This window comes from Cyprinodon tularosa, unplaced genomic scaffold (genome assembly GCF_016077235.1).
Source record: "Cyprinodon tularosa strain WSP-4 unplaced genomic scaffold, ASM1607723v1 ctg608, whole genome shotgun sequence".
Classification (NCBI taxonomy): domain Eukaryota; kingdom Metazoa; phylum Chordata; class Actinopteri; order Cyprinodontiformes; family Cyprinodontidae; genus Cyprinodon; species Cyprinodon tularosa.
In genome coordinates, this window is record NW_024039350.1 from 175,283 (window position 1) to 247,371 (window position 72,089).

The window sequence follows — 72,089 nt, forward strand, 5'->3', positions numbered from 1 at the left end:
GTAAGGACTGAAACCTATAAAGTATAATTCAAAATTTTGCTAAAACATGTGATGACACATTGAAATCTCAAATCCTGTTTGTTACAAAAAGCCCCCTCATTGGAAAAGCATGCTTGTGTACGTGCATTCTGCAGGAACTGTAGGCCTCTCATATTTATTGGGTTGCTAACGCCCACAGCTTCCATCCTCTGCTATCATACAGTTAAAACCACAGGAAGCTGTTACGGAGTTGAGTGCTTGTTTACATGTGATTTCATTTGAACGAGCCAAGCGGCGGTGACGCTTGCCTTTAGGTTTTCTAACAATCTGTACTGATTTTGGGACGACCACCGAACCACAATGACGACCATTTTTGCCTTCTTCTGTCTTTTGAAAGGTATGTAGTAGTGAGTAGTAGTAGTGACACGTGTTAATGACTCATAATTAATTTGATAATAAATAATTTCCAAATGTGTAAATGAAGACCAATGTAATAGCATATTATTTTCACAGTAACGTTGGCACTTGCTGCTGAGGTCAACATTGAGGGAATTGAAGGAGGAGATGTTTCATTCAAATGCTCTCACAAACTGGCAAACAACAACAAAAAGTACTTCTGCAAGGATCCATGTAACAGTAAAGACATACTGGTTACTGTTTCACCTGGTGAGAAGGCAGAGTCTGGAAGGATAAATCTGGTGGATCATGAGGACGGTTCCTTCAAGGTTACCATCAAACATCTTCAGGTGTCCGACTCACACGTGTACTGGTGCGCAGTGATTAGGTCCATGCGCAACACGTTCACATCTGTAAACCTTACAGTACATAAAGGTACATATGTTACTTCTTCAGTTATAGCCAAAAACATTGATGTTATGTCTGTATCTGTTACTGCTTGTTGTTGTTAGTGGAGGATTTGAATGCCTATGTCTACGAGTATTTTCCTTTTAGCAAATAAATCACATATTAAGTAGAAAATAGTCACCTTTATAGTATTTGATAGTATATTTACACAACTGTGTACTATAATATCCACTGGGGTGCCCCTCAGTTTTATTAAATTATTTCCAGATAACTTAGATAAACTTATATTTTAAAAAGTCATCAACTCTTTGTGGCAGAGTTTGGTTGCTCCTTTAAACTCTTTCATGATCAACCAGTCAGCTGTAAATATGTTAAAAAAATCAGTTCTGATGGAAATAATCTTTTTCAATCTATGGGAACAATTCAATCCATTGTTTAAAATTATGATTTATTTCGTCAATCAAATTTATTACTTCAAATATATTATTTTACTATTGATCTCACTGTGGTTTATTATATAATCTTACAAATAGGTGAAATACACATTTCACTACTACAATCAAGAGGAAAGAGGTTCTTAATAAGAAATTATTGTCCAAAAATAATACTTGAAAAGTAGATGAAACAATGTGCTCAGCAGTCTAAACTTTATTTATTTAAAGATATATGTGGGTGTTTGTTTAGTTTTTCCCAGATTCTGAATGGAAAATTTATTTTGTGATTTTGTATCTCTGCTTCTTTTTGTATCTCTGCTTCCGTCTCCTTGAACCCCAGTCGGCTTCGGCAGATGGCCGCTCACACTGAGCCTGGTTCTGCTGGAGGTTTCTTCCTGTTAAAAGGGAGTTTTTTCTCCCCACTGTCGCTACAAGCATGCTTAGTGTGAGGGATTGCCTTTGAGTCAATGAGTCGATGCAATCAACTGGTCTTTAAAGTGTTCTCAAATTAAGCTATGGGGTCACCTGTCCGTCAGAACCCACTTTGGACCACTTTAGATTTGGTTCACCCACAGTAAAAGGAGAACATCTTGACGTATCACCTTCAGTCCTGTCACTTTGAATCAGTCTGAAACAGAATTTCTAAAAAAATAAACAGATCTGGCAGGGCAATATGATGCATGTTTCCCCAATGGAATAAAAAAAAAAACAAACAAAAAAAACAAACAGACGCAAATTATTACAACTGGATTGAACTGGCTGATCAAGCAATCCTGGTTCAGTCTGGCCAGCACAACTTATTTATAGATTCTTTTGTCTGTCTTCTGTCTTTACTCTAAAAAAAACTATGTCGTTCTTTTCAGCAGTGTTAAAGACAACTGTTCCACCAACTGTTTCTTCCCCCTGGTTTCCAGACTCAACCACCTCAACACAGATGACAAACAGTGTGGGGACAACTACAACCAGAAACATCTCAAATGGTAGGAATGCCTTTCCTGTCCTATGTAAGTCCTTTAAGGTCAAAACATACATCACCTTATTCTTCATCTATTCCTACAGAGATAAACAGCACCGGCAGTGTAAATAGCCTTAGCAGCAACCTTGGTGAGTATCTGTTTAGACAGTTATCATACAACATGTGCATGAGCAGAATCAGATAACTTATTCTTTATCTTGCATCTGATCAGGCCCCATGCTGGGTGCTGGGGCCGTGACCGCTGCTACTCTCATAATCTTCATACTGGCTGCATGCATCAGGAAACGCAGAGAAATGTCAAAACCTCAGCTTCAAGTTTGCTCCAACCACAAAGACCCCGGGAGTAAGGTAAGGATGTTTCCTTACAGCATCTTTGTCTTGGGTCAGCCAGAGATTAATTCTATACAGCAGATTAATCTGTATTGACACAACGCTACTTTCTTTTCCTGGTTTCAGAGGTGGAACATTTGAAATGGGTTTTTCCAACAGCAACATTGCTTTCTGTTTCTCTCTGTCTTTGTTCAATATGTGAGAGTTTTCGCGTAGGGGTTCTTTACTGTCACATCTCCTGCCTGTGTCAGGTTGTTAAACCTGGAGGAACAGTTTGACATTTAAGAAAACAAATGTGCTAATTTACCCCGCGTCTAACGCTGTGAACATACATTTCTCTTACACAGGTGTTATACTTGAGGGACAGTTTGACTGTTTAGAGAAACAATCTCTGTTTCAATCAGTCTTGGCCTTGCAGAGCAGTCTATAATTAGCCTAAAGGGAATATATAATTTATTTGTGAAAATCTTTATTCAATTTTGGTCAGGAATAAGGCTATTTGATAGTTAAATAAATACGTCTGAGTACGAAACAAAGAGGTGCAGTAAGCCTTGATAACAAAAGATTATCTCTAAACAAAATCAAAGATAGGAGTGGAATGTAGGGATGAGTCAGCAGTTCTATTGTGAAGGCACTAGTGGCCTTTGGTTGACATTTTGCTCACAGTAATGGGGTTGTGGGGGTAATGTAGTGAGGGTCCATAAGCTGGGATTTGAATCCAGGACAGTTGTGTAAAAACAGAGGACATACATTAGGTGGTGCTCTATCCCCGCACACTGCTGCAACCTCTTACAGTCAGCAGTTGTACGAACTCTTAAGGGAAAGATATTTTTGGCAACTGATGGACAACAACACTTTCCAGCAGAAGGTGAGAGCATGTATATATATAGATATATATAGATGCTCCCACCTTATGGTGGAAAGTATACATACATATATATATGTATACTTGTATATATATATGATCTTGCCATTTTCCTATTTCCATGCAAAACTAATGTACCACCTGCAGAAAATAACATTAACTTCTCTCATTTTGGATTTTTCATTTGATTAGGTAGATTATAACTGTAATACAAAAACAGGTGTGTGGTCCATAGCTTCATCACACCATTGTGTTTTTAATGGCAAAGCCGTCTTTCCTTATAGGCATGATGGAGTTTTCTAATGATATTACCACTTGTGGCCAAAATCCAGAACTGCAGCACGATTCTGCTCGTTCTCATAGTACTTGCTCGTACATTATTGTCTGAGGTGAGCTGGATGCTGGTCGCTTCTTTGTATCCACAAAATCTATATTGAATATTACACTTTGATTTTTGTTGATTGGACCCATTTAACATGGACGTGCCTAACATCAAATTCGCAGAAACAGCGTGTGAACTTCTGACCTGCAGAACAAAAAAAGGCAACAGGCTTATAGATGCATCGGCACTGAACTACTGAGTTATTAAACAATGTTCTAGTTATAAAGGGTCAAATGAAAAGGCTATTCTAAAGATATTTTTCAGTAAAAATGAACACAATGTAAAAATGGAGAAGCTAAAGTAAGAGAGGTTAAAGACAAATGTGGAGTTCAGCTCTACTTCCCTAATGTAAAAAAAGAATTAAAAAATTAAAGCGTTCTAAAAGATTTTCAAAACTTCAACATTGCTCTGACTTATAACAGCTAGACAAAAATTGATGGCACCTGCATGGGAGTTTTACACCTCCACCATCAAAATGTAAGACCAATACGGATCAGTTGGTTTGCATGATTTCCTCCTCAGTGTGTGGGTTCTCACCGGGTACTTAGGCTTTTTTCCAGCAGTCCAAAAGCATGAGTGATTGGTGTCTCTAACTTGTGCACATGGTTGTTGGCCTTGTGGGCCTCTCTTGATGAGACGGCGACCCGTCCACAATGAAGCCCACCTTTAGCCCATGGATTACTGAACATAGACCCCAGCCTCCCTGATGGAAACGTGGTTATAGAAAAGAGACAGATGGATGGGAATCCCCCATGGTGTAGTGGTTTACATTTTTTGACTGCCATGCTGGAGACCCAGGTTTGAAATCCAGGGATCTGGCGTCAAAACTTGGCCAAGTCTGTGACAGAGGAACTGAGAGTACAAAAGGCTCGATGAATGATGGCCTTTCTTTTATTTTTTCTACTACTTTCCTACTTGGACTACCAGTGTGAGGTAACAGCAAAACTCTCAAGGTAGACAGAGAATCAGCAGCCAGCCTGACTTGTAACAGTTGTCTCTGTCTGAATCAGACTCCTCTGCATTGCTTTATTAGCCAGAAATCTTCAACTCCAACATCTTCATTTCCCTCTACTCCTTCCCTTCCCTGAGAACATCTGTGAACCTCTGAATGTGCAGCTGGTTGATGATCGTTTAATCGTACTATAAAAGACAATGGCCTTCAAGACATTGCTTCATAGACTTAGTTTGCACACACTCACATGCATGATGGGATAGTGACATCAGTGAATGAACATAGATATAAACATATATCACCACCCATACCGCTTTAACTCTTCTTGCACACTGCTTTCCTCTTTGTCTCATGTCTGTTTTTGGTCTTTTCTTGAATGGTACTGAAACTCAGTTTCACCCTACTGGAGAGCTACTGGGTGACACATATAGATATTTGGATCCTGCATTGGAGGATTCTGCGAGAAATCCATAGTCCATATGTTGGTTGCTCAGTTGTCACAGAGGCTGCTGCTGAAATAAGCTTTGCTAAGCTCAAACTTACCAGACATCAAATCTTCTGTGGACTTTCATGTATATTAGTCAGCCCTGAAGTGTAGTAGAAGTGTAGAAGAATTCGCTGAAAGAAATGCTAGGAAAGTACAGCTTAAGCAGGAAAGGTTAAATTGTGGCATAGTTTCTCTTCGTTGTGGTTGTAGTAATAGAAATTCCCACTAGAGGTCTGCAAAAGCATTAACAGTTTTGCATATATTATATTTGCATAGATATTTCAAATGTCTTTGTTAATGTTTGTTTATGATTATTTCAAACACTAAATGTAGTTTAAGTATAAAGTTACTGAGTGTTGTTATCAGTTATATATGTAAGACTAATTACCATGGTTATTTTATACCCATTTAATTCAAGGCTTCTTTAGTTTGTAGTAAGGTAAGCTATTGTTATTGATTTCAAATTTATATGTATTTTGGTACGCATCTAACATGGATTATTTTTTTATCTTACAAATTAAAGGCAGTAGTAGAAACAATGCTATTATTTTTCTTTAAATTGCCAATTGCTCATTGAGTACAAGTCTGGCTCTGTTTGATGGAAACAAAAATATGCCCACATCATAGTATAAGCTTTCTATGCATTGTAGAGTGTAACCTACAATGCATACCAAATTATCATCTGGAACATTGCTTTGGGTATGAGCAAAAAATTCACAAATGCAACATAATAAAAAAAAAGTGATATTTGTTCAAAGTTTTAAAACTTACTGTCTGCTAATTTTGTTTTGTTCATTTTAGGTGACTGAGATTAAATGTTGCGGCAAGGGAGGAAAGAGTGATAAACATTCATCGGAGGGAATAGCTGTCACCATTGACCACCTACGGCCGACTTCCACTCAAGGACTTTTTCCTCCGATTTATGAAAACCTTTCTAATTCCACTGGTGCTAGTGGAACAAGACATTTACCTTTAGATCAGCAGAACATTGAAGATATTAACGAAAGGATCTACATCACACCTTTACCTTTTGCAGCATCCGAAACTACAGACAGAAAAGACAGAATTAACCCAACAAGAAGAGAGACAAGGAACCATATAAACACTGTATCTGAGTCTGTCCCCTCTGAACCACCTTCCAGATCGCTATGGTTTGGTTTAGATGTAACTCAAATAAATTTAAGGCCATAATATATTTGTTTTTATCACAGAAATATTAGCAAGACACTTTTTAACAACACTTTGGTTAGTTTACACACTATACTGAAGCTTTAAAAGTAGATACCTACAAAATAAAATATATACTAAGAGTTGTAATGCAATTAAGAAAGCAGGAAAAAAAGTGAGTGATGAAACTTTGCTTCATTAACTGTTTGGAAATTTCATGGTATAATAAAATGGTTATGCAAACAGTTTTAAAGATTTTATGGTAAGAAAAGCAATTTAAGAATCAAATAACACTTAATTGAAGCACTCCCTATACATAATTCACAAAGATTTAATAGTGAAATGTTTCTTGTCATCTTAGTTTAGCAAAAGAGTTGAATTTCTATAAGTTTTATAAGTTGCTTCAGGATTTCTAACAACTTTTGCGACTGTTTATATATAAATGTAATGTATATACCTGAGGTGAAGTGTCAGAATGTGTACATATGTTATGATGATTGTGATTGTTTATTATCATCATTGAGTGAATTATTGTTTTTCACATTAAAAGTGTTCAAAATATTAACTTTCTACATAATTGTAATTTTTTGTACTTCAAGCAAATATATTTGGAATTGTCCCCTGGTTTATAACTCTGACTTAAATATTAACTTTATTGTTCAGCCATATAGCTAACATGCTTTAGTGAAATTATTTCCTCTTTTGATCTTGGGCTTTCCCTTCACTATCAGCAATAAAGCTTGAAATGTACTCATATGAAATGAAAACAAATAATTGTTTTTTTTTTGTTTTCTTTAAACATCAATAGTCTCTGTGACATACACGGCACACCTTAACGTGCAGATCCCACAAATTGCTGCAAAGCTGTGCCTGAGCATGTAAATTAGATTTAGATCTCTAGACTTTTACTAGGTCAATATAAAACCTCTTTTTTCCCTTGAGTCACTCAGAGTGTCAGGATTTGGTGTTGGATTGAGGACCCAAAAGTAGAGGCAAGTAGGCAGAGGTGAATTTAGGTGGGTTTAATGAGGTTCACAGGAACAGGCAGGAATAAAAAAAATCCAACAAAATAACAAACAAACCAGAACCAAGGAGACATCAGGGGAAACCAAACTCTAGGAGCCAGGGAGAGACGAGGTAAGCAGACAGACGTTAGACGAGGAACAGGAACTGAAGAGGGAGGGCTTTTAAAGTGGACAGAGACAGAGAGAGGGCTAACGAGAGGATTGGAAACAGGTGAGGACAGAGCAGAAAACAGAGCTAGGGATAGAGGACACAAGAGGGCAGCAGAGGACAACAAATGGAAAACCTGGAAGACAGGAACTAACAAGAAAACAACAAAATAATAATTAAACACCAAAACAAGGAGCAAAGTGGGAATACTCTAAATAAACATAACAGCTGATCTGCTTTGGATCGTTACCATGCTTTAACAGTTTTTTTAAACAGGCCTATTTGGTTTAGATTTTTTCAATTTATAAAATAATTTCCACTGAAACTCATTTTTATTTGTTTTTTTCATCAATAAAGAATAACAAAATTAGTGATGACTTCATACAGCTTTACAGACTTGCAATACATAGCTTTTTAAGGATAAGAAAAGATGGGTATTCCTTACTGAACAACACAAAGCAGGCATTAAAAAATGAGTATATGGGAATTAATGGAGCCCCACAGACAGTGGTACATAATTGGTGCGTCCAAATGAGCAAATTCAAAACCAACATAATGCAAAAATCAAAAATTATGCAAAAAATCAAGGTCAGGTGTTATTTTAAAGAAATGTATACTTTCCACGTTGGTTAATGTTATTATAGATAGAGCTTAAAAACATTATAACATGATGTGACATCAAGGTAATTTTAAACAAAAGAGAACCACTAATATCTCTCCTTGTGGACAATATGTTAAAGTGCCTTCATTCTACGTTTGGGCCAAGATGAATAAAAAAAAGTTATCTAATTTAAGAAACAGACAATCTAAACACCTAAAACTTTACCAACATACATAGAATATTTTTTTATATTATTATTCTACAAATTTGTCCAGCAGATGGTGCCCCAGGCAGCCACCTGTTTAGCGTTGGGTCCGAGTGGAACTCATTTCCAGTGCTGAAGTTTCACACCTCAGATAGGCCCACATAAGATAATGACCTAATATTATTAATAAAAAAACATGTAATTGTAAGCTTACATGTTAAATAGACAATATCACATTGTCCTGTAAGGCTTTAAATTAAGTGTACTTTTCTAAAATACTACAGTCTGTGTTCTGGTGATCCCCCACCCCCACTGCCGGTCACACATGTTACTAGCCTAGAGCTTGTTTTACTAAAAAAGTTGCCAATCTTTGTACATTTAGCTAGCCTGACGTAGTCCTACTCAATTCTAGTCAGAATATGAGTCTGATACTGCTCCATTGAGCTGTGATTATGGGGCGTGTTTTGAACGAACCAGGAAAAAAAATGCCTCTGCACTCAATTGGATAGACCTACAACCAATAAGAGCAATGGAGTGTGTGACGTATGTTAAGCGATGCATAGTTGTTGTCAACAAAAATCAAAGCGTGCAGTTGCACGCCTAGAATAAGAAGATGAGCCTTGATCGCGTTTCTCTGTTCCTCTTTTAAAATTAATTTGCTGTCGATATCTTCTAGAACAGACCTAATAGCAGAATCTACTCACCTCAACTGTCCGGCGGCAGCCATTGTTGTTGTCACCAAAGCGCCCTTTGGTCACGTAGTTGATTACGTTACTGTTGATCATCTCTCCATCATCGTATAAAGTCCGCCCTGACAATTTGATTGGATCGCCAGAGGGTGGGCGATCATACTCGCGCTACTATGGAGCAGAGCCAGACCGAACTTCCCGACCTCAAACCTTGTGGGCGGGACTAAGTTCGGAATGGCACCCAGGCTAACATTTAGCAGCGTCTGGTTCCAGAAAGTTTCTCTTTCATTTTGGTTTTCTCCACTGTACCCTTGCTCCTTTTAGTATCCAACTTTTAGACACCATTTGCCGACTGAGTGCCCTGACGTGTTATATCAGGGTGCTCATAGGGAAAAAAAGCTGCCAGTGCAGGCAGGTGTGCTAACATTGCAAGTAAGCCATTCATGGCTGAAAACAGCATAAAAAAAACAAAAAACATAAATAAATCAACTGCCCTTGGGGCCCAAAATAAAACCGGCTTACTCTGAATTGTCCAGGTCCTCCCTATTAGCCACTCCGGGCCTGGTGTCAATCTTAAAAGAGGAAATGTCATCTTCCAGCCGGCCCTGGAAGATAGACCCCAGTTGTAGCTTATCAAGTACGAGCATGTTTTAAAAAGTCTCTTCAGTGTTTTCAAAGCAGCAGAGCTTCTCTGCCATGCTATGGCAAATTAATGTTTGCCACGTGGTCCTAGTGTTGTTCCCCTGGGCCGTGCATCTTTAGCTGTCATTTTTTACTACCTTCTAGCTATTTGTGGCAGTTGAAAGTGAGCTATAAAGCATTCTACTGTATCGTGTTAATATCTGCATGTACCAGATATACCAGAAAAAAATGTATTCTTTTGCTGCAAAATCTTGTCTAACAGATTCAAATTACAGTAAATGTCCATATAGAGAGTTTATTGTATGTCTGCTTTGGTCTTCTTGAATCCGAGTCAGCCTCAGCAGATGGCTGCTCAGACTGAGCCTGGATCAGTTTCTTGTTATTAAAAGGGAGTTTTTCCTCTCCACTGTTGTTACGTGCATGCTTGTTGTGAGGGATTGCTCCAAGGTCAACTATACCATTTAATTAAATGTCTAATGTTGTCACTTATTCCTCCAGGAGGAGCAGTTACTGCAAAGTTGATGACTCAGAGCTATCAGCTGGTTTTCCTGAAATAGAAAACTGTTACCCTTTCTGTATGATTATATTTGAATTGAATTGAGTTGAATTGCAAACACATGTCCACTGGTGCTATATATAAATAACCTGAACTGAATTATCCTATAAGCTCAGCAGTAACAGTTTATAAAACCTTTCCCTCAGTTTTTTCCCCCCGAAAGAAAGAAAACAAATATTTTGATACAGCACTAATGACTTTCCCATCTCAAAGCCTACCAGAAACACAAGCCGACTAAGCCATTTTTACCAAAAACCCTCAATTAAATCCTTATGCAGAATCCTCCAAAAAAAGATACTCATAGTTTATAAAGGTATTTCCCAATTTTTTTTTTTTATCAACAAACACAAAGGACCCAAAGGTGGTAGAGAATGACTGAGCCAAGATTCTGTTGACTTCCAGATACAGACGGACCGAATGGTAATGCCAAACCAACCAGACATTGTGGTTTATGGACAAAAAGCAGAGGAAAGCCATTGTGGCAGACATAGAAATACCAAGTGACTGCAACATCAGGAAAAGGGAACACGAGAAACTAGAGAAAACCAGGGGCTCAGAGAAGAGCTGGAGAAAACCTGGAAGGTCAAGGCGTCAGTGGTACCTGTGGTCATTGGGGCCCTCGGGGCAGTGACCCCCAAACTGGAGGAGTGGTTACAGCAGATCCCTGGAAATACATCAGATATCTCAGTCCAGAATAGTGCAGTTCTAGGAAAAGCAAAGATACTGTGCAGAACCCTCAATCTCCCAGGACTCTGGTAGAGGACCTGAAAAAGGGAGACCTCCCACGCGGGTGAGGAAGAGTTCTCTTTAAGAGTTCTCTATAATTTTCTATATTTATATATATATTTGATGGATCTAATGCTGAGATTAAGGAGGTTTAATTAGCTAGGTGTTTAGTTGCTTAAAGAACTGCTGTCATCCAGTACCAATGTTTTTGCAGAATTTCTATTGTTTCTTTTTTTTTTTTTTTTTTTGCTAGTTTATTGTGTTTATTTCAGAAAGTGTGTTAAAGGAATAGTACACCCAAAACATGATTATCCTTCATATTCTACTCACCCCCATGCTGAACAAAACTCTGGAGTACTTTTTTGATATCTCAAATGCATCTGGAGATCGGGGAGGCTTCTTGCTGTCTGCTGACATTCAAATAATGGAGGTCTATGGCGCCCCAGACAGAAAGGTCCACAAAAGTCCACAAAAACGTTTCAATATTCCTCCATACTGCTCGTCCAATGTAATCCAAGTGTCCTGAGTGGGTAGCATCCAGAATTTACTCGAAACGAAGTCATTTAGAATGTTTTTAGAGCATAAACAGTAGTGTATAGGATTTCCTAATAGCGCCCCCATGCGCGCTCACGATTCTACGGAAGCCGGCAGACCAAACCAGCGCATTCAGCTCGGCAAAGAACTCATGCTCTTCCTCATCACTGAAGTCCTCAGACATTTTTCTTTCGTTGTTTCTTTCTTTGCACAGGTAAACAGCACATTTCTTCTTCTACGCTTGCATTATCGGCAGAGCAGACGCTGAATGCGCACTTTCTTCCGGTTTGGTCTGCCGGCTTCCGTAGAATCGTGAGCGGGGGGCGCTATTAGGAAATCCTATACACTACTGTTTATGCTCTAAAAACATTCTAAATGACTTCGTTTCGAGTAAATTCTGGATGCTACCCACTCAGGACACTTGGATTACATTGGACGAGCAGTATGGAGGAATATTGACACGTTTTTGTGGACTTTTGTGGACCTTTCTGTCTCGGGCGCCATGGACCTCCATTATTTGAATGTCAGCAGACAGCAAGAAGCCTCCCAGATCTCCAGATGCATTTGAGATATCAAAAAAGTACTCCAGAGTGTTGTTCAGCATGGGGGTGAGTAGAAAATGAAGGCTAATCATGTTTTGGGTGTACTATTCCTTTAAACAACAGCCATGTAACATTTAAAATTTCATTTGGCACCCTAAATACAAAGAATGAAAATAAATATAGTTAAGTTAACAATCCAATGTCACCACTGAAATCCCCAAATTCAACTAAGTTCAGTTAATTGTATAGCACCAATTCCCAGCACATATCAGCTTACTTCAGCTAGGCCCTACAGACAGACTGATTAAAAGTATTCTTTACAATTAGACCCAATACATTTTCATTAACTCATTTATTTGCAGAATCTGCTCCTCCATGATGACCATGAGGCCTCAGCAGACATTTGCTTGATTTGTGTTGTTTATTCTGCAGCAATCCCTTATATAAAAGCCACACAAGTTTCCATTTGATTGGTAAAGTTTAACATGTAAAGAAAGAGGAAGAACAAAACACACAGGAACAGAGAAGCACCTGACTCAAGCTACTGAAGGTTTTACCTCCTGGTCGGTGTGAATGTGCAGAAGTGACAGAATTGATGGAAACATGGAACTGTTGGCAGAAATGGGGATATCTTGGAGAACATCTTTAGCTGTTCTCCTAACTTTCTTACAAATCCAAGGTGAGAGCTTTCGTTTGTATTTAGGTGTTTTAGCCAAGGAATTCAGAAACTGAATAAATGAATAGTCATAAGATTCCTTTACTTAGAAACTAAGAACGCTGTGATTAGCTAATTTCAGCTATTCATTAAAACGTTTTTTTTTTCAGGTCTAAAGTGTGATCAACCCACATTTGTTTCTGGCACCGAGGGTCAGATGTTCGACTTTAGGTGTGAATATCAAAATGACATGAAGAACCACTCAAAGTACTTCTGCTGTATTACCTCTGATAAGTCCGATCACCTCGTCCGAACTTCAAAACACAACCAGTGGACAAAAGAAGGACGTGTCTCCCTGTATGACAACATGACAGCAGACTTTTTCCTCATCAGGGTGGATAATCTCTATCTGAACGACAGCGGGATGTACTGGTGCGGTGCCGGCGGTGATGACAGCAATGTTCGCATGAGCAAGATATATCTGAATGTCTCCCAAGGTACAGTTCAAAGGACAGAACCAGAACAGAACATTTAAGCTCATATAAGCCTTAGTTCAGATTGACACTACATAGTTCCTTTTTTGTCAGAAATGATAGTTACACAACATGCTATAGCTACATCTCAAATATAAAGCTTTTTTACTTGCAATTTCGATGGCTATGGCTTACTGATGGTGAAACCCTAAAATATTGTATCTCAAATCATCTGAATAGTCTTTAAATGTACTCTGGGTCAGTAGGCAACACAATCTAAGGGAAAAGTATTGACTGAACATGACTTACTAACGCTCATTACTAAAGAGGCTGGATATTTTAGGAGTTTCCAAGCATACTCTTAGATGGTTGAGTGAAAGGAAAAAGTGTGGTAATAAAAAATGCACCAGCAATGGGAATAAATGCAACCTTGGATATTCCCAAACAAAATGCATTCAGACTGAGCTTGGAGTGAGCTTTGTAAGATCCACTACACACTAAGGCTGAATGTAAAATTGTGACTTTTTTTTATACCATAATTGTGATTCATTTGTTTATTTCTTTTTTCCCTTTGCACTAACAACAAGCATGTTGATGTTTTACTCCAGATTTTCACATTTGAAGATCTTGAAAGCTTGCTTTTGTGTAGTCCATTGTCGCAGGACTTTACTGTTACTGTTGCATTGAAAAGTTCCTAATTCTACTCGCATGCATAGATCTGTATGTTAGGTGCAACTTCCTCTTCCCTTATTACTGCCACTTAAAAGGCTGGTGTAACTTAGTCAGTGTCTTACTTGTTAAATGTTGCCATTATAAGTATATTGCAATTGTTGTTTATTGTCTGCACCTAGAACCACTATTCGTGCACGTGGACTTCAAATGTTGCTTTCCTAAACTAGAGACAATGACAGAAGAGGCTCAACTGGGCTAAGAAGCAGGAGTGGAGGACTTTTGCTGTATGGTCCACACTTAAATTTTCAGATTAAAGTAAACTTTGAATTTTATTTGGAAAACTGAGGACCCAGTTTAAGGAAGACGCACAATAAATCTCAGAATTTATGTTGCTTAAGGTTCAGTGTTAATTTCCACAGTCAGTGATGTCATGTCATCTGCTGGTGTTTGTCCATTTAATTTCTGAAGTCAGGATTGAGCACAGCCATCTTTCAGGAACATTTAGAGGCCTTCATGCTTCTCTCTGCTGACAAGCTTTGTGGAGATGATGATGTTATTTTCCAGCAGAACCTTGCATCTGCCCACACTGCCAAAGGTTTCTAAAGGTTGCTAAAGGTGGTCCAATGACTTGAAATACCTGCAAACTCCTCGACCTGAACTCCAGAATTTGGACTGAGTCATTGTTTTGCAAATTTAGTCTTTATCCTTAAGTACTGAATCAAGTCGTAAGCATAATCAGTCAAGTCCCTTGAATCGCAAGTTAAGACAGTCGGACACTTTGTAGTTCAAGTGCTTTTGGGTCTTTTATCTAAACAAAGTTAAATTATATGTTGAATAGTTTACCATATGTGCTTATTTTCAAATCTGTATTTAACTCAACACTACAAACCACCATAACTGATCATTAACAAGAGAAAGCTTAGAAGATCTAGAAAAAGCAAAGTAGCACCTCCCATTCTTTGTGCGACTTTAAATGTTAAAGCTATGAGTTGCTTCTTCTCCACATGTTATTCTGTTCTTGAACACAAAGACATTCTACTTTTATTGATATGGAAAGAGGACAATAGATTAACAGTGTGCACTTCTTCAATGTTTAAGAATTGGATAAAATAGTAAGTCTTTTTAAGTTAACAGATTCAGGGCAGGAGTTACAGGTGTAAAAGTAAAAGTCACAAGTTAATGCGCATGTTTTCAAGTCAATACTAAAGTCATGAAATTAGTGACCTTAACTTAGTTGACACGAGTCCCCACTTCTGCTAAATCCCCATAGAGAAGTATTACCATGAGAAAGATAAGAGACGCCAAACCTAACAGTGCAGAGGACCTAAAGGGGCTATCAAGGTAGCCTGGGCTACCATGCTATGCTGCACACATGCAGTAATTAACACAAAATAAATTAATTACATTTTCAGATGATTTAAATTTCTGTTTTAAATATCCTTTTTTCAATTGATTTCATGTTATGTTCTAAGATTACAAACTGAATTCTGTTTTCATTGTCTTCACTGTCACTTTTTGTGTATATAATTGTTTTAGATGTACATGTTTGAATAAAATCTGCTACTCATCCTATTTTTAGTTATGTTCAAACTAACATGGGAAACGATTACTGTGAATCCAATGTGGTCTATAAATAAAGCTCCACCCATACCATAAACGAGAACAAGGTATACTTAGTTTCCCATCACATCTTCTGCTTTTTGGAAGTTTCAGTATCTTTGACTTAGTTGCTGTAAAGAATAATGCGCACATTTAGAGACTATTTCAACAATTTTTTATTTTTTTTTACTCTTTCCCAACTGCCTATATCTTTGCATATTTTGCTGTGTAGAGGGTTCAGCATCCACACTGTCTCTGTGGAGTATGGGGACAGTGAGGGGTGCACCTGTGTATTAAAAAAACACAATGCTATTTGGAATAATGAGAGGAAGGAAAATGATAGATGACTTTCAAAATTTCATTACAACTTATTAATTCACAACCAATCAACAAAGTAGAAGCTCAGTTTGCTCTTTGTTAAAGTTGTAATTTTGTTTTTTTGCATAAAATTCCATCAACGTTCATTAAAAAAATATAACAGAAAAAGTAGTGGTGTAGCTATGTACTGTAGATAAGAAGGAAATCATGCTATTCTGATAAATACAAATTTAGATTTTTAAAATATTTGATTTGTCAACATGACACATCGCTGTTTAATAAAGCTTCTGAGACTGCTGAAAAACAGCAGTTTTACAATGAAATAACTGATTAAAACCTTTAGAGATTTTCTCTTAAAACCTTTTTTTATTTAAATATAACAACTAAACAGAACAAATATTAAACATGAATCTTAAATCACAATTAGCTATTTTAAGTAGAGTAATGCATTAGCTGCTTGGTATTTATCTAATGCATTGTTGCATTTTTCAGATAATAAAATACCTGCCTCCTCCCTTGAAACCCCAGTTCACAGTGAGTATTGGCTCTCAGACCACCATAACAGTTTATGTTTTCACTATCATATTATCTAGTCTTGGTCTTATGTGAATGTCTGTTTTTTTTTTTCATTATTTTGTCTGCATTTTACAATTTTACTCTCTCTTTACCTTCGCTTGGGTATTTTCTGTTGTTCTGCAAACAGACATGATTTTAGCGTGGTTGAGTCGCCCCCTTTAGGTAAACTGAGCTTTCATTCTTACAGGTCTGCAGCTCCTCTTGATCATGATGTGCATCGGAGCAATGTTTTTTGTGTGTATATTCACAATATGTCTGTTACTGCTGGTGAAGCAAAGAAGGTCTACACATTGCCAGGAAGCAGAGGTCAGTGTTAATTCATGTTTTTTTTAAACTCACCCCTATTTAGGGATCATGTTTGAAAAATTAGGAATCGTTCAATTCAAGCTTAACAAATACGGTTATGTTTACACTTCTATCCTTTAACCCCTAGAACCCTACGGACCCACCGGTGGGTCCAGCTGCTACGTGACCTCATAATTTTAACAAACCCCCAGTATTGATGTAAAAAACACATTTGGCACAGTTTGGTGACATTTTTGGATAAATGTGCCAAAATGGCCTCTCCGCCTAAGAAATTTCTCACTAATACCATTCTAAAATAAATATGATTCATCTGATTGAGTCCAAATTTGGTATATTTTTACACAACATTTAGATTTAAAAGTCTGTACTTCTTTTTTGTGCTATAAATAATATTTTGGTAGTGTTTTGCAATGTTTATTTCAAAGAAAATTTTGGCGAGGTTAAAAAAATGCAAAATATTTTGTATTTGGTCCCTAATATTTCAGGCAGGGTCAAAGCTACAATGGTGCTGACACCAGAAAACCATTCTATGACATCTTACCTTTACAGAGGTACCAAAAGTTTCTTCTTAAATCTAATAGCTGTGAGGCTATAAGTGATTTACTTTTGTGTGTTTTTGTCAGGCAGAAATTTATTTATTCCCCCTTAGGGTGTAAGAGGTTAACGTCTTTATTAATCTGAATCTTTTAAACATGTTACAAAAATATGCCCTTAGAAAAACAGAAGAAAAATAAATTCTAAAATAAAATAACAGTAAACTACAGAATATTCAAATTGATGGGAGAACAAAAAACATCTCCCACCACTTTCCCACCATTAGTTCAATCATTTACTAGTCTTTTAGATATTAACTCATATTTCATCTTCTGCTTGCATTAGATTTAATATATGCATACAAGATTTTTCAGATTTGAAAAAGCAACCCCACTCAAAATCATCTAATGTGAGTTAATGTACAATAATAATGATAACAAATAATGTAAATGACTAATAACAGCAATAAACTGCACAGCAATAATGGCAAATAAACAATTTTTAATATTTATTTTGTGATGTCCCTAAATCATGACTTTAAGGGTCACCTTATGAAATTCCAAATTTTAGATTTAGAGAACTGGACTAAAAACATGTTTAGACCAGATGATTGTAGAACATCGTTGATCTTTGAGTGATGTTTCCTTCCTGACTCCAAAATATAACCCATTCAGGCTTATCTACAATAGCAGGCTTTATTCAGTGTGTGCTGCAGCAACACACTCCCAAACCCTCTTTTACATGAACAAATTTTGGGTTTAGACTATAAAACAATAAAGCAATCCACTCTCATCCTATGAATAAAACCAGACAAGATTAAAAGGATGAAATCATTATCTGATGTGTGGGTGAATATAAGATCCTTAAACTTGAAGCTGAAACTGAAGCATATTTAAACCATATTTATGTTTATTAATAAGTCTATTTGTTATGTTACAGCTTGAGGCAGTTTAGTGTTGGTTCCACTTTTAACATGAAAATGACTAAGGAACATGATATCCAGAACAAATTTTGAAAATCAATTTGATCTATAATCCACAAGGGGATGCTGCTAAACCTTCCTGCCCTGTTTACCATTGTCTTGAACCTGGTGATAATGCATTCAAGTTCTGTTTGTTTCATTTTGTTTTTTATCAAAAGGAACAAAACAAAACACTTTTTTACTTCAGATAATTGAGACAGAAATGCATCATTTTATTACAGTTTTTGTTGATTTGCTGTTTGCTGTCCTAAATGTGTGCAGTTGGTCGGGTTGCCAGAACTGTAGAAATGATTGCTGTCTTTAAGTGATACAACTGAACTAGAGCATGTCTTACTTACTGTTCATATCCTTTTTAGCGACCAGTTCTCTACCCTAATCATTTTTTAGGTAAAGTCTCCTCATAGTTTTGCTCTGTTTAAAACACATATAAATTACAGCAATATTCTTTAAGATCAGATATTTTTGGTTGTTTCATATATTATTGTTTTTATATATCTTATATTGTTGTTTTTATATATCCGAATTTAAATATTTATAGTTATAGAGCTTTTTGAATTGATTACAGAGCTTTGTGATTTGATTAAATCCAGCTGCAGGATGCACCGGCTCTGTCAGAGTATTATTGAACTGCAGAGATGGGAAGTAACGAAGTACAAATACTTCATTACTGTACTCAAGTAGATTTTTCTGATATTTTTACTTTACTTTACTACTTATTTTTATGGCGACTTTTTACTTCTACTCCTTACATTTTTACACAAATATCTGTACTTTCTACTCCTTACATTTAAAAAAATTGGCTCGTTACTTTAGTTTTGAATCATTTCAATGGAGTTACCGTTATAATTTTTCACGTCATCAATACCAAATTCAATCTAATTGGATGGGAATCTACGTTGCATTTGACGCACCACTACAAGATGAATCGACAGATTCGGCGGTATTCATTGGCGGCAAATCATTGCAGCTTGGTGGCGGTGGCATTAGCATAGTAGTATGGATGACGAGATGATTGAAAATGAACACAACGAAGATCTAGTCTTATTTGCAGACATCCATTTAAAATGTAGGCAACGGCATGAAAAAAGTGGTTTCTACTTTTACTTTTATACTTTAAGTAAATTTACAAGCCTGTACTTTGTTACTTTTACTTGAGTAAAGAAGTTTAATCAGTACTTCCACTTTTACCAGAGTATTTTTTAACACAAGTATCTGTACTTTTACTCAAGTACGGAAAGTGAGTACTTTTGCCATCTCTGTTGAACTGCTAATAACACATGGATCTTAAAATGTTAAAGACTGATCTATCTCCATAAATTGTTCATTGACACCCATAATTTGTGGTCCGTACAGAGAGCTTCTGACTATGAGACAATGACTCCTGCTGTAAGAGCTGCACCAGTGCCCCGCTGCAGATGTTCCCATCCAGAGTGCATCGATCTCGCCACTTTACCGCAGCCACCTTCTGACGTCTGCCCCTGCTTCACAGAGGAGCATCGCAAGTCCGCCATCTCTTGCAATGTTGGCGAATATGTTGATGTAGACGTACCTGGACACTTATGCCCATACCAGCATTTGGAGCAGAGTCAGCTGGAAGAGCATGTTTATCACAGTCTTCATGGCAGCAGCAGCCCCAAAACAAGGAGCTGCAAGAAAACTGATCTTCCTCAGATATCACTCATTCCAGGAACAGTTTGATCCAACGTGAGCTCGATCTGGTATTAATTTATACCAAGTTGTAAATTTGTTTTTACTCTTAGTAGTTTAATGGTTTAAAGTTCCTTCATTAAGGCAAATGAGTTTTTTTTCTCTGCCCCATTTATCTGGGTACTGCTGGTCATCTGGTTTAAAAAAAGAGACTATAATTTAAACTATTTTGATTTGTACAAAAACCGTGGTACTATCCAAGCTATTGCTGCACATTGCTAGTCAGCTGGCTGATATATTACCAAAAACCAAAAATGTTTCAAAGATATTTTCCAAATTGAGTTAAAAATTCTTAAGCAAGCCACTGTTTTTATTTGTGTTTTTGTATGGATGGCAGAAGCTCAAATAATTTGAATGAGTGTGTATTTCATATTTTTGTCAAAAAAAGAAGGTACAGAACTATAAATCCAACTTCCTGAAGCAGCAGTTAGTGCCGTGTTTCTGTTAATAAAAGCAGTTGGATCATGACATATTCTTGTTTAAATGTAAATGTTGTAAAAATGTTTTTTCAGGCATAGCCAGAATCTTATACCAGCCAGAGTGTTAATGCAGCAAAGGGGTGATTATCAACTGTTACTATTTTCTTCTTTCAAAAAATAAAAAAGGAAAAATTCATAGCTGTCATCACCATTGTGTAGTCTTTGTCATCCAGGGCATGATAATCTGAGGTGGGAACCTGGCCTTCTCTTGTTTCTTAAGGAGTTTGGACCTCTCTTCCAAAACGATTATTATTAAGTTATGAACATGGATAAAACTTATTTATATCTATCTAAATAACATTGATTGATAATGAATTTCACATGCTGTTGTGTAAATGGAATAGACACCAGGTGAAAATGATTGGCATTTAGAAAGCTACTCAATAAAGGAGTGGTTCTGCAGGTGGGGACCACAGACAATACTGACCCTTACTATAACTTGCATAATCAAAGGTCTATAAGCCTGTAGTGTCTTTTAATTTTTAATTTTGTGTGTGACTTCAAATTCAGGCCTGCAGTGGTTAATAAATTGGATTTCCATGAACAATTCTTATGTGATTTTATTAGCACATTCAACTTTGTACAGATCAAAGTTATATTGTACCGCATCTTGCAGCGGCATGCTATTCCATCCGGTGTTTAGTTGGATCTTCATTTATTTTTCAACACAACAATGACCCCAAACACACCTCCAGGCTGTGTAAGGGCTATTAGACCAAGAAGGAGAGTGATAGGGTGCTGCAGATGACCTGACCTCCACAATCACTGAACCTGAACCTGTCCTCGACAATCACCGGACCTATATATATATATATATATATATATATATATATATATATCTATATATGTATCTCTATATATATATAGAGATACATATACAGATATATAGGTATATTAGTTTCTCTCTGTCCTGCTCTGTGCTGCTAGGGGCCCAGTAGACAACAGCATAGAGAAGGGCTGATGCCACCACAGTATGAAGGACCAACTCTGCCATATTTAAAAATAAATACAGAAATAAATAAATGCTCAATAAATGTATAAGCATACAATTAATTGCCAACAAAAAAGTGAGACATAAATGTATATAACTCTTAATTAGCTTCTTTATTTATTTGCCTTTGTAATATTTACCTTATTTATTTTTCTGTCCTTTATAATCTTCAACTTTATTTTTTAATTACTTATATTTTTAAGTATTTATTTATGTGCATGTTATAATATTTTTGTCTGTTTTATTCTTCCTTTGTATTTTTTTACCTTAGTTATTTCTTCGCCGCTGTTTATTTCTCTCTGCCCTTTTTACATTTCTCTATGCCCTTTTTCCATTTCTGCATTTCTGTCTCATTATGCAAATGAGGAGGGGGTGTGTCCTAGAGAGTCAGCTTCTGCTCATTGGTTGGCTTGGCGGTCCATCTTCTTAACTCACAGAGCTCAGAGTACTAAGTTAAATGTTCTCTTTTCTGTTGCTGTTGTTCAATAAAAGTACGTTTTAAGATCATTTGAGGCGAGAACCTTATACTTTTAAGCATCACCATATGGCCCATTCACAGATTTAATGCGTAATTTAAAAGAAAATGTGACGAACTTGAGAGGACCGTGGCAACCAGCAAAGCTCTGAAGCTGACGGCAGCCAGGTCTAACCACAGCCCATCTGCAGCGGCCCTCTCTCGGCATAACCGTGTGTGAAGCGTGTTGGTTAGCATTTTACTACATCGGTCGAATCTACAGGAGGAGAGTCTGATGTCGAGTCTGAAGTCATTAGAACTTGAGTAGGGACTTTGCCAAACTTTGCCAAATACAACAAAAAATCGCCATCATAGCCTGGCTATAGACCTGGCTGCCGTCAGCTTCGGAGCTCCGCTGGTTGCCACGGTCCTCTCAAGTTCGTCACATTTTCTTTTAAATTACGCATTAAATCTGTGAATGGGCCATATGGTGATGCTTAAAAGTATAAGGTTCTCGCCTCAAATGATCTTAAAACGTACTTTTATTGAACAACAGCAACAGAAAAGAGAACATTTAACTTAGTACTCTGAGCTCTGTGAGTTAAGAAGATGGACCGCCAAGCCAACCAATGAGCAGAAGTTGACTCTCTAGGACACACCCCCTCCTCATTTGCATAATGAGGCATAAATGCATAGAGAAATGTAAAAACGGCATAGAGAAATGTGAAAAGGGCAGAGAGAAATAAACAGCGGCGAAGAAATAACTAAGGTAAAAAAATACAAAGGAAGAATAAAACAGACAAAAATATTATAACATGCACATAAATAAATACTGAAAAAATATAAGTAATTAAAAAATAAAGTTGAAGATTATAAAGGACAGAAAAATAAATAAGGTAAATATTACAAAGGCATATAAATAAAGAAGCTAATTAAGAGTTATATACATTTATGTCTCACTTTTTTGTTCGCAATTAATTGTATGCTTATACATTTAATGAGCATTTATTTATTTCTGTATTTATTTTTAAATATGGCAGAGTTGGTCCTTCATACCACAGAGTCATAGAAGGTTTTAAGCAGGGGCCTGCTCACTGCAAAGGATCTCAGCTTCCTCAGGAGGTGGAGGGGCTTTGGCCCTTCTTATACAGGGCTTTGGTTTTATGAGTCCTGTCCAGTTTGTTATTGACATGAACAACCAGGTATTTGAAACTCCCCACAGTTTCTATGCTACTGGGTGTTCACGGGGGAGTGAGGTGGGGGTCTTCTCCTGAAGTTGATCACCATCTCTTTAGTCTTACTGGTGTTAAGAAAAAAACAGTTCACAAAGTTCATGATGACCGATCGATATTCCAGCTTATTCCCCTCAGAAACACAGCCTACGAGAACAAGAACTTCAGGAGAGGACAGCTGTCCGTGTTGTAGGTGAAGTCTGAGGTGTAAAGGGTGATGAAGAAGGGAGACAGAACAGTGCCCTGCTTGCCTTGAACCTGGAGATGCAGCAGTAAAGTTCTGTTTGTCTCATTTTGTCTTTTGTCAAAAAAATCCACTAAATGTGAGCAGTGAGGCTGCCGCAACCATGGAAATGAGTACTGTCTTTAACTGATACAACTGAGCTAGAACACGTTTTACTTACTATTCATATCCTCTTTAGTGACCAGTTCTCTATCCTTCTCAGTTTTGTGGTAAAGTCTTCTCATAGTTTCTCCTCAGAGTTTTCCTCAGAGTTTTCCTCACTTCAGCTATGTCAAGGTTTAGTGCCTCCTCCCCCTCATGTGGAACAGCTCTCCCTGCTGGAGTGCTGTTTAGTACCTCAAACCTTCCATGAAGTTGTTTAGTTAATTTAGGAAGTCAGTGTTTGCAATGTGTCTACCAGGGACGAGGGTGTGTTGTAGTCTGTGATCGCCCGTATGCCTTGTCATATCCTACAGGTGTTGCTGGCATCGAGGAAAAGATCCTGGATTTTCTGGCTGTGGTTCTGCTTCGCTGCTCTGATGGCTTAAGTTTAAGTTTAACTTTAAGTTTCCACGAAACTGAGTTCCGTGATTTTAGTGATTTCAGAACCTCCCCATTTATCCAAAGTCGTTGGCTTACTCAAATGGGGATGTTCTTTGTGATGGTGCATTTGTTCAGCAAGTGGAGGAAAGATGTGAACAAGGTATTAAAATAAAGTTGATGACTGCAGCAGCAACAGTGTCTCAAACTGAAACTGCTGTATATTCCTACCATCAGTACAGTTATTCAATGCATTTGTTGATGTAAATTAATTGCACAACACAGATCTACAACATAGTATCTATTGCTTTATTTTTCTTTTAAGACTAAAGTCTTTCCCCTGGTTTGAAAACCTTTTCATGATAGTTGACATAGTAGAACTTTTATGTCTGTTCTAAATAAAATAGGAACTAGTTCAGTTTATAATTTACTTCCTTCTATCATGTAAATATGTTAAATTTAGCCAAAGGCTGCATTTTATCCATCAAAGTTAACCTATTTCACATGATACCTGGAAAAAAATGTATGCTAACATGCTGTGCAGGCTTATAAAACTCTTACTTTTTAATAAAAAAAAAGAAAGGAGGATCTATTCAAAGGGTTTCAGCGAAACTGATGAAAAGAAGGAAGTGCTGCAACAAAAAAAGGAAAAAAAAAAAAGGAACCATGCAATAACAAAAGCAGCTCTGTAGATCGATGTCTTAAGTCTTGATTTTTGGGTTTAAAGAAAGTTGGCACTAATGTTCAGATGATCTGAAAGTTATGAGGAGAAATTTGGTCCTTGCTGTTGTCCTCATTTTTCAAGGTAAATTCCCTAAGATTACATGTTTTATCCCTCTTTTGTTGCTTCCTCTTTGGTCGTGTTCAGTGCTTTAGTGGTTGAATGGTTCTCTGCAGTGTTACAGAAAGTTCAGTCAGTCACACTTTATGGCTTATATGTCTCTATTTGAGTGTTAAACAGCAGCTTAAATAGCTTTTAAACATATGCATGCATGTATTTCAGTATTTGCTAATGTAGTCCAATTTTGTCTCTTTTTCTATAAATTCATTTACTGTTTAGGATCGGGTGTTTTAAAGCTGTTACTGTAAATTTAAAAAAACATGATTGACTTGATTTGTTAGTTTTTTGCAACTAAAAATGATTTGATCTTATTTTTCTTTGTCAACTTAAATATCAACAATGATTTACAGCAGGCTCTATGTTCTTGCTGACCTTGTACAAATATTTATAACTCTGAGATAAATTAATCTTTTTCTTTGTTGATGCTGTTTACCTCTCTGTCTTTGTCGCTGTTCCAGTTTGCAAGATAAACCTGAGACCTTGTCACTTACCCTTGCTTTGACATACCTCTTTTTGGATCCTTTTAATGACTTGTACGCATAAATCCTCACAATCTTTATTTCAGTTATTTGTTAGGATGTCTCGAAAAGTGTCAATATTAATCAAACGAAACAAAGAAATCCCAATTAGTTTGAGCAGTTTCCCTCTCATTGAATAACTGTACTGATGATAGGAATATACAGCAGTTTTCAGTTTGAGACATTGTTGCTGCTTCAGTCACCAACTTTATTTTAAGACCTTGTTCACATCTTTCCTCCACTTGCTAGTAAGTGTTTATGATTGTGTATGATCAGCAAAACTTTGTTAATGTCATGATGGGTCTCAGAGTTAAGCCCAAAATGCAGAACACACACGGAAAACTGGGTAAAAGTTCAACAGAGTTTATTGTGGTACACAAGCACACGATAAGAATAAGTTCTGGAACAGGTTCAGGGCTGGTTCACTAAAGTCTTGACTGGGACTGCAGACTGTTGGTTAGCAGAGTTCATGGGAAGCTAAGCGTCTAGCTTCAGGCTTAGCATGGCAGACCTTGATCTGAGCTTCCAGCTCACTGCAGAGAACAACAGGGAATATCCACATAGGATTCTTCAGGGTGATTCCACATAGGAACCTTCAGGTTGGCTCACCAGGGCAGATTAGCAGGTTAAGCTCTCCTAGAGCTTCAGGCTTGAGACTGGTTTCCTGTGATGCAGCTCTCCCAGAGCTTCAGACCAGAGACAGGGTTCCAGTGAGGCAGCTCTTCCTGAGCTTCAGACCAGAGACAGGTTTCCTGTGAGGCACAGACAAAGGAGAGATTAGAATCTGATCTCACTCTAGAGACTACCAAGATTCAATCGGTAACAGAGGCTCAGGAAGCTAACCAACTAAGATCAACACTGCGGCGTGGAAGCAAGGTCTGGCAGGAGCTTATAAAGGGGAGGTGTCCTGATGAGTAGATGGAAATCAGGTGTGCTGGAAGGTTCCAGCTCCAGAAGACCCACGGCGCACTCTGCTGGAGACAGAGGGTAATCTCCAGATCCCAACAGTAACTCCAGCCCTAAGGAGAAAATACAAAGAGCAGAAGCGGATCCTCTGCGCCCTCTGGTGGGCAAGCCTGAGGATCCCAACAGTTAATTCATACATTCATGTATTCATTCATGTCAAAAGATACATTTTCATGCTGCTGTTTTCTTTCTTTAAGTTGTTTTTCAGACTGAAGCCATTACAGGAATTGAAGGGAATCCAGTCAAGATAACATGCTCCCATTCTTATGCCGACACCAACGTCAAATATTTCTGTAGGGACCCCTGCGATAATGCGGACGTCCTGATAAAAAGCAACGGACACCAAACTGGGAAGTATCGTATAGAAGATAAGGGGAACACATTCGATGTGACAATATCAAACCTGGAAAAGAAGGATGCAGGAATTTACTGGTGTGGTATTGAGAGAGTTGGGGCTGACACATATAATAAAGTGATTCTCACTGTAGAGAAAAGTAAGTGGACTTGTCACTGAAAAAAAATATTAATGGTGTTATAATCATCACTTCCTTTAAGAGCATCTGCTCTGTTTCTTTTTCCTTTAAAACTTTGCTGAGGAAGTTTCTCTGTAAGGGTTTGTTCGTTAAATAAAAATCTGAAGCCAGGGCTGTCTTACGTATAAGAAGACGACAGCACAGACCAAACATAATAATTCATTACAGCGTCGCCACATAGTAGGGCCTCAGGGAGAGAGGGCTATACCCACCCTGACCCCACCTGCTAGAAAGTGTAAATGCATATTTTAATGAATTTCAAGCAAAACTATCATTACCTGCACATAGTTGATTGTGAGTCAGCCCCCCATGGCTCCATACTTTACTCTATTCTTTATTTATAATGAATGCACATTAAAACTCCAGAAACTGCTGTTGCTTTTTTAGTGTGGCCCTAGCATATACTACAAAAAAGTAAATCTAAATAATTGCATTTGTTCTCGAACTGAAGAGGTAATCGAGACACTGTGCCAATGGAACAAGACAATTTACATTCAAAATAAGAAAAAATAATTTCATTGTCTTATTTCAAGTGCAAATTATGCAATTATCTTATTTTAAGAGTAAAAAGTCTTATTCTATTGGCAAATCGTCTTATTTACCTACTCAAATTAAGGATGAATAGAATAGGATATTATAGAATAGAAAATCCCTTTATTGTCTCCTAATGGGGAAATTCTGGTGTTACAGCAGCAAAGGATTATAGAAAAAAAAAATTACGGTATAGAAAAAAAACATGGTCACATAAATGTGGACCCTACAAGCGTGTATAAAAATAACATAATAGTGAAGAGTTAAAACTATAAACAAATAAAATACTGCACTGTAAAATACTGTGCATCTGGTGAGTAAATAACCAATGTACAGCAATGGACATTATACATTGGTAATGGATATTTGAAAATAGCAGCAACATCAGGGATGTGCAAAATGACAGCAGCATGTTGGTTAAGATAGAAACTGTGCAAAAATCAGCATGAATTGATCATCTTATTGAGGCTGTTATTGTTAAATTAAACACATTATTAATTATTGTTAAGACATTTGTATCTATTTCAAGATTTTTTTGCAGTGTAGCATCAGGATTTTGACATATCTTAAGCTTCTGTCTGTCAGCAAACATTCAGGACTCAAGAAACAGGATAAACTGACAGTTTCTTTTGATGTCTTTTCCAGAGACTTTAGAGAACAACCCAGGGGTGTCACCATCTAGTAAGCATTTCCAATTTAGTGCAGATTTCCACAATATCTGTGGAACAAAACGTACCTTTTCAGTTTATCATCTTGGATTTGTTTTTTGATTTTATTTATTTTTCTTTAGAGACAATCATGTATGTGGGAATATGTCTTGCTGTAGCTGTGGTGGTTCTGGCGACTGTCCTTCTGTTTTTCTACAGATACAGAAAAAGGAATGGTAAGTCAAACACACCAGTACAGCTGACTTACCATTCGATTATTAATTTATCTTATTTTATTTTTTTTTTGTTTGTTTGTTTTTAGATTTTTTCCATTCTATTTTCTGAAAATTTCAGGCCCTTTGAGCTTGTTTTGCAGAAGTACTCATGTCTTATTAAATGACAAACTATGATCTATACTACTGACATTTATATCAGTGGGGAGAATAAGTATTAACATGGATTTTGCCATTTTCCCACTTGCAAAGTATGTAAAAAATCTTTAAATCTTGTCACAGATTCTCTTCAACTGTGAATCTGAAACAAAAAATCTGAAAAAATAGCATTTTGCATGACACAAGTTTGGATGCTACCTGTGTAAAAGACAACTCTCCACACACTTAATCAAACAAACTCCAACTTCTCCACATTGGCAAAGACCAGAGAGCAGCGTAAGGGTTAAAATTGTAGACCTGCACCAGGCTGGGATGGGCTACAGGAAAACAGATAAGCAGCTTGGTGAAAAAGAAACAACTGTTAGCACAATTATGAGAAAAATAAAGAGGTGAAGATGATGGTCAGTCTGCCTTAGTCTAGGGCTTCATGTAAGATGTAAGATCTTACATGAGCTGGGCTTTAAGTAAGACCAGCTCCGTGACTCTGTTAATAAATTGCTCTCCCACAGCAAGATTATGGCAAAGACAGCAGCAATGGAAAATGTATTTCTTTCTTTTTATTTTCATTTACATGTAAAGATGATTGCATGAAGAAAGAATAAAGTTTTAGGTAAATATCAGTAATTGTTTTAAAAAAAAAGAAGCTAATGTTGTATTTTTGATATTTATTTTCTTTTTATACCAGCCTGCATTTAAAATCTTCTAGCTGACGAATGCATCCCGCTCCAACATTTTGTCGGCTCCAACATTGCTTTTCTCGTACACAAAGGGCCAACATAATTACAAAGTAGCAGACGCTACATTACTGCAGTTAATTTGATGTCTGCACTGTGGCTGTATTTTTCTTAAGTCAAAAATCAAAACCTTCCAAGCTTTCAGTTTGTTATTCTTTTTTGTATTTCTAGTTGTAAAATATTCTTGCGTTTAATTTCCAAGTTAAAGTTACCCATTATATATGGGTCAGTTATTCTCATACCTATGCTTGTTGACTGCTGTTCTCCATCTGAGTAACATTACTCGATCAAACCTATTCTAACATTCTTACATACAAAATGAGCATGAAAAGTATATATGACTCAGGCTGATCAGACACTTAGTAATAGCTTTGTGATGTATAATTGGGTCTTGCTGATGAGTTATCTATAACTTCTGTTTCATCACTTCCCATTCAGGAAAGGAAAACAATGGCACTGAATATGCAACACATTTCATGATGAAGAAAGCACAATATGCCAACACCACTTCACCGGTCAGTGAGGAAGGAGGAGACTCTAAGACCCAGTCGAGTGACGTCTGTTATTCCACAGTCAGCTTTAACAAAAACCCAACCTGCAGCTCCCTCCCGCCTCCAACTGAATACACCACATATTCATCTGTTAAACCCAAATAGGCAACCTGCACCATCTGAAAGGCTTAAAGTCATCTGGACAAATTTTCCTATTTAACTTTAGAGCTCATTAAATTAATCTCTGCACATGTTTACATTCTCCTTTTTTTGTAATGTTTTTAATTAGTGACAAACTGAGAAACCGACCCAAGGTCAGAATGAAAATTTTCAGCTCAGTTAACATCTTAACGTTCACAGTTATAAAATATTGTGTATAAAGTCATATTAAATAAATTAGAGAATTAATTCAGTTGTGGCACATTTGTCAGACTAAAAGTACATTTCAAATGAACAAGCTTTAAGAATGTATTAAACATACATTTCTGGAATACAAAGATAGTTTGTTGTCTTTTACTTCTGTTATATTGTGGTATGAGACATTTGACCATCATTAGTTGCTGTAATACTGTTGGAGGTTACCCAGCAGAGCCCAGATGGCAACATCCACTTTTCACTCTCTGTTAAAGCGGGTTAAACATGGTCCTAGGGTTTTTCTTTTTAAATCCTTCGAAGGACATGACTTGAATGCTTCAAAAAACAGTCGCAAATATTGTTTTTGTGCACAAATGTTGATTTTGCAAGATGTTACCCAGAATATGCAATTTAAGGCTCTATCAAACATGGCTAGACTCTTCTGAAAAAATGCTTAAGGACACAAATATGTTGCTGCAGGACCCACCATGGCTAGTATCATTGGAAACTACAGAGGCATACAGTGTCATACAGCATATATATATTTTATGCATGTTGTAAAGTGTCATAAAATGAAAATGAGCACTTGTATTTGACAATATTCTCTTTATGGAGTAAAACACATTTTTGACTGTTTCAGCAAGTGTCGAAACTGCCAACTGGACCATTGTGTCACCTCAACCTGACCCAGTGGGGATGTTTGTGGGCTTTAGAAAGTAGCACCGCTACACCTTCCCCCTTCGTTCTGGGTGACTCCCTAGTCGCCACCATGGGAGGAATCCTTCTGCTTCCTGTGCAACATTACTGCTCAGAACCTTAAGTGGAAGCTGAACACCACCTCCCTCACCAAGTAAACCAGCCTGACAGCTGTAGTAGTAGAATATTTCTTATCCTATTAATGGAACTTTCTTCTAAATTCAGTAAAAATGTACTCCAGCTTTGACATTAAACGTTTCTTTTGCACAGCAGTGACTATTAATGCTGAGAACACTTTTAACATTATTTTCATACAATTCCCTAATATTTACAGAAACACTGTGTTTTTCAAATTGATTAAATCTCAGTGTGATATTTTTTTATCCTTTTTTATTCCATTCTAATGACAAATTTGTGTAAATTCTGTTCCCCTAGTGGCTGAAGAAGGTTTTTATTTTCTTTTTTTTTTCCCAAGACCTGGATTATTTGTAATGCAAGTGGAACTAAAGAGTTTGCTCATTGCACCTGGATGGCATTGGCATCTTTTGCAGCGATGCTCTTCAGGATTAAGGCAAATGTATAAAATAGGCACGCTAGATGTTGACTCACGGATCGGGCAAGGTGGAACCGCCACCTGTAGACACCATTGGCTTTAAACCTCAGTCCATCAAGAAGGCAGATCTTTTTCACAGCTGCAGAGTACTTTAATCTGCAAGTGTCTGTAACTGAGTTTGTTTTTTTTTTTTTTTAGTTTCCCCTTCTTTGCTGTTATCTGTTGTTGCACATTTTTCTCTTTCCCTTTTGTATTTTAATTGAAGTGTTATCTGTTTGCATACACTGCAAAAATATGACTGTTATGGTTTGCATCTCTAAATTATCTTTAGGTTTTAGTCTGAGGCATATAACTGTGTTAGTGCTGTCATGATTCATGCAGCTGTTATTTCATCCAAATAAAAAAATGTGGAACAGATACGCAGACAATGGCTTGTCTACAGTGAAAAGAAGGACTATGTTACTTTTGTTTACTTTTGCCATCGCTGTAGTGTGAAAAAAAAAATTCAACTATTCACCCTAGTTAAATAAATAGCTAAAATAAATAATAGATTTATCGATTTCCCTCAGTTGGCACTTTATTTTCATACAGTCCTCACTGCTCTGTATTCAGGCCTATTCTGCCTGGGCAGTGTGTGTTCCCCCATACTTAGAACAATGGAAAGTAGTCAGATTCAAAACAAATTACAGACACTTTGGTTAATAGTAACATGTTATGAATAAACCTTGAGAAAGAATCTGGCTTGTTTTGGGAAGAAGCTATGTCTGGTCTACAAACACCCTCATGCAGGAGAATTGTGCGGCCTTGCAGGTGAAACAGACTGAGTGAAAACCTTTATAGTGAGTAAATAGGATAAATATATTTATGAAATAAGATAAATCTTAATTTTCTAACAACAGTTCCAGCCTTTTGATTATGAAAGGATATTATCCATGTTTAATCGAAAATAAAAAAGGAAAATTAGTGACAATCGGATTGTCATTTTAAATCAACTAAGTAGGTCTACTCAAAGTTAACACCTGCTCCCAATTAACTCGTTAGACCGGTCTTTGTTCAGTAAGTTATAAATACTCTCCCTGTGCAGTTTCTCAGTGCTTGTTCCTCATCTTTCCTCGTCTCTCTTTGGATCCTAGTGCATGTCTTTCCTTATGTCTCCTTGGTTCTGGTTTGCATTTTTAAGTTGAGCTTTTGGATTCATGCCTCAGTTACATTTGAACACTCCATTTAAACTACAAGAACCTACCTCTACCTCCCTGCCTCTGCATTTGGGTCCTCAAAACCTCAACCAAACCCTGACAAAACATGGTTTGTCAAGTCATCCACCTTGCCTAGTTTGACCTCTGAAAAGTTGTTCTCTCAGTGAGACTGCCATTTGTTATTTTTCTTTCACTTGGTGTACTCAATGTTACGTCCACCTGGCTTGTTTGGTGGGGTAACATTAATGGAGACCACAAAAGGATTTTCTGAGTTAATGAAAAATGAAATGTATTAAATTATATTAAGTAAACCCTGAAAAAGGATTACCTGAAATAAGAAGCCAAAACAGATTAATACAAAACCCATAACCAATTAGAAATAAATAAACGCAAAACAAACCTAACAAAACTCAATCATAAGGTCCAAACCAGACCAACTGGGGTTCTGAAGAGGGAGAGGAGAAAAAAGCCTGCTGACTGCTGCAGCATGACAGCTTTTAAAGCAGCAGAGCACCAATCAGGGAAAAAACATAACACCTGCAGAAGGCCTGCCTCCAGGACCCTAAAAGGAGAAAAAGCAGAGACCCACTGCAGCCGTAACACCTCCTCCCTTAAAGGGATAGTTCGGTATTTTTGACATGAATCTGTATGGCATCCCGATCACCAGCGGCATGCAATCACACTGACTTACCCCTGGCAGCGTCCTATGAGCAGAGTTATCGTCCAGTTTTGGTCAAGCCGAAAGTAGTCCTGCAGGTTTTTAGGAACAGCGAAATAAAACTTTTCTCTTCCCAAAACATTATGTGTCCAAAAGAGTGATATTTTTGCATCCCAAAAACATTGTAGTGGAAAAAGTCATCAACAACAGCCATGTCTCCCTCCGCCGCGGAAGGAGACATGGCTGTTGTTGGGCTCGCTGTCTGAATGACGGCGCGCACTGATACGAACAGAGAGAAAATAGGACCAATTGATAACGACGTGTGACTTTTTCCACTACAATGTTTTTGGGATGCGAAAATATCACTCTTTTGGACACATAATGTTTTGGGAAGAGAAACGTTTTATTTCGCTGTACCTAAAAACCTGCAGGACTACTTTCGGCTTGACCAAAACTGGACGATAACTCTGCTCACAGGACGCTGCCAGGGGTAAGTCAGTGTGATTGCATGCCGCTGGTGATCGGGATGCCATACAGATTCATGTCAAAAATACCGAACTATCCCTTTAAAACAGAGGATCCCAACAAGGACCTCTGTAACCATCTCAGCTTTTTGGTCAAACCATCGTTTCATTTTTCTCTGAGCCTTTTTAAGATTCTCAGAGGCTACATTGCCAGCCAAGAAAAGTCTGCGACAAAAACCATTAATGTAGTCAAACAAGTTTAATGGTGGATCAGAACTCTCCAAGTTCGATTTTAGAATAGCGAGAGGACCACGCACCTGATTTCCAAACACTAGTTCATTCGGACTGAACCCTGTACTTTCTTGCACAACTTCACGAGCTGCCAGAAGAAGCCAAGGCAGACCTTCTTCCCAGTCTCTACTCAACTCTGTGCAGTATGCTCGCAACAATGCCTTCAGGGTTTGGTGAAAACGCTCTAGCGCCCCCTGGCTTTGAGCATGATAAGCACTGCTTTGTTGATGAACTACACCAAGTTGTTTCAAAATCTCAGCAAACATACGTGAAGTGAAGTTGGCTCCTCTGTCTGTCTGAATGGTCTTTGGAATTCCAAACACTGAAATGAAATTCGACAAAGCTTTGACCACCGACTTTGTCGTAATGGTTTTCAGAGCATAGGCTGCAGGATAACGAGTGCTTCTACACATAACTGTCTGCAAATACACAGATCCTGACTTTGAAGGAATCAGTGGGCCAACACAGTCCACGATCAAGTGTTCAAAAGGTTTACCAGCAGCCGGTATGGGAAAAAGTGGAGCTGGTTTCAAGGTCTGATTAGGTTTCCCAGTTAACTGGCAAGTGTGACAAAGGAACAGGAAGAATTGGCAAACAGGCAGTCTTCTCAAGAATAGAACCAGGCTTACCAAACTCGACCTCCTTATCAGCCAAAGAACGAGTGATGGCACGAGTTACTGCATAAGCTGGAAAAGCCTCAGGAAAGTCTCGAGCACATATGTCTGACAAAGAAACGGATGGACAAGCTCGGACCACTGGAGGGGGTGCAACATCTCGCCACACACGCCCACCTGCCAGATTGTTTCCTAGAATGAGAGATACACCTTCCACAGGCAAAGAAGGACGAACAGCTATAGTTACCTCTCCAAGTTCTGACTGCAAGTAGATCTTATGAAGAGGCACAGAGAAAGTCTCCAACCCAATACCTCTAATTAAGACACTACAACCAGTATCAGATAAAAGAGAAAATGGCAAAACAGATTCCAATATGAAAGATTCAGATGCTCCGGTGTCACGTAGAATCTTCACAGCCACTTTATTTGAACTCCCACTCAAAGAAACAAACCCATTTGTGATGAAAGGTGCATAGTCTTGTCCGACATCCTTCTCACAAATCTGGGGATCTGTAACAGTCAGTTCTGAAAAAAACTTATAGTCAACAGGTGCAGCTAAAACAGTTGGTCTTACACTTTCAACTTTAGCTGGATGTGTAGACTCCACTGAATGCAACTGTGAAACACTGGCTAAAGCAACAGGTTTTTGATTAACTCGTTTACTCCTAGCCGATTTAATTTTGGTATTCAGAGGACACTCATTTTTCCAGTGTCCTTTCTGGCGACAATAGTTACAAACAGAGTCTGCTTTAGATTTCAATGTAGGTTCCACTCCAGTCTTACCAGAGAACCAGTCATGATGAGATTCCTTAAAGCTATAGCTGCCTTTCCAATTGTAATCCCTCACAGTTTTATGGGTCAGAACATACTCATCTGCCAAGACAGCAGCTTTAGCAGCAGTTTTTACCTTTTGCTCGTTAACATATGTGGCAACCCGATCTGGAATAATGGTCTTGAACTGTTCCAACACCATCAAATCACAAAGGGATTCAAACTCCTTCACACCTTCAGCTGATAACCAACGATAAAACTGGGTGTTTAGTTGTCTGACTAGATCTGTATTTGTCTGTTTTTCAGCCTTCCTGCAGTTCCTAAATTGTTGCCTGTAATGTTCAGGAACCAGTTCATAAGCCTTCAAAACAGCTTCTTTAACAGATTTGTATACCTTTCTTTCAGCTGACGTTAATGAAACATAAGCTTCTTGGGTCTTACCCACCAGCACACTTTGCAGCAGAATGGAACAATCGCGATCACCCCACTCATTGTCCTCTGCCATGTCCTCAAACAAAGAGAAAAACACATCAGGATCTTGTTCATTAAACTTGGGTACCAGCTTCAACATGTTAACCAAGTTATGTCGTGAAAACCCATCACCACCTTGAGACAGATTAAAAGATCCACCACTTAACCTGCCCTCAGACCTCAACTTCAAGCGCTCAGCTTCCAAAGATAATTTCTTAACCTCCAACTCATGTGCTAACCTCTTTTCTTTTTGTTCATGCGCTAGCCTCTTTTCTTGTAAAGCTAGTTTTCTCTCCTCAAGCTCATGTGCTAGCCGCAATTTTTCCACCTCAAACTGCATTTCCATCTCAGTTCTCATAGATTGAAACTTTAATTGAGACTCTTGAGATACTGTTGGACCTGACGAGTCATCATCCAACTTTGAAGCACCAGTTAAAGAATCTATGCCCCGGGAAGTTACATCTGACACATCAGCATCTGAAAGAGAACTAGCAAAGACATTTAGTTGTACAAGTTTGTCTTTTAAGAAACTCCTTAATTGAGGTTTTTTAAATCATTTTGCAACTCCAAGGTCAATTTCAAAGTGTTCAGCTACTTGATGAATCTGCTCCTTAGTAAGCTTTTCCAACAGTTCTAAAGTTGGGGAAGCCAAAAAAGAACCCACAGTATCCATTTTCAACAAAAATAATCCAACAAACCAACCTAATCAGAAAACACCAATTTATTTTTTTTTTTTAACCAACAATCAGGAAGTGCATAACTGGTACTAACCAAAGGCAAATCTCCATTTACCTACAGCTAACTAAGTGACCAAAACCCTGACTAAACTTAGCCTAGTCATCAGGCCTTCCTCCAAGAGCTAAGGCACTTGAAGCACCAAGATACCGCTGGCAGCAAATCCCCCCAGGCCAAAACCTGTTAACCTGCAGCAAACCACGGCAGTGCCCTCAGCCCAGAGTCCAGCCCAAAAATAACAAACTAAAACAATAAACAGGGTCGTCTAAAATGGAGTTGCCAAACAACAAACACCAGATAGCACTTACCTGACACAAAAAAGAGACTTCTCTCTCCTCCCCTCTAACAAAAGAGCAAAAATCCTCATGGACCTCCAACAACAGACATATGGAACACGAAAAATGTCCAAAATCTAGTAAGGTTCCAAAGACCTTAAAGTAGCCCAAAAACCCACAAACAACCTGCAACACAGGAAAACCAAAATCAGGGGCACGTAACTGCAACCCGAAGACCAACAATGAGGCCAGTTAAGCATAATTAGTCCACATGAATCGGACAAGCCCCCACAAGTGTGTAAATGCACTGAACTTCATCAAATACATTTTAAATAAATTGAAATGATGCATCTAGGGCTTGAAGCAGCTTGGGTGTTTAACTCATCCAATTTTCATGTATATATTCAGAAACTAGAAGGTGTTAGCTTTCAAGAAAATTGGATGCAGGCAGAGACAGGGAGCCAATTGAGGAAACATAGGACTGGGGCATTATTGTCATCCTTTTTAGATTATGTCTACTCAATGCTCTGAATAGATGGACATTTTGGGCAAATTTGGTTGTAGATACAGATTTAACTGCTTTTGGTTGACGTGTGTGTGCCTTCAAACACTGCTATCCCTTTGAATAAACTTATAAAGACAAGATAAATCTTTTTTTTTTTTATTGAAACAGCCTCTTGCTCTATGCCAAAAAAAACAACAATCCAAAACAATGGTCTAAAATATTATTTCATAGTTTCACTGGCTTACAATAATGTGTCTGTGATTTAGGACACTTTTTGACTTTTCAATAGATCTGTGAAACATTTTATGTTTTAACTTCTCTATAGATAAGATGTAATAAACATCTTAACATTTTACAGAGATGTACAGATTTAACAGGATTTATTTTTACCTTTGAGTGTAAAGTAAACATAATATTTTACAAATATGCTGGGCTGCCATCTGTGTCAACAGAATAGATTTCTGTCGTTAAGTGCAAGTTTCCATGTTCTGATAAAGTTGAAAGGATGAATCATGTTTTTCTCAGACAAATAACTACTTCCTTGATGAATAGCAAAACAAATTTTAGACCTCTTTTATTAATGTTTAATCAAACATTAATAATCTACCTCTGTACAATATGAGTCCTGTATTTTATGCCACAAACTGTTTTTGTCCTCTAGTGCATTACAACAAAACAACATAATTTACATGACCACTGTCAAAATGCAAACAGGTTTCTGTAAATAGCATGCTGTTTGAATTTTCCATTATTACCTCTGGGTATAACACATTCACATATCTATATCTGCTACATGAAGATAAGGCGCTGGTAATATGGTAGATTTGATACAAAGATTAGAAGTACACAAGAGGCATTGTTTAGTGAAGCTGTACCATGTTTAGTAACTTAAAGAAGATGGATATCTACTCTGCAAAATAGTCAGGACACACCTTCTACTTCTGCATTTCTGTCCTTTCTTTTTGTCACATCCTCTTTTATAAACATCATGCAAATTCTTGGAGTTTTGTAGAAGGGAGGAGAAGTTGAAACAAACAGAAAATAGAGATCTGACTAAGGAGAAATGGTATCACATTGGTGTCACTTCAAATAGTCATTGAATGTGTCTTAACTCAACAATGAGGATGATTTTCATTATTATCTGGTGGCTGACAGGTAATACATTTTATTTCTTTCATAGAGTAAATTTACTTGGGACTGAAGCACATTAGATTTATGAAAGTTTACCTGTTTTATTGCATTTCTTATGACAGTCAGCGGAAGTTTACCTGTAGCTGCAAGGACTAATGAAGCTCCCTTCAACATTGCCTGTAAGTATAATGGGAAAAAAAATATCTCCAAAAGGAAAAAAATAAATCCACTAACATGCTCTAGCCAGAATTTAAAAGAAAAAAGTGCAATCATCAGCAAAAATCCTGTTTCTTAGTCAGTAAAACATTGTATTTTCTCTCCACTGCTTTATACTTTGTTATTCGAAAAAAATCTAAGTCTTATATTACCAAGTAAATGAGATCAGTGGTCTTCATTCAAAGAGCATTTATTAACCCTTGCAAGGGAGATCACAGTCTCGTCAATGCTTCGGCCTATTCTGGTCTAGATAAGATTTTCCTCACTACTTAAAAAGCACAGGGAGGGATTCTGACAAAGTAGATAGTTTTCCAATTAAACAGGATTGTTGTAATAACCATGAGTCTAAAGGAGTCTAACCTCTTACTACAACATGTAAAACTCGTTCTGAGGAATCATCAAGATAAGACTCACGTCATCTAGCAGGGGTTTTGCTTGAGTGAATACTTTACGCAATCAAGAAAACAAAGCAAGCTCACCATCACTGTTATGAAGAATAGGTCTAAACGTAACAGAGTGTAAAATTATTTTACCATCACAATAGAGTAGATAAAACTGCTTCTCCCCATATCTAAACCATTACTAGAAAACTATTTCATAAAACATATTAATGCATCTGAACAGATTAAAACAGAATGTTTCAATTAAACATACTGTAAGAATAAAATTGGCTTATGATGGTGCATTTTTTATTACTCTTTTTTTTCTTTGTGTCCTGTTTTGCCAATATGGCTCTGGGTATAGATGTTCCAGAGCTAGCTGAAAGACCAATAGCTTTACTATCACACGGAGACCATAATGACCATAAGGTTCCGCTTGATATTTGCATGTGAAAATTATTTTGGAGTAAAAGTCATACAACGGACACGGAACTGGAAAAGGAGGTGAGAAAAAAAGAGGGTACACAGTAAGAAATACAGAAAGTGGAGAGAGAAAAAGATAGAGACAGGAACGAATGCATGAAAAAAGGAAAATAAAACAAAACAGCAAAAATAGAAAACACAGAAGATATCCAGTAACTCCTAGGAGTCTGCTTACACACCTGTATGAGATGAGAGGAATAGAAAACAGGGAACATAACAGCAAAAAGAAGACATCAAAAAAACCAAAGTAAATATCAAAAAAGCTTCAAGAGTAGCTGGAATCCCTTAGACATCCATGTCACTGTCTTGGTTCTGTTAATCTTTCTTTGAGTTTTCAGTTTCACGTTGATTTATTTATTTTTTTTCTTTTCTAGTTTTATTGGTTTAACTCCTATTTTGTTGAGTTTTCTGGATGTATTTGCATTCTTAGATTTTCTTTGGTTGCCCTCTGTTACCCTCTTGTGTTGTTCTCCTTTTCCCTAGCTCCTCTCTAGAAGCCTCTGTTCACACCTGCTCCCAATCAGCTCGTTATTCCTGTCTTTGTTCCGTCAGTCATAAATATTCTCCCTGTGTAGTTCCTCAGTGCTAGTTCCTCTTCTTTCCTCGGTTCCTCGTGCATGTTTTTCCTGATGACTCCATGATTATGGTTTGTTTGCATTTTTGGATTCCTGCCTCTGTTACCTGTTGTGAACATTCCATTAAAACTACAAGAACTCACCTCTGCCCTAGGGTTGTGAATTGAAAAGATTTTCACAATTCCGATTTCTTATCGATTCTGTGAAACAATAAACTTAGTAAGTAATTGCCACTTTGCAGTGATTGCAAAGCGCCTTGTTGCCATCTTTCTCTTCCTTAAAATGAAGCCAAACTTTCTATCGCTTTACCCGATGGGACGCCAATTTTTTGTTTTGCTTTTCTAGAATTATGCCTGCTCACGTCGTACTTGCTTACTGAATGCCGTGTGTGTAACTTGCGTGAAAAAACGTGATATAAGTCGTGCTGCCCAGCGCTAGGCTCTGGTGCTGCCTGGAACTGTTAAGAGAACTGTTTAGCAAGCTGGCAAACGGTGCCATGATATTAGAACACACGGAACCAGTTCTGAAGAGGAACCGGTTTTCGATTCCCATCCCTACCTCTGCCTCTGCATTTTTGGTCTTTAAAACCTCAACTCAACCCTGACAATTCATATTTGTCGAAGGCAAAAGCTATGGTGATTACACAATATAGCTGTGGCTTAATATTTATTATTAATGTGTATCAGTAAACAACTGGAACTGAACACTCATAGTATGTATGCAAGGGCATGCTTGTGCATAAATGAATTTACAAAGCTTCTTCGTAAGGGAAATAGGCTTAATATCCGGTGTGGGTGGCCCCAGACTTGCCCTACAGGGCCCTTGATAGAAAAAAGGTTATCAAGATGCACCCCAGATCACCGGGACACAGATGTTCCCTTCTTGAGGTAGTCATGTTTCCATTTTCTGATAAAGTTAAAAGGATGATTCGTGTTTTTCTTAGACAAATAAGTCCTTCCTTGATAAATAACAAAACAATTTTATACCTCTTTTATTGATTTTTAATCAAACATTAAAAATCTACTACAGTACATTACTCGTATTAGTACAGTATGAGTACTGTATTTTATGTCAGAAACAGTTTTAGTCCTCTTGTGCATTACATCAAATCAACATCATTTACATGACCATTGTCAAAATGCAAACAGGTTTCTGTGTATGGCTTGTAGTTTGAATTTTCCATTATTACCTCTGGGTATAACTTTACATTTTTTGAAAGTTTGCAGTCAGCTCACCACCCAATAAAGCTCACCTAGTAAAAAATTCTTTATGTGCTTTTTATGTTCTCACAGGCAATGACACAACAGTGAACAAAACAGCATATATTGGAGAGACAGTTTCCATTACCTGCAATTATTCTCAAGCAGATGAAAGCAGCATCAGAACATTCTGCAAACATGATGGAAACATCTGCTCAAATATAGTTACTGATGAAAAACAGCGTGGGGTGCTTGAAGTGAACGTCTCCATACTGACTCAGGAGGATTCAGGCAGATACTGGTGTGTCTTAGAAAGAGAGGCTTCCATAACCTGTTTACAAGATTTCTTTCTCCATGTTCTGAGTGAGTACTAATTTGAACTTAGGAAATGATCAACACGAAAGCAGAGTACAAAGAGTTAATCTCAAGCTTTTTATTATTTTTTTTCAGACAAAGATAATAAGCCAAAACCAACAGGTACGTTTACACTAACACCAGTATTTAGAATAAAAAAAAAGTTATGTAGAAATGTTATACTGAAATATTGTGATCAGACTAAGCTCAATCACACTGCACATAAGATGACAACTTGTTTTTATACAAATTTGGATCGTTAAAATAAACTTTAGTAATGAAGAAATTACAGATTGTTTTATTCTAATTTTTATATATTTTTTTTGCACCATCAGAAAACCATTTCATATATTGTTTGTCCCTAAGTGAGCCACCGTGTGTAGGAGGAGCGTGTCATCATATTGCCGCTGCCCAAGATAGGGCTGCTAACATCAATTTTTCTGGGTTATGCTAAATGCCTGGCTAAGCCCATAGAAACATATAAGATGCAGTAACACCTTTTAAATCTGAGGGGGGCGGCAAACAGATGGGTTTAGACACAAAAGTCAGATCTAAAAAATGTGCAGGTAATTGTCAAAATGATGACCAGGGCAAACAGAGGTTACTATAGAACAAAACTCTAGCCTTCACCAGCTTTTCCTGCCCTCACTGCAGCTTCTGCCACCTAGCTATCATGGCATTTGAAACACAGAGCTAGAAAGTCATGAAAAATTATCCAAGCAATGTGCTTTTTTTAAATTAATTTTACTCCTCAATAGTTGTACCATTTTCAAAGGATTTTATTGATGATAGTGATTAATTCAAAGTTTACTCAGAAGCTCTCAACTTCTACATTAAAGTTAGATAAAACCATCCAAAATTAACTTTAACCTTAAAGAACTGAACTGAAATAACCCAAAACAATTATATATCAGCTGGCTGAACTGTACGTGTGATCTTCCTCTCTGCTTACTGCAAAAAAAAAAAGGAAAAGTCTCCTAGTAACTATAATAAATTCGAGATCAAATAGTAACACTCGTTTTAAAAATCTGAGGGAAATCTGTAGATTCTACCCACGCACTAGGTCCGTTTGTCCATAAAAGTTTGGATTGGGGAAATCAAAGCTATTTGAGTTTAATTATTTTAAAATTTAAAATGGAACATTATCGGACTCCAGAGGCAACCATTTACATTTGAAGGGAGGGAGATTGGAGCAAACCATCATTAAATAATAGGCTTTCTTTGTTGCATTTTTTTCATGTTTCTTAATAAGTACGTTTGCCCTTCAACTTATAGGTGTTAATACCTGATAAACGTAAAATATTTAAAAGAAGAGGAAAAGATGTCATAGCTTAAAATATATCAAAATGAGTTTAATTTTATTCCAGTTACTTTAAGAAAATCTAAGGAAAAGAAATTAGAGAAGTTTCTTTTTTGGATAATTTTTTTCCTGCATTAATGCTGACAATGCAATGTCTTTGTTCACCATGTGTTGATTCAAACATGGTACAGCTGAAACTCGCTCTGACACAGGGTGGTCTTTAACTCAGCCGAAACCACTTGCTCCGCCACCAAGAGGAAAGACTAGAAATCGACGGAATGATGACCGTTCAGGTCCTGGTAAGAAAAACATCTTGATTGACACTGCTATAATGAACAAAGTTCTTTCCAAGAAATACACTTTTAATTTCAGTTATTAATGATATTGCATTAGTGTGGTGTATTTGATATTACAACATGACAAAAGCTATTTCATAAGGATTAATTTGCTTTTAATCATATTTATTATAAAAAAATCTGTTGTAAAATACATTTGATTGTTGTAATGCGGAAAAATGCACTTACCAGTTTCTTCAATTCTTTTTACAAGAAAAAACGGAATTAAAAAAAAGCAAAATAAGTGGAGACAATCATCTCAGTGAAGTTTAAAAATTTCATAAGTAAATTTGGGCTTAATGAAATGTTCATCATGTGATAAAATTATTCATAGTTTTTGTAAGTCACCAGTTATCAAAATTGGTATAAATCAGTTCTCTAATATTAAGAGGCTACATTATTGGCGAGGAGTTCTTCCCTCTAACCCTTCATACCCCCATTTTGTAACAACTAATTACTATTTCATGCTTTCCTACTTCAAATTATTTGCAGAAGTAAACTATTTAAAACCCGTAGACAGGGAACAGATTTTACTTTTTCTTGTAGCTTAGCAATTTTATAAGTAATGGAAATATTAAGTCGTATATATCATTATTGGCCTTTTTTACTTTAGCTTAGCCATTCAATGTAGAATCAATCAGCACGTATAATCAGTTAAACTTTGGATTTTTTAAAATTCTAACTTTTTCTGACCATCTCATTTTGCGTCTAAACTAGATTTTTCATTTAAGTTGAAAATACTTAACATATTCATTATAAGAATCTGTTTAATTCATTCTTCATCTATATATCTTATTATTGCCATATAAAAACCTCAAACCTCTCTGCCTGCTACTTCAATACTTTCTGCTGTTATACACTGTCATATAACGGGACTAATGGACCCAGTATTCAAGGTGAGACAGCCAGTAGGAAAATTCAAAGCGTTTATTTAATAAAAACAAACAAAACTAAAGTGGAGCTGCTAGGATCTTCGGCTCACAGATGCTGTAGGAGGGGAGCAATCCAGCCGCTGGACTGAAGACTGATCAGCCTTGACGCAGCATGCATCAGCTAGAGTGTCCCCTGTGCAGCAGCTCCGGATAACTTAAATGAAGCCGATCCCGAACAGGGATACAGATCAGGCAGCATCTAGGCTTCCAGGCATCCTAGAGCTCCCAGACAGAGGCGTAGCCAGAACATTTTTATAAGGGTGGCCAGGCAATAACCACACTGAGGGGTGGCCGAAAGTGGACAGGCGCCAGAACCTAAGGGTCAATCTACACTGTTGCAACAGGAAAATCAAACAGAAAAAAAATCCATATTTTCTAAATAAATACAAACTAACAAATAGAGGCATATATTTAAACATCCATGCTGTCTAAATAGTGGACAGAATTAATTCAGTTTTGAGTTCTGGGGCGAACTTCTTATTCATTGTCATTACTTACCTACTTTTATTAATAATCGTTCTGCATAAATTAATATTTACATGTACTAATATCCACATTAAATGGATTAATTATTAAAGTAGTTATTTATCTCTGATTTCATTGAAGATTCCTAGATGACTTGCAGAGACATAATTTTCTCTTTACCCCATATAACACAAAATCTACTTCTGAAAAGAGCATTAATTCTGTATCTATCTTTAATGTTAGTGTATTGATGTGCATAATTAACCACAGTGTTTTTGTTTTCAGGTAATTGTTTACATATAGATTAGATTAGATTAGATTAGATTAGCTTTATTGATCTCACAGCGGAGAAATTCACTCGTCACATATTGGTATAGAAGTTACAGAAGGTGCAAACATGGAGGAAAAAGGTGCATTAAGAATAAGCAATATATATACAGTATATCCAGGTATATACAGTATATTAAGATAAATAGGATTAAGGTGCAAGTGTACATGTATCGCACACAATGAAAAACAAAATAAAGATAAGAGATAAAAAAATTATAAATAAAAATATGCACAATCCGGATGGCTTATATACAGGGGGAGAAATATTGCACATTCAGCATATTGCACAGGATATTGTTCACAGTCAATAAATTAAAAACTATAATGTAGCTGCACAGTGGTTTTTACAGGAGTTATTGTTGTTATAGTGCATTATTATAGAGTTTGGTGGCAGCAGGAATGAATGACCTGCGGTAGCGCTCCTTCTTACAGACTGGGTCTCTAAGTCTCTTCATATAGAAAATGAAAATGTTAAATACAAACATTCCACTTGAGAGTATTATTGCTGGCTCCGTTTGTATTAGATGGAAAAAATGGTTGGGGTGGCCACAGGTGTGGCCAATGTTTGGGTAAGGGTAGCCATGGCCACCCCCGGGCCCCCGATCTAGCTCCGCCCCTGCTCCCAGGCAGGTTCAGAGTCCGGAAGTGTGACCAGGCGGACACGCACAGGAGCAGACAGGATCAGGTGCAAATGGGCAGGCTCAATGGAAAAGGGTAGCAGAGACAAGAAGTGGAACCACAAATTGAGCAGGACCTTTAAACTGGTCTCCTCCTTGAAACCAGGCTGAGTGTAATAAAAACTGATCCTTCCCGCATTATAGAGCCAAAAAACCCTGGGGACTCAGCAGGGGACGAACAGTAGATGACTAGGAGACGAGACAGACAAAAACCCTCTTTCCACTAGCCGCCAGGATCCAGGACAAGAACCGTGGAATAAAACTGAAAAACTCACAGACCGACTAACAGTAAAACAGACATCAAACAGAAAGCAAAACAATGGTCTGGCTATGAGAGCTGGAACTGAGCCCAATATAAAGGAAAACAGGCAGGTGGATGAGATGAGTAATAATTAGGAGCTGGAAAGAGTTAAGCAGCTGAACGGCATGAGTAATTAAGGCCAGCTATCACAGCAGATCATGACAATAAACCAATGAAACCTTTATGCCCAGTGGAAATATGGATTTATTTCTGTGGTTTTTGCAAATGTTTGGGTAAAATCATGTAGCGAAAATTCCAATCATATTACCCAGCAATACTGTTTTTCTTGCTCTTAATCATTGTGCAACAATTAAAGTGAGGATAACATTTTTTTTAAATCTGTTTCTGTTACTTGTGTTTGTGTGTTACATGATACCAGTGATGAAGAACAAGATACGAGTTGGTTCTTGCTTTCTTTATGACAGTCTTTTTTGTTGTTATCTGTTTTACAAGGTGCAGGTTATGCAAAAGAAGAAAGACCAGGTAAGGAAAGTGGTGTTATCATTCTATAAAGGCCTTTTAAATTCCTCTCCACTTTCTTTGTAATTGTGTGTATACAATAAACATTGTTCCAGCGACAAAGTTGCCACATTTGGGTGGTGATGCTCACCTAACAATCTGCCAGAAATTCACATGGTGGGCATCAAGCTTCACTCCAGTTACTTATTCAAGCTTTTATCTGCTGCTTTCATCTTAAAATGGTGGAGCAGGATTTTACAGAGCGAGTCAATATGCTGTAATCATTATAGAAAGCCAAACAGCGGCTCCAGCATCCCTGGGTCCACATAAGCGAACAGTTTTAATGAAAGTTTTAATTAAAGAGTTAAATAAGAGAAATTGACCTTTATTTTTTTGCACCAAGGACTGGATGGCTAATAAAAAATGTAAAAAAAAAAAAAATAGATAAATGTATTCATCTTTCAGCCAAATGAAAGAAGACGCCATAGCAACTGCCTTAGTAACCGAATGCTTCAGATGCGGCCATAAAACCAGTGATGTCAAACCGAGACATTGCTCTAGTCTGGCAGTTACTAGTAAAACTGTAATTTGGTTTTTATCTATGATTTCTGCTGTTATCTGCAAGGGCAGGGAGCTGTGAAGCAATGCAATGCTCTTAAGAGCATAGTGGGCTCTTTGAGTGGCCTAAAGGAAGTCTAGACTCTAGAGCAGGGGTCACCAACTGTTTTAAGGCTGAGGGCTACTTTATGGGTACTGAGTCATAGGACGGGCTACCAATACCGACCTATGAACTAGAGGAGTCGGCGTTCAGCTGAAGTTCATAGATAATAAACATATTTCTATTGTTTCTTTTAATTTTTTATTTGCTTTTAGATATTCTCATTATGAAATCCATATAAATCCTCAAATGTTCTAATTTATTGATATGATAAAATGCTTTATAAATGCTTCAAAATAAGAGCTTCAGTAAAAAATAACATTTCATATTTAGTCCACTGGTGAATTGTTCTGTTTTCAAAAGATGCTGAGGGCACCCCATGTTGTCCTTGAGGGCCCCTTGGTGCCCATGGGCACCACATTGATGACCCATGCTCTAGAGGATCGATTCAGACAAGAAGACAGTTCAACTTCTGATGGGAAGAGAGATGCAATTGCAAAGTAAAACCTATTCTCTCAATCACAAGAGAAAATAGTCATGTTTGCCCTGTTTGGATTGAAACAGCACGCATATAGCAGGCATGGCAGGCTGGGACGTAAACAATAAAACGTCTGAATAAGAAGAATAGCTTAATGGTAATAGGAATTCAGAAGAACAGAAGTGAAATATTGATCCTGTTTGAGCCTCAAAAGACAGAACAACAAGGGACAATAAAGGAAAGCAGAGTGTCAGGCTCTGTGAAGTTTAGTAGAGAACCCAACAGCAGAGATGGTTTCTGGCAGTTTTAATGAAGAGGTAGATGATACAGAAGCATTAATCCAGAAATTACTGGCAAGGGACTCAGGAATCGAAACTAGGAGACGCTCAGGAGAAACAAACATAAGAATGAAGAGGATCCAGCAAAAGGGCTGATCATGACACACAGAATATTACTTTCCCCACTTTTTGAAAGAGAAAAACAAAACTTCAAGAAACTTCACCAATCACTATCCGATAATCACCTCTCACTGCCTCACCCAGTAGCCTACCGATCTAAACCATCTCACGGGTGGCAGTGGCATCAGGTGAAGGAGTTTTCCGTGCAACCAGAGGCTTTTAAGTTGAAGCCCTGGCTCTGCCCTTCAGTGTCCTTAGGCAATGACACTTCGCCCTTATTGCCTACTGATGGTGGTCGGAAGGACGGCTGGTGCCAGTGTACAGCAGCCTTGCTTCTGTCAGAGAGTCCCAGGGCAGCTATGGCTACAATGTAGCTTCCCACCATCAGTGTGTGGGTGAATGACTGAATGTAGTGTGAAGTGCTTTGGTTAAGTCCTTTGATTTGAAAAAGCGCTATATAAGTACATGCTATTTACCTTTCACAGCCTTTATTTCTGCATTTTCCTTTTCGTGAAACATTCAAATTTTTCACTGTTTTTTATATATATATATATATATATATATATATATATATATATATATATATATATATATATATATATATATATATATATATATATATATATATATATATATATATATATATATATATATATATATATACACTATATTGCCAAAAGTATTTGCTCACCCATCCAAATTATTGGAATCAGGTGTTCCAATCACTTCCATGGCCACAGGTGTATAAATTCAAGCACCTAGGCATGCAGACTGTTTTTACAAACATTTGTGAAAGAATGGGTCGCTCTCAGGAGCTCAGTGAATTCCAGCGTGGAACTGTGATAGGATGCCACCTGTGCAACAAATCCAGTCGTGAAATTTCCTCGCTCCTAAATATTCCACAGTCAACTGTCAGCTGTATTATAAGAAAATGGAAGTGTTTGGGAACGACAGCAACTCAGCCACGAAGTGGTAGGCCACGTAAACTGACGGAGCGGGGTCAGCGGATGCTGACGCGCATAGTGCGAAGAGGTCGCCAACTTTCTGCAGAGTCAATCACTACAGACCTCCAAACTTCATGTGGCCTTCAGATTAGCTCAAGAACAGTGCGCAGAGAGCTTCATGGAATGGGTTTCCATGGTCGAGCAGCTGCATCCAAGCCATACATCACCAAGTGCAATGCAAAGCGTCGGATGCGGTGGTGTAAAGCACGCCGCCACTGGACTCTAGAGCAGTGGAGACGCGTTCTCTGGAGTGACGAATCGCGCTTCTCCATCTGGCAATCTGATGGACGGGTCTGGGTTTGGCGGTTGCCAGGAGAACGGTACTTGTCTGACTGCATTGTGCCAAGTGTAAAGTTTGGTGGAGGGGGGATTATGGTGTGAGGTTGTTTTTCAGGAGCTGGGCTTGGCCCCTTAGTTCCAGTGAAAGGAACTCTGAATGCTTCAGCATACCAAGACATTTTGGACAATTCCATGCTCCCAACTTTGTGGGAACAGTTTGGAGCTGGCCCCTTCCTCTTCCAACATGACTGTGCACCAGTGCACAAAGCAAGGTCCATAAAGACATGGATGACAGAGTCTGGTGTGGATGAACTTGACTGGCCTGCACAGAGTCCTGACCTCAACCCGATAGAACACCTTTGGGATGAATTAGAGCGGAGACTGAGAGCCAGGCCTTCTCGTCCAACATCAGTGTGCGACCTCACAAATGCGCTTCTGGAAGAATGGTCAAAAATTCCCATAAACACACTCCTAAACCTTGTGGACAGCCTTCCCAGAAGAGTTGAAGCTGTTCTAGCTGCAAAGGGTGGACCGACGTCATATTGAACCCTATGGATTAGGAACGGGATGTCACTTAAGCTCATATGTGAGTCAAGGCAGGTGAGCAAATACTTTTGGCAATATAGTGTATATATATATATATATATATATATATATATATATATATATATATATATATATATATATATATATATATATATATATATATATATATATATATATATATATATACCAATCTTTTGGTTAAAACAACCAATCTATTAAGGTAGTGTTTTTAAACCAATCTATAATGGTGAAAGGACAAACCAATACAAATCGGTCACTTTGACCAATATAACTTTTTTAACTACAATGAAAGCCAGCCAAGGACTGGAACACTAATCCTGCAATTGCAGGGAAACTGCTGCATCCAACACCACTGTCGCCACTAGGTCAAAAATTATTACACTCCATACTTGATGACAGCCAAACAGTCACATTAGTAAACCATCAGTTATCATTTCTAATGGTTGTTAGGTGAACAAATAAATAGGTTGATCCAAAACCAATGGCATTTTTTCTGACCAATATATTGGTTAATCTAACCAAAAATAGTTTATCCAACTAGATTTAATGGTTTTTCAACCAATCCACTGTTACACTGTTATTAGGTGATACATTTTGGCTGAATCAGTACTACAGCATGTGCAAAAGTACTTGTGCAACAATGAAAATATTTACCATCATCAGATCCAGTGGCGCATCAAGGGGCAGGCTACTCGGGCGGCAGCCCAAGATGTTTCCCCAAGATCCCCGGCTCTCGCTTCTGGGCTGATATGAGGAAAATGTGCATTACTAAAATTCACTAGAAAGTGGCAGCATGAGCAGGAAGGCAGCATGTAGCATTCCACTGCACTAGCTTTTTGGACTCGAGCGCCTCTGTAGCAAAATTTTAACGGATAGGCCAGTGGCGGATATCAGAAGCTTTTTCAAAAAGCAGACAGCTGCACCACCACCAGCAGCAGCACCACCAGGTGTTGTTAACCAGACTGATGTCCCAGGAATGCGAAGAACAGGACAAAGGAATGCGTCCTTTGTCCTGTTCTTGTGCAAAATTCTGTTTCCCTGTGAAATTCTGTGATCGTGCTTTGAAGCCAGAGAGGCGGATCTGACCATTTTCACGGTGCTTCGGATCGATTTCTCTGTAAGAACGACTCATATAATCATGTCAAGGTTGTAACATCCAGTTTAATCAGCAGCTGTTGTTTACAAAATTGTAAAATAAATAAATAGTCAAGGTCTTTTTACGTTTTCACTTAAGCCTGACAGAAATAAAAGTGAGTCACCAATCACAGTTTTCCAACACGTAGTGTGTATTTATAATTTTTCATTGCTGATATAAGAGGATGGAAACTGGCTGATAGCAGGGCACTAAAATGAATACTTCCTGAAAAGATGAGAGTGTAGAGTTTCTGGTAAATCCCGTTCTAATCTAAAATATGGCAGATTACTGGATTAAGGAAATTTCTAATATATGACATGCTATCACACGTAACAATTTTTGAGAATTTGGAAACAGTTGCTCTTTATTTCAAAAAGATATGGGAGGAGGAGAGGAGAGAATTGTTATTTCAGCTGCTTGAAATAATCCGTTTCCCCTCGATAAGATGGGAAGAAATACATTTACCTGCAAGTCTTTAACTGTGTTAATTCCTCTCTTCATCAACAACAAACCCCGTGGATTTAGTGACATTTATTCATTATTTGCCAAAATAAAAGGAGGGGAACCATATATTTTAGCCGACTGAAATCTTTATGAAATAGATTTTATGTTTAAATGTTTATCTAACAATTTTCAAATATTACAAAAAAAGAATCGTACAAAACCAGTGGACTTAGATTTCATAGTTTGAAGATCTCAATTCAAAATGTCTGGAGCAGTGCTATTCCAGACATTTTGAATTGAGAATTAAAAATACATTACATAAAGATCATCAAACCAACAGTGGATTTTAAAATCTAAAATAATAAATGTTTCAAACATAATATAGAAAAAATAATGACAACAAAATTGACAGGATTTGTTTATTTTTTCCCATGGATTATATCAGGTGGCTAAAATATTTGATTCCCTTCTCATAACTTTGGCAAATAATGATCAAATGTAATCAAATCCACAGGATTTGTTCTTTATGAAGACAGGAATAAACACAGTTAAAGACTGCCAGGTAAATGTATTTCTTTCCATGTTATGGAGGGGGGACAGATTATTTCAGGCAGCTAAAATATATGGTTCTCCCCTAATAACTCTGGCAGATGAAGAAAGAAATTCTACCAGACTCACAGGGTTTTTTTTTGTTGATGAAGACAGGAATAAACATGGTTAAAGATTTTGCAGATAAATTAATTTCTTCCCCATGTTATGGAGAGGGAACAGATTATTTCAGGCAGCTGAAATATCCATTCTCTCCTCTCCTACTCCCATATCTTTGGGAAATAAAGAGCTGCTGTTTCCAAATTGTCAAAAATTGTTGCGTGTGAAAGTATGTTGTATAATAGAAATTTCGTTAATCCAGTAATCTGTCATATTTTACATTAGAACAGGATTTACCAGAAAGTCTACACTCTCATCTTCACCCTCAGAGCTAAGCCCTGGATCTCCTAGAAATCCCTGATCCTCCCCTGTTCATATCATTTTGCGAATTCGGTCCAGTTCTTGTTATTGTCCCTTTTTTTAAAATCTGTAACAAATATATAAAAACCATTATTCATTCATTGCTGTTTGTTTTTTTGTGATGCTTGTGTTTTCCTTTTACATGATGCCGGTGATGATGCAATAGATGGTTCAGGTAAACAGCAACACTTCATTAGTCTTTGAATATTATTTTAACTTGTTACTGTTTGCTTTCTTTATAACAGTTTTTTTATGGTTATCTGTTTTACAAGGTTCAGGTTCTAATAAACCCGGCAGCACAGGTAAGGAAAGTGGCATTATCATTCTCTGAAGGCATTTTAAGCTCCTCTCCACTTTACTGGTAGTTGTGTATATACATTAATCGCGACTCAAGCAACAAAGGCGCCTTAGTTAGGTTCTGATGCTGACCTAATGATTTAGCAGAAATTCACATGGTGGGCATTAAGCTTCACTCAATTACGTATTCAAGCTTTTTTTTTTTTTTATTACCTTTTTGGAAGCCACTGACAGGATTTTAAACAAGTAACAGTCATTATTAAGAACAACGTTGTCCAAAAGGCCTAGATATAGAACCAAACCAGTGTTAGGTACTGTGTAACCAAATATTAATATATATGTATTTCGTTTCAGAATTGAGTAATTTTAGAACAGAGCCAGAAAATTTGTGCATGGTTAACATTAGATGCTTCACAATTTCTCCAACATGGTTGAACAGTAGATTTAAATTTACAAATACTTTGAGGTGTTATAAAGAATCTAATTATATTTTTCCAACAGTGTTCTCTCCAAATTCTGGAAGAGAATGTTGTAATTTGGGTCCTCCAGATATTGGACCAGTCGTCTTCTTTTATCTAAATTCCCAATTCTTTTTCCCATTTTGTTTTAATATCTAAAGTGCTACAGCCTCTATTTAGGTCTCCATCAACATTTTGACAATTCCATTTTCCTTTTGGCCTACTCTGTTTTTTTTATCTCTTTATTATGGAAGTCCCTTAATTGTAAATATCTAAAATTATCTTGAGTTCCAAGGGCAAATTCTTGTTGTAATTCTTGGAAACCTTTAAAGTGCCCATCTTTAAGGACTACACATAACGCTATTAGACCTCTTTCTGTCCACTGTTTAAATCTTAGGTTCTGTGTAAAATATTTGTTGTAGGCTGACCACTGAATCAAACTCAATTGTTCCTCTAGTTTACATTTCCCAGTTATATGTAACCATTTGCCCAGTGTAAAACTGGTAATAGCATTAACTTTCTCAAGTGTATTCTTAGGGATCTCTATATCTCTAATGATTTCTTCGCAGTTCTCTTCCGTGGACTTTTTGTTTGCTATTTTTCCATTTCGCCTTTTAATTTATGTCACTTATATTAATTATGGGAGTTATTTGGGCAGTCTGGTAATATTTTCTAAGATCCGGCAGTGCCATACCTCCTTTCTCTTTTGGTAACTGTAAAGTTTCAAATTTAATTCTGTCGTTTTTTCGCATTCCATATGAATGGGGATATAATGCTGTTCAAAATTTTAAACTGTCAGTCCATGACTTCTATAGGCAATGCCATGAAGAGGTATAATAACCTTGATAATACGTTTGTTTTAATGGTTTCGATTCTAGAACTAAAATCTAGAGCATCTAATGTCCATTTTAATTTCTTCATCCACTCTAATAAAGTTAGCTTTATACAAGTCATCTATATTTAATGTTAATTGTACTCCTAGGTACAGTATGTTATCATAGTAGAGTTCCAATTTAAGTTATATTGTCTACAAATCTTTTCTCATGGTGTGTCTCTTTCAAATTTAATTTATATCCTGAGTAGAAGCCAAATATCTCTAACTGTTTGATCAGACAAGGCAGTGAATTTTCCGGATTTGATAAATAGCAAATGACATAATCTGCGAACAAGCCTATTGTATGAAGTTCATTATGTATATCAATACCCATGAGATCCTTATGTTGTCTTAAATGTTGTGCCAGTGGTTCAATATAGATTGCAAATAGTGTTGGTATTAGACAGCAGCCCTGGCGTGTGGAACGTTCCAGTCTTATATTGTCAGTCAGATTTCCGTTAATCTTGATTCTTGCCACCGTAGATTGGAATAAGGTTCTTACACATTGTACAGCCTTTTCATTGAAGCCAAATTTTTCAAGACTTTTATATAAAAAGTTCCAGCTTATGCTCTCAAAAGCTTTCTCTGTATCGAGACTGATTAGAACAGCTTTTATTTTATTATTTTGAATATGGTCTTTGATGTGACCTAGCGTCCCTAGGTCCACATAATTGATTCAATTTTGATCATAATTCTTTTCAAATTGGAGATGTTATTTGTCTCAAATTGAATCCTTACCCATCATCATTGTTATCAAATGTTAGGCACCATTTTGAATTCCTTCCTGGCTACTTGTATTTTTATTTAAGGCATCAAATATTATATCTTCAGGATTCAAACAAAGGAATTGTAACCAGATTGTCTTTTCATTAAACGATTTAAAAGTCTACACTTCATCTTCCTCAGTAACCGTCTAGAAATCCCTGTCCCTGTATACATTCGAATTGTCAGTTCTTTATTTCCCTTTTTTAAAATTGACTATTAACCTATATTCATTTTTTGTTTTTTGGAGTTGTTTTTTTTAAGAGCGTGATTCATAATGGTTCAGTAACAACTTATTGCTAATATAACGATTTCTTCTTTATTTTTGGTATCGTTAAGGTTATTATACGCACAGTAAGAATATTTCATTCTTAAGATTTAGTCTTCATTTAGTATTGTTAATCTATGGATCAAAAAATAGGTAATTTCCCTCTGGATTATTTAAGTATGTCTGATTCTGATTTATCATTTTTATTGTTTGTTTGGTTAAACAAATAAATAGGCTGATCCAAAACCATTAGCTTGGTATGTTTCCTGACCAATATATTGGTTAATCTAACCAAAATAGGTTTAACTAATTACATTGGTTGGTTTTTCCAACAATCAATTTTTAGAGTGTTATCAGCCGACTATTGTGGCTTATTTTGTACTACAGCATGAGCCAAAGTATGTATGCAACAATAACAAAATTTTGCATCATAATTTCTTTGTGCAAATTGGCTGCAGCTATTAGTATTATTCTGGTTTCTTTCAAATCTGTAATCCATTACCCATCAATCCATCTGCTTATCCAAAATTGGGTTGCAGGGGCAACCCGATTTTGGAGACATTCCTCTTCCTGGCTACAGTCTCCAGCTCATTCTTGTTAATTTCAAGGGTCAGTCCAAATGAGACTTATAATCCTTTCAGTGAGTTCAAAACATCAAAGGGGAAATTTCGTTAATCCAGTAATCTGTCATATTTTACATTAGAACAGGATTTACCAGAAAGTCTACACTCTCATCTTCACCCTCAGAGCTAAGCCCTGGATCTCCTAGAAATCCCTGATCCTCCCCTGTTCATATCATTTTGCGAATTCGGTCCAGTTCTTGTTATTGTCCCTTTTTTTAAAATCTGTAACAAATATGTAAAAACCATTATTCATTCATTGCTGTTTGTTTTTTTGTGATGCTTGTGTTTTCCTTTTACATGATGCCGGTGATGATGCAATAGATGGTTCAGGTAAACAGCAACACTTTATTAGTCTTTGAATATTATTTTAACTTGTTACTGTTTGCTTTCTTTATAACAGTTTTTTTTATGGTTATCTGTTTTACAAGGTTCAGGTTCTAATAAACCAGGCAGCACAGGTAAGGAAAGTGGCATTATCATTCTCTGAAGGCATTTTAAGCTCCTCTCCACTTTACTGGTAGTTGTGTATATACATTAATCGCGACTCAAGCAACAAAGGCGCCTTAGTTAGGTTCTGATGCTGACCTAATGATTTAGCAGAAATTCACATGGTGGGCATTAAGCTTCACTCAATTACGTATTCAAGCTTTTTTTTTTTTTTTATTACCTTTTTGGAAGCCACTGACAGGATTTTAAACAAGTAACAGTCATTATTAAGAACAACAGATATTGGACCAGTCGTCTTCTTTTATCTAAATTCCCAATTCTTTTTCCCATTTTGTTTTAATATCTAAAGTGCTACAGCCTCTATTTAGGTCTCCATCAACATTTTGACAATTCCATTTTCCTTTTGGCCTACTCTGTTTTTTTTATCTCTTTATTATGGAAGTCCCTTAATTGTAAATATCTAAAATTATCTTGAGTTCCAAGGGCAAATTCTTGTTGTAATTCTTGGAAACCTTTAAAGTGCCCATCTTTAAGGACTACACATAACGCTATTAGACCTCTTTCTGTCCACTGTTTAAATCTTAGGTTCTGTGTAAAATATTTGTTGTAGGCTGACCACTGAATCAAACTCAATTGTTCCTCTAGTTTACATTTCCCAGTTATATGTAACCATTTGCCCAGTGTAAAACTGGTAATAGCATTAACTTTCTCAAGTGTATTCTTAGGGATCTCTATATCTCTAATGATACTCCGCAGTTCTCTTCCGTGGACTTTTTGTTTGCTATTTTTCCATTTCGCCTTTTAATTTATGTCACTTATATTAATTATGGGAGTTATTTGGGCAGTCTGGTAATATTTTCTAAGATCCGGCAGTGCCATACCTCCTTTCTCTTTTGGTAACTGTAAAGTTTCAAATTTAATTCTGTCGTTTTTTCGCATTCCATATGAATGGGGATATAATGCTGTTCAAAATTTTAAACTGTCAGTCCATGACTTCTATAGGCAATGCCATGAAGAGGTATAATAACCTTGGTAATACGTTTGTTTTAATGGTTTCGATTCTAGAACTAAAATCTAGAGCATCCAATGTCCATTTTAATTTCTTCATCCACTCTAATAAAGTTAGCTTTATACAAGTCATCTATATTTAATGTTAATTGTACTCCTAGGTATGTTATCATAGTAGAGTTCCAATTTAAGTTATATTGTCTACAAATCTTTTCTCATGGTGTGTCTCTTTCAAATTTAATTTATATCCTGAGTAGAAGCCAAATATCTCTAACTGTTTGATCAGACAAGGCAGTGAATTTTCCGGATTTGATAAATAGCAAATGACATAATCTGCGAACAAGCCTATTGTATGAAGTTCATTATGTATATCAATACCCATGAGATCCTTATGTTGTCTTAAATGTTGTGCCAGTGGTTCAATATAGATTGCAAATAGTGTTGGTATTAGACAGCAGCCCTGGCGTGTGGAACGTTCCAGTCTTATATTGTCAGTCAGATTTCCGTTAATCTTGATTCTTGCCACCGTAGATTGGAATAAGGTTCTTACACATTGTACAGCCTTTTCATTGAAGCCAAATTTTTCAAGACTTTTATATAAAAAGTTCCAGCTTATGCTCTCAAAAGCTTTCTCTGTATCGAGACTGATTAGAACAGCTTTTATTTTATTATTTTGAATATGGTCTTTGATGTGACCTAGCGTCCCTAGGTCCACATAATTGATTCATTGGTAAAACATAATAGGTAATTTCCCTCTGGGATTATTTAAGTATGTCTGATTCTGATTTATCATTTTTATTGTTTGTTTGGTTAAACAAATAAATAGGCTGATCCAAAACCATTAGCTTGGTATGTTTCTGACCAATATATTGGTTAATCTAACCAAAATAGGTTTAACTAATTACATTGGTTGGTTTTTCCAACAATCAATTTTTAGAGTGTTATCAGCCGACTATTGTGGCTTATTTTGTACTACAGCATGAGCCAAAGTATGTATGCAACAATAACAAAATTTTGCATCATAATTTCTTTGTGCAAATTGGCTGCAGCTATTAGTATTATTCTGGTTTCTTTCAAATCTGTAATCCATTACCCATCAATCCATCTGCTTATCCAAAATTGGGTTGCAGGGGCAACCCGATTTTGGAGACATTCCTCTTCCTGGCTACAGTCTCCAGCTCATTCTTGTTAATTTCAAGGGTCAGTCCAAATGAGACTTATAATCCTTTCAGTGAGTTCAAAACATCAAAGGGGAAATTTCGTTAATCCAGTAATCTGTCATATTTTACATTAGAACAGGATTTACCAGAAAGTCTACACTCTCATCTTCACCCTCAGAGCTAAGCCCTGGATCTCCTAGAAATCCCTGATCCTCCCCTGTTCATATCATTTTGCGAATTCGGTCCAGTTCTTGTTATTGTCCCTTTTTTTAAAATCTGTAACAAATATGTAAAAACCATTATTCATTCATTGCTGTTTGTTTTTTTGTGATGCTTGTGTTTTCCTTTTACATGATGCCGGTGATGATGCAATAGATGGTTCAGGTAAACAGCAACACTTTATTAGTCTTTGAATATTATTTTAACTTGTTACTGTTTGCTTTCTTTATAACAGTTTTTTTTATGGTTATCTGTTTTACAAGGTTCAGGTTCTAATAAACCAGGCAGCACAGGTAAGGAAAGTGGCATTATCATTCTCTGAAGGCATTTTAAGCTCCTCTCCACTTTACTGGTAGTTGTGTATATACATTAATCGCGACTCAAGCAACAAAGGCGCCTTAGTTAGGTTCTGATGCTGACCTAATGATTTAGCAGAAATTCACATGGTGGGCATTAAGCTTCACTCAATTACGTATTCAAGCTTTTTTTTTTTTTTTTATTACCTTTTTGGAAGCCACTGACAGGATTTTAAACAAGTAACAGTCATTATTAAGAACAACGTTGTCCAAAACGCCTAGATATAGAACCAAACCAGTGTTAGGTACTGTGTAACCAAATATTGTTATATATGTATTTCGTTTCAGAATTGAGTAATTTTAGAACAGAGCCAGAAAATTTGTGCATGGTTAACATTAGATGCTTCACAATTTCTCCAACATGGTTGAACAGTAGATTTAAATTTACAAATACTTTGAGGTGTTATAAAGAATCTAATTATATTTTTCCAACAGTGTTCTCTCCAAATTCTGGAAGAGAATGTTGTAATTTGGGTCCTCCAGATATTGGACCAGTCGTCTTCTTTTATCTAAATTCCCAATTCTTTTTCCCATTTTGTTTTAATATCTAAAGTGCTACAGCCTCTATTTAGGTCTCCATCAACATTTTGACAATTCCATTTTCCTTTTGGCCTACTCTGTTTTTTTTATCTCTTTATTATGGAAGTCCCTTAATTGTAAATATCTAAAATTATCTTGAGTTCCAAGGGCAAATTCTTGTTGTAATTCTTGGAAACCTTTAAAGTGCCCATCTTTAAGGACTACACATAACGCTATTAGACCTCTTTCTGTCCACTGTTTAAATCTGAGGTTCTGTGTAAAATATTTGTTGTAGGCTGACCACTGAATCAAACTCAATTGTTCCTCTAGTTTACATTTCCCAGTTATATGTAACCATTTGCCCAGTGTAAAACTGGTAATAGCATTAACTTTCTCAAGTGTATTCTTAGGGATCTCTATATCTCTAATGATACTCCGCAGTTCTCTTCCGTGGACTTTTTGTTTGCTATTTTTCCATTTCGCCTTTTAATTTATGTCACTTATATTAATTATGGGAGTTATTTGGGCAGTCTGGTAATATTTTCTAAGATCCGGCAGTGCCATACATCCTTTCTCTTTTGGTAACTGTAAAGTTTCAAATTTAATTCTGTCGTTTTTTCGCATTCCATATGAATGGGGATATAATGCTGTTCAAAATTTTAAACTGTCAGTCCATGACTTCTATAGGCAATGCCATGAAGAGGTATAATAACCTTGGTAATACGTTTGTTTTAATGGTTTCGATTCTAGAACTAAAATCTAGAGCATCCAATGTCCATTTTAATTTCTTCATCCACTCTAATAAAGTTAGCTTTATACAAGTCATCTATATTTAATGTTAATTGTACTCCTAGGTATGTTATCATAGTAGAGTTCCAATTTAAGTTATATTGTCTACAAATCTTTTCTCATGGTGTGTCTCTTTCAAATTTAATTTATATCCTGAGTAGAAGCCAAATATCTCTAACTGTTTGATCAGACAAGGCAGTGAATTTTCCGGATTTGATAAATAGCAAATGACATAATCTGCGAACAAGCCTATTGTATGAAGTTCATTATGTATATCAATACCCATGAGATCCTTATGTTGTCTTAAATGTTGTGCCAGTGGTTCAATATAGATTGCAAATAGTGTTGGTATTAGACAGCAGCCCTGGCGTGTGGAACGTTCCAGTCTTATATTGTCAGTCAGATTTCCGTTAATCTTGATTCTTGCCACCGTAGATTGGAATAAGGTTCTTACACATTGTACAGCCTTTTCATTGAAGCCAAATTTTTCAAGACTTTTATATAAAAAGTTCCAGCTTATGCTCTCAAAAGCTTTCTCTGTATCGAGACTGATTAGAACAGCTTTTATTTTATTATTTTGAATATGGTCTTTGATGTGACCTAGCGTCCCTAGGTCCACATAATTGATTCATTGGTAAAACATAATAGGTAATTTCCCTCTGGGATTATTTAAGTATGTCTGATTCTGATTTATCATTTTTATTGTTTGTTTGGTTAAACAAATAAATAGGCTGATCCAAAACCATTAGCTTGGTATGTTTCTGACCAATATATTGGTTAATCTAACCAAAATAGGTTTAACTAATTACATTGGTTGGTTTTTCCAACAATCAATTTTTAGAGTGTTATCAGCCGACTATTGTGGCTTATTTTGTACTACAGCATGAGCCAAAGTATGTATGCAACAATAACAAAATTTTGCATCATAATTTCTTTGTGCAAATTGGCTGCAGCTATTAGTATTATTCTGGTTTCTTTCAAATCTGTAATCCATTACCCATCAATCCATCTGCTTATCCAAAATTGGGTTGCAGGGGCAACCCGATTTTGGAGACATTCCTCTTCCTGGCTACAGTCTCCAGCTCATTCTTGTTAATTTCAAGGGTCAGTCCAAATGAGACTTATAATCCTTTCAGTGAGTTCAAAACATCAAAGGGGAGGTGCCTGGTAGCTCTGCTTTGATATCCCCCTGGAAATACTCCAGAGACCCATTTTGTCCATATGTCTGGAATCTCACTAACTTGGAGGCCATTCTTTCCAATCAAACCCATCCAGCTAACATGTTGCCACCAGGACAATGAAGTCCCCTGAGGTCATAGCAGAAACCCCATGGGGTCCCCATTCCAGTACATCAATCAGAGGACCTGGATAATGTAAGCTGATGTTTGGTGTGTGAGAAAAGACAGCAGTCAGACCTCTTTTGCAGCCTTAAGGAACAAAAAAGGGACTCTTGCCATTCACTGGGCAGTACTCCTTAATAAACCCCTACTGCTGGGGTCTTATGACAATCCCCACACTGGTCCCCTTATCCATTAACCTCCTGTTTTAGTCAGCCACTTCCTTTCTTTCGAATCTTTGGATTGCTACTTAGTCTGGCCCCTTCCCTTTAGCAGATTTTTCATGGAGATCCTACCAGGGGCTGCAGCTGAAGTCGAAATTGCCCTTAGGATCAAAGGGACAAACTCTCATGGTCTTAATTACTGTTTTACTTAGATCTGTGTGTTTCATTGGCTTATTTCCTACTTTGTGTTTAGATTTATTTTAGTTCTCAGGTTGTTCTGTTGTTATTGCAGGCATCCCCAAAGTCGGTCCTCAAGGACCATTGTCCTGCAGGTTTTAGAGGTTTCCCTCCTTCAGCACAGCTGATTATAATGATTGCAATAGACCAAAAACGTGTTAATCAGCTTTCAATTAAAATCAGTTGTGCTGGAGCAAAGAAACATCGAAAACCTGCAGGACAGCGGGCCTCGAGGACTGAGGTTGGGGATGCCTGTTCTATTGCCCTCATGTGTGTGTTCCTTTCCCCTTGGCTTCCTCCACTCACACCTGCTCCTTATCAGCTCGTTAGCCCTGCCTTTATTTCAGTCAGCCATATATACTCTCCCTCTGCTATCACTCCTTGCTGGTTCCTTGACGTCGCTGGTTTGTCATTGCTGCTGTCTTCCTACATTGTCTCACCCTGGCTCCTTGTGTCTGGTTTCCCCTGCTGTCTCCATGGTCCTAGTTTGTTTTACATTTTATGTTGGATTTTTGGATAGCTGCCTTTGTTCCCTGTTTTTCACCACTTAAATTGCAAGAGGTCACCTCAGCCTCTCTGCCTCTGCATTTGGGTCCTCAAACCTCAACTAAACTCTGACACAAACAAACCCCTTTGGCATTAAGGTGGAGACTTAAGTCTGTTTCTTTTCCCTCAAAAGTTAGCTTTAATGAAATGTGACTCATTATGAATCTTTGACAGAAACCAAAGAGCTATCTGTGAATTTCTTATTGTTTAATTGGAGTAAAAAATAGATAAACAATGATTAGATTATATCGTTTCTGTAAATCATCAGTTATCAAAGGTACAAAGCAGTTGTCCGAAGTTAAAAGGGTACACACTTGGGGGTTGTCCCTTTATATCCTTAGTTTGTACCAACTCATTATTATTAATCTCAACCACTGTGCAGCTATATTATAGTTTTTTATTTATTGACTGTGCAATATTCTGTGCAATATGCTGAATGTGCAATATTTGTGAATAGAATAGTCATACCACTACCTCACCGTTGCTCCTTACCTACTACACTTTAACGTAAAAGTAAATCCACCTGTATATAAGCCATCCGGATTGTACATATTTTTATTCTTTATTTCCTATTTCTTTATTTATTTATTTTTTTTTCATTGTGTGCGATACATGTACACTTGCACCTTATCCTTATTTATCTTGATATACTGTATATACTTGGATATACTGTATATATATTGTTTATTGTTTAATCTTAATGCACATTTTTCCTCCTTGTTTGCACCCTCTTTGACTTTTATGCCAATATGTGACGAGTGAATTTCTCCGCTGTGAGATCAATAAAGCTCATCTAATCTAATCTAATCTAATCTAATCTAATCTAATCTAATCTAATCTACTACTTTCATTTATACACACAAGTGAACCCTTTCATACCCATGGATATGGTCCAGATTTTTTAATTTTGCTTTTTCTTGTAGTTTTGGAATTTAATGAGTAATGGAGAAAGTTGGTCATATAAATATAAACGAATCAATTTAAGTTCTTATGACCATCATTGTTGGGTTTTTCTTCTTTGGTCTAGCCATGCAGTGTGGTTCAATCTTGACTTGTCATGATAATTAAACTTTGTATCAAATAATTAAGGTTAAGACCCTTACAATTAAAAGTTTTCCTCTGTCTGGCTTCATATAGATTTTTCGCATTATTTGAAAATACTCTACACCTTAGTACTTTCTACTTTGATAAACCAATGACACCTTTGCATGCTATTGACGTATATTCATGTATTTTTTTTAGTTGAACTAAAAGAAAACGTATTACTAAAGAGATGCATGTCCAAGGTTTACAAAAGCCTATCCCTCAAAAAGTTACAGTCAAAGGTTAAAGTAAAGATAAATAGTTTCTATATGCTTTTTCTTAACTGTTTCTGTCAATAGTGATTATCTCTTCCGCATGATTCAGCCAAAGAAAAAAAAAAACAGGTCCAACATTTCAGTTCTGCCTTAATAATAGTATTTTTTGTTGCTATTTCTTTTAGAGCATGATGAGACAGACAACGAAGGTGATTATGATTATTCTATAAAACACAATTTTTGAATAGTTACTGTTTGTTTCTTTTGTTGCATGACTTCTTTTTAAGAACAATTATTAGTATACTCTGTATTGTTCAGTATTGTTATGACTGTCATTTGTTTGCAGGCTGGATTGCTGGTATTGTGTGTGGCGTAATAGTGGTGGCTGCTATAATTGTAGTAATATTTTTTCGAAGGAAAATCTTCAACATTCAAGGTGAGGGAGACTTTGTTAAAACACTCATGAAGAGGATCCTCTATAGAAACACAATTATTAACTTTTCCAAATTCTGCAATTTGTGAAAAGTGACCATGAAAATATTTGCAAATACATAACACCTGGTAAAACAAAGTTAACCTTTGGTTACATTTAACAGCTTCTGCAGCGGAAGAAAGAGAGCGAAAGACAAATGTTGTTCAAAACATTCAGGTCTGTATGTCTGTCCTATAAACCTGGGAAAACAACAGATGCATATATCCTATCATTGCTCTAATTTCTTCAAATTGTTGTTTATTCTCCAGAGAAATGATGGAAATCACCAACCTGAAGAGATGGAGATACAGAACAAGCAATCAAACACAGCCTTTCCTCTTTATTCTACAGTAAACCCACCAGCAGAACAGCTGCATTATGCCAGCATCAATATCCATAACAACACTTCCACTGAAAATACAATTGGATCATCCACATCGAATGAGAGTGTTAAAGGTGCAGCACAAACTCCAGTGGACACAACTCTGTACTCTACCATTGCGAAGCTTGGAGAATAGTGCAGTCAAGTTGCAGGGCTCCCCCAAGCATAAGTAAAAGGTGTAAGAAGAAGTCTTTATTTGTCATTGTTCCTCAAGGGTACAACAAAATTTTTAGCAGCTCAAAACAAAATAAAACAATATAAAACAAAACAATGAAGGCAAATAGTGTAATAAAAAGAAAATAAATATTTTTAAAAAGTTGTAAAAGATGTGTGTGTATAGATAGAAGAAAAATATGTACACACAAGTATATTTACACAGAGATTGCAGTATTGCACAAGAGAATTTTGCACTTATATTATAAACAGTGCATTTTTAGGATAAATATACATTTGATCATGTGTTAATCATTACTAACACAAATTATAAAAAGATTTTTTTGGCATTGGGGGCCAGCTTAATGCACAAACAAGAAAGAGCAGTTTAAACTCATCAGAGACATGATAGTATCTCTGATGAGTTGATAGTGATAGCCTTATACTGTCTACAGAGACAGAAAACCTTCCAGGACTCCCTGAAGCACAGAGGAACCAATTTGAACAGATGTAAAAAAAAAAAAAAAAGTTATGAGTTTTACATAAGTCTTTGGATAGCTCTTCCCATAGCCTGCATTCCTCCTGTGCCTGCTGCATCTTCAAAGTGCAGCTTGTCCAAGGCTTAAATTAATACGTGTTTCGAGTTCTTCAGAAGAAAGACTGAGAGGACCGGCAATAGTTTGCCATAAGATTTGTCATCATTTTTATCAAAAAACCAGCAAGAGTGAGAGGAGAGACATAATGAGGTTTAATGTGCTGGGAAAGAGGATTTATTTCTTTCTAGCTTTGACATGTAACATTATTTAGTTTTAAGGACTAATTATTCAATAATTCATTTAAAATTTTATCTCCTTTGCCTTTTTGCCTGTTTCAGGTACTTTTATATTATCAGCATTGTAGTATGCGTTTCATATTCTATTGTTCATCGTATGTTAAGTTGGTTTTGGTAAAATATATATTTTCATTTATCTAAGCTATTTTGGTTTTTGTTTGGCTTTTACACATAGCTGTTGCATTTTTTAGCACCAAAAACTATGAACTAAATGGCAACTTTGTTCTAAACAGATTGCACACTACTTCATTTTACTATACTCTATAGCAGGAGTATTCAGTTAAACTCACTGAGGTCCAGTTATAATTTTGCAAATAACAGATAGAAATGTAACTTCTTTTCTTGTAAAATCTTTTGTCTTTTATACTTGTGCCAACTCATTTGTTTGAGTTTTTATCAGTTTACTAAACTATAATGTAGGTTAAAATGTATTTTCTGGAACTTGTCAACAAATATGGTTTACCTAAATCCCACTTTTTTTTTTAATATTTACAAACCAGAAACTTTATTCAGTCTCACTTGTCAAGCTCAATCTCTCTGCCAGAGCATACACTGTTGGAAGCCATCCTATTATTGAACCCAACTCGTAAAGGGCTGGTTTCATGGCTTTATAATAAAATGTTTACTATGAAAGAAACCTCCACACTTAAACATAAAGCCTCATGGTACGAGGACTTGAATATGACCATACCGCGTCAGACATGGGACTCTATACTTAAACTGGTGAATACGTCATCTCTGTGCGCGCGCCATTGCCTCGTTCAGTTAAAATAGTACATAGAGCCCACCTCTCCAAAGACAAACTATGCCGTTTCTATCACCCCTTACTGCGATAAATGCAAGACTGCCATGGCCACACTGGTCCATATGTACTGGTCCTGCCCCGCTCTTGGTCATTTCTCGACAGATGTTTTCCGTACAATGTCCTAGTTGGCGCGAGTGGTGGTAACACCTGGCCTTCTCCTGGCTCTGTTTGGTTTTAGTGGTGAGGGGTCGCCTTTACCAGCCTCTAAACAATAGGCACTGGCATTCTGCTCACTGTTAGCGAGATGCACAGTTCGGATCAGGTGGAAGGGCACAGCTCCTCCAACTCGCAAGCAGTGGTTATGTGACCTCATGTCATGTCTGAAACTGCAAAAAATTAGGTATTCTAGTCGACATTCAACTGGTAAATTGGTAAATGTTCCGGAATAAAAGGGTTTATTAGATTTAATAAAATGTGTTCTGTCTCAGTCAGGGATAGGAAAGTAGTGCGTTGACCTCTTTTTTTCTTTTCTTTTTTTTTTGTAGGGATTGTTTTTTCTGTATATTATATTATATCTATATTTGCTGGATAAATATATTTTTTGTATTTACATATTACATAGCTATATACAAAGAAAAGACAGTGATAAAAAAAAAGAGTAATTTCTGAGAATAAATATTTGTACATCATTTCTGTTTTATCTCTTTTCTGTTCCTGATCTGTTCTGGAAATTTGATCCTACCCTACTTCCAGCAGCTAACTGTTTGGCTTGGGATTTTTACACAAATGTAGTAAAGTCGAGTTTCACGATTGGCTTTTGTTGTATTTTTATGGCACTGCATGAACTAAAGAAAGACACAGCTGAAATGCAAATAAACAGAGAACCAAATGAAGAAAATGTAAAATGCATTTCATTAAATATTTTAAATAAGATGTAGTTTGGCATTCTTTTGTGATTTATGGATTGAAATAAGCACTTTCAGTACTGTAATTACATTAGTTATGCTGCTCTTGATTAAAATCTGCCTGCACATATGCAAATGAGCTGATGGTAGAGATTGTGCTTTTGGTACAGATTGGGTAGTGACTGGCATTACCAGCAGCATCTGCAGACTCATTGATGGATAAAAAATAAGCATGGAGCACTTTGAATAGCTGCTTTCAGCTGGGCCATTATTAATCTAATAGTTCTGAGATTCGGGGTCCTGTTGAAACTGACACTAGTATTTTTTTTATAGATCGAGTATTTTTGTTTTGTATCCAATACGTTCTTGGCAGCAGCATATATGCTTACTAAAATGTTGAAATATTCAAATTAACTTTGGACCCAGAAGTCAAATGAGACAAACAGTGATTACTTAAAAGGCCTTTATTAAAAAAGCAGTGTGCAGCTGCTCGTCAGCTGAGGCGGTCTCACTGGAAACGCTGTCGGGATGGATCAGTGTCTTCTGAAACTCGGACAGGGAACGACAATGAGCGTGAGAGTCACCAACCTAGTAAATTTCAGTCCAGAGGGATAATCCAAGCTGTGGTCAGAAAACAGGTCAAATGTTAGCAACAGTTGAAATCCACGTAACAGTCCAGAAACACAGAACAGGTAAAAACAGAGCAGAACAGGGGTGGCCAAAACTCAGAAGTCCAGGAGCAAAAACAGGTCAGGTTCAGGCAGAACGAACACATACAGAAACGCTAGAATTAAATTCGCTGGAAGCTCAAATAATTTGGTACCAATGGCTGGATGGCATATCCGGTGGCATTGATAGCAGAAGGAACAAGTGGATCTGTTAAGAGATAATTAGGCCAGGGAGGAGCAAAGCAGATGAGAGGAGGAGGAGTTCAACCCAGCCTATGGTGCCAAGTTCATGACACTCATGGTAATTTCATACATAAACCTTACAAATGGTTATTTAAAGTATTTGTTCCGAGCAATCGCTTTTCAAGGAAGAATCTGGGAGAGAAGGTTTAACGATGCAAACATAAAGCTTTTCTTTACAATGTGAAATCTAATGACGTTTAATTCTATGAAAACTAGCTAAACTAGCTATGAAAACTAATTAAAAAGTTAAATTAATCAAAATTATATTTTAATTCCTATTTTCTTTGTTTCTTTCTTTCTCTTGTCGTTTCTCTGTAGCGTTTCTAGAAAGCCCGGCCAAACATCATAATCCTCAATGTCTTTAATGGGTTCGAAAAAAGCAGCTTTATAGGTTTCACAATTTTAAATAAATGTTCCTTGATCCATAAATACGGTCAATTGTCTCCTCTTATTCTGTAATTACCTATATATCATATTTTATGGAATGTCTTAAACATGCTGTCTTGAAAATATAAAGGCATCCCTTAAATACAACACTTTGTTGCAGAGGAAACCTCAACTAAATTTTATGCACCTTCTACTAATATCTAATTAGCTTTCCAATAGAAGGTAACCTTGATTGACAGCTTTTTTATCAATGTCTTCTGTGTAAAACACTTATAGTCAAACAGGATAAAGATTGAGCTGTTGGGCCACATCCACAAGAAGACTTTTTGCAAGGTGAGGCTTTTAACCTAATAATGTCCCACCAGTTGAGAATGCTGGATTCTTTTTCAACACATGATGTACTGGTCCATGCACAAAGTAGGGGAATGATCAAGATGAAAGATCATCTCATACTGTATCTCAACTTTGGGAACACAATGACATTAAGATTCTAGAATAATCTCATCAATGCAAAAAAAACCCGGTCCTGAACCGATGGAACTGGGATGCATACGTCTTTCCAGGGAGGAGAGGGATCGATGCCATTCATGGATTCTGATGCAGATACTGAATTCATGGATGGGGGCTTTGCCAGACAAATGGATATAAAGCTACTTCCTTTGCCGGATTTGCACAAGGTAATTGTCATGTTCTTGGTGCTGACGGTTTGGTTTTTCATTTACTCCTGCTCACCTTTCTAATTGGTCCAGCGGCTGATTAGCGCTGATCGTTTCCACCTGGTTTTTCAGCTATTTATGTTGTTTGCTTTCCTACCATCAGCGCTAGGTTATTCAAGCAGATTGGTGAGATTAACTCCATCAATCTGAATCTTGTTCTCTTTTCCTGATTGTGATTAGTTTCTGCCCTGTTGATCCCGAGTTTTGCCCCTGTCTGCTCAGTTAGTTTGATCTGTTCTGGACTGATTCCTGGATTCTAATGGCTTTTAAACTTGGACCTGTCTTCTGACTTCGGACAATGTTGCTGCACGGCGTCAGTTGGTGCCGAGTCTGCTCTCTCTCTAGGAACTCTGGGGGGTTGCCTGCCGCAAGCTGGGGAGTAGCCTCCTGTTTGGATTCAACTCTTTCCTCCGGGATTGGACTGAACTTTGAATCAGAAATTTGCCCCACAGCTTGCCCCACAAAGCAGCCCCGCTTTTCTGTTTGTTTAAATAAATGCTTTAAACTTTCTCACTGTCTCTCTCACCTCGAAATTCTGGGTCCAACATTCTTAGTTCATTACACAAATAGCCTTAAAAGGGCCGTCAAATGAATTCATCTTCCCTCATTAAGGAACCAGTTGAATTTGTGGTGGGTGGTAGCCATGTTGAACATTTATCCTTTCTGATTATTGATTCAGGTCAATCAGGTTCCTATTGTTCTTGGTTTAACTTGGTTAATAACAATGGTATTTTCGTCAACGATGATGATGAGGAAATTATTTCGTTGACATTCCTTCTTTTATGATGATGACAAGATCTGACCAGCTAAACAGGGATCTTAGTTGAAGAACACTTGAAAGTTATGGGTGTGAGTTTTCACCAACGAGACGAGACTAAATAAAAATGTCAGACGGTCAAATGTTTAAAGTGCATCATTGTGCTGTACACTGCTGCTGCGTATTTTTTAGTCACGCAGCCCACCTGGTGTCCACATTCTGCATGATAGCAACAGCGGGGGTGAAAATATCCAAAGCAAATATTTAATTGCTTCATTCCTTGAATTGTCATTAAAACAGTTTCTCTATTTTCTTTAAATATTTTAACATTTTAGTTAGAATATTCATTCAATTTAGGTCTGTATTGCCATGGCACTACAAGGCAATTATTTAGGTCAAGGGTGAGCAACCCAAACTGCTCATAACTGTTCAATCTGTGAACGGTTTTCCATGCTTGTAACGAAACTAGCAGTCGTAGCAGAGTTTGGAGATGCAATCCACTTCTTAGATCTATCTTTGCTCTCCTGTAATTTATCCAGTAGTTCTGCAATCACACTTTTTCTCTCACTCCCAACTTGGTGGTCGGCTGCAGCATGCCTTCCCTGGAAATGTTTTTCCAAATGATTCTTTATTTTTTGACCAGTCATTGCAAAGCAAAAATGCAGGTAATCCTTCCACATTGATAATAAAAGTAAATGATTTGGTCCATTTTTCTTTGAATCCTCTGTTCTCATCAGGTATCTTCCTTTTTTCCCTTTGGGATCCATGGTCCGAGACACACCCGCAGCTTTGTTTGCTTGGCACCGTATGTGCTGAAACATGTGTTACAAACTATGACCACTGATCTCTTTGGCTATGACGCAAATTTTCATTGAAAGAAATGTTTACATTTATTGTTTGATGTATTGTAAAAAAATGTTTACAGCACTGGAAAACATAAAGAATGTTTGTTTGACCTCCTGCACACATGTTAAAGTAAAAAAAAAATTAATAATTTTCATAAATATTTGAAAAAGCTCCAAGGAGCCACAAGGGGGGCTAAAGAGCCAGAAGGGGCTCCGGAGCCCCGGGTTGCCGACCCCTGATGTAGGTTATATCAAAACCCTGTTAATTTAAATCTACTTTGAGCCCTGAGCAGCAGTAACCTAGGGGGAAAATTTAAGAAAGAAACAAAATAGAAACAAAATTGGAAGTAGAAAGAAGAATGTTTTTGTTCTTTGTTTTTTTGGAGCCATTAAGATTTTATTGATCTCTGTTTAATAAATAATTCATAGTAGATCAGAAAGTATTTGCTTTGGGATGAAAACCTTGTATGTCTAAAACCATTCCTTTTCTTGTACATTTTGCTAGCTTGTATTGTCATGACCATAGCCCCAAAACCTGATCTAATTACTCACTTTATTCACCTGCCATTGCCTCCCCCCTCTTTAATTATCATACCTGCTTCCTGCTGCTGGACTCATAGAACTCAGAACCTGCCTGAACGCCTTGAGGATTCCTGGAACTCTGGATCTGTCTGTTCCTGTTCGGATTGGAACCCCTGCTCGGGTTACGGACTCCTGGATCTCGGAACTGTCTATTTCTGAACTGTTTCTCTGACCTGAAACGTCTGTCTGCTCACTGGGGTTGCTGCTTCAGGGACACTTTGGATGGCTCTGGGTCGTCTTTTGTTTGGCAGTCCATCGACTGGATCTTGCCTTCCTCAGAGAGGATGCACTGAACTGTTAAAGCAGGTAAGTGACTCACTCTGATAATATCTTCTGTTAGATGATCGTGGTCACTTATTTGTGTTTCTTCCCGCCCCCTGCAGCTGCTGCAGTCTGATTACCCTCAGCAGCCTGCGTCTCCATTCTGTTTAGTCTTATTATTTCTTTGTCATTAAATGTTTTGAAACTTCTTATTGTATGACTTGCCTTGAATACTTGAGTACTTCCCTGAGTTCCACCAACCTGCCCATGACTCAGGGGCGGGCTTTGATTTTCAGTGCATGTGCATACTGTGAGTATTTCAATGTCGACATAGCATGTCCGTATATCTACAAAAAAATCGTTCTCGTCTTTCTAATGACACCAAGCATGCTGAACCTTGACAAACGGCGCAGCTGTTTTATCGAGAGAAAAGTGAGAGGTACACAAAACTAAACAGTTCATGTTCTATACTTTTAGTTCTGTTAGCTGTACATGAGTGACATCGAGTTATAGCCAATGAATAGCTGCTTACAATGATCTATGCTTTATATGGATGGAACCTAAAATTTCAAAGATAACTCACTGCAAGGTGACTCAAAACATTTTTTTTTGTTTTCAGATTTTTCACTGAAGAACTTTTTTTCTTTTGC

The 72,089-nt window shown here is 37.1% G+C and overlaps 3 protein-coding genes and 1 long non-coding RNA gene across 4 annotated transcripts; all 4 read left to right on the forward strand.

Annotated features, from left to right (window-relative positions):
- Window positions 1-271: 271 nt before the first annotated feature.
- LOC119798043 lies at window positions 272-6,143 on the forward strand. The gene is made up of 6 exons (XM_038307388.1): window positions 272-376; window positions 493-810; window positions 2,081-2,197; window positions 2,277-2,321; window positions 2,475-2,541; window positions 6,011-6,143. Exons 1-6 carry the CDS (start codon window positions 340-342, stop codon window positions 6,012-6,014), a joined length of 588 nt encoding a protein of 195 aa, XP_038163316.1. The 5' UTR covers window positions 272-339; the 3' UTR covers window positions 6,015-6,143.
- A 6,452-nt stretch (window positions 6,144-12,595) lies between these two features.
- Window positions 12,596-19,931, forward strand: LOC119798044. The gene is made up of 5 exons (XM_038307389.1): window positions 12,596-12,723; window positions 12,870-13,196; window positions 16,254-16,295; window positions 16,525-16,643; window positions 19,513-19,931. Exons 1-5 carry the CDS (start codon window positions 12,618-12,620, stop codon window positions 19,855-19,857), a joined length of 939 nt encoding a protein of 312 aa, XP_038163317.1. The 5' UTR covers window positions 12,596-12,617; the 3' UTR covers window positions 19,858-19,931.
- A 4,490-nt stretch (window positions 19,932-24,421) lies between these two features.
- On the forward strand, window positions 24,422-30,287 carry LOC119798046 (CMRF35-like molecule 7). The gene is made up of 5 exons (XM_038307391.1): window positions 24,422-24,590; window positions 26,308-26,604; window positions 27,820-27,855; window positions 27,965-28,057; window positions 29,386-30,287. The coding sequence occupies exons 1-5, from the start codon at window positions 24,548-24,550 to the stop codon at window positions 29,601-29,603; spliced, it is 687 nt and encodes a 228-aa protein (XP_038163319.1). The 5' UTR covers window positions 24,422-24,547; the 3' UTR covers window positions 29,604-30,287.
- Window positions 30,288-41,223: 10,936 nt separating this feature from the next.
- Window positions 41,224-42,886, forward strand: LOC119798048. The gene is made up of 3 exons (XR_005282654.1): window positions 41,224-41,368; window positions 41,456-41,482; window positions 42,851-42,886. It is a non-coding gene; the product is annotated as an uncharacterized LOC119798048 (long non-coding RNA).
- Window positions 42,887-72,089: the final 29,203 nt, after the last annotated feature.

What these genes read in the sequence shown, in the direction of transcription:
- LOC119798046 (XM_038307391.1), top strand. Translation starts at nt 24,548, where the DNA reads ATGAGGAGAAATTTGGTCCTTGCTGTTGTCCTCATTTTTCAAG. An exon ending in TGTTGTCCTCATTTTTCAAG is followed by an intron (nt 24,591 to 26,307) that starts GTAAATTCCCTA and finishes TCTTTCTTTAAG; the next exon opens with TTGTTTTTCAGACTGAAGCC. An exon ending in GATTCTCACTGTAGAGAAAA is followed by an intron (nt 26,605 to 27,819) that starts GTAAGTGGACTT and finishes TGTCTTTTCCAG; the next exon opens with AGACTTTAGAGAACAACCCA.
- LOC119798044 (XM_038307389.1), top strand. Translation starts at nt 12,618, where the DNA reads ATGTGCAGAAGTGACAGAATTGATGGAAACATGGAACTGTTGGCAGAA. An exon ending in ATATCTGAATGTCTCCCAAG is followed by an intron (nt 13,197 to 16,253) that starts GTACAGTTCAAA and finishes TGCATTTTTCAG; the next exon opens with ATAATAAAATACCTGCCTCC. An exon ending in CACATTGCCAGGAAGCAGAG is followed by an intron (nt 16,644 to 19,512) that starts GTCAGTGTTAAT and finishes TGGTCCGTACAG; the next exon opens with AGAGCTTCTGACTATGAGAC.
- LOC119798043 (XM_038307388.1), top strand. Translation starts at nt 340, where the DNA reads ATGACGACCATTTTTGCCTTCTTCTGTCTTTTGAAAG. An exon ending in AAACCTTACAGTACATAAAG is followed by an intron (nt 811 to 2,080) that starts GTACATATGTTA and finishes CGTTCTTTTCAG; the next exon opens with CAGTGTTAAAGACAACTGTT. An exon ending in TAGCCTTAGCAGCAACCTTG is followed by an intron (nt 2,322 to 2,474) that starts GTGAGTATCTGT and finishes TGCATGCATCAG; the next exon opens with GAAACGCAGAGAAATGTCAA.